The sequence below is a fragment of the Medicago truncatula genome, chromosome 6 (genome assembly GCF_003473485.1).
Source record: "Medicago truncatula cultivar Jemalong A17 chromosome 6, MtrunA17r5.0-ANR, whole genome shotgun sequence".
Taxonomy (NCBI): Eukaryota; Viridiplantae; Streptophyta; class Magnoliopsida; order Fabales; family Fabaceae; genus Medicago; species Medicago truncatula.
The window spans coordinates 7,264,171-7,336,259 of record NC_053047.1 but is presented as its reverse complement, the minus strand read 5'-3'; the positions used below and the strand labels follow the sequence as shown (position 1 = coordinate 7,336,259).

The window sequence follows — 72,089 nt, the reverse complement described above, 5'->3', positions numbered from 1 at the left end:
GGGGTGGCCGTCATCCCATTTTAGATAGGCTCTTCGTATTGCATCCTTTTGATTTGGTGGATATTGGTAAATTGGAATACGTTTTCCTGGATACCTTTCTAAAGAATTTTCAATGTCATCCGGATCAACTCTATTAATCTTTGAAGGACGGGACTCATTTTCTTCGATTCTTGGATTCTCATGAACTTGTTCAGGTTCGGATGAAGAAATTATAACTTCATCTTTTTGAATATCAACGGCCTTCCTATTGAAAATAGAATCGATTTTTTGAAACTTCATCTTAACTTTTCCAACCTGTTAACAGCAAGAATCAAACCAACAATAGTTTGTAACAGATCAAAGGGATTAAGGGAACATAATATTCCAAAGTCTATTTTAACAGAATCACAACTAACAGAGTCTCTAAAATTGATAATTGAACTCAAAGTGAACCAACACTTGAAAAAACCAATAAATTGAACAATCAGAGGTAACTAAAAGTGATTAAAACCAACGAAAATATATAACAAGTTATCACAACTAACAGATAACTTAAATAACATCAACAAAAAGCTATACTTTTTCAAAACCAACAAACAGTTAAAGAGCATTCAAGAACATGTAATCATCAGAGAATAATCATATTTGAAGGAAAATACATTCAATTTCTTATTACCTTGCAATTTACAAGAATTAGGGTTTGTGGAGACTTTAGACAACAGAGAAGATGGATGGAGTCATGGAGATTGGAGAAGGAGGTGGTCGCAGCGGCGGTTGCGGGTGGTTGCGATTGGAGCAGTGGCGGAAGAAGAAGAGTTTGGATGGAGCGATTGGAATTTGGAGAAGAAGAAGAGAAGTCGCGTTTGTGTTTGTTCTGAACAAGAGAAGTCGCGTTTTTTTGTTCTGAAGAGAGAGAAATATGCTGACCAAATGAAATATCAGTTGGAAAATATTATTAATAAGCAAGGGAATTTTCGTAATTTCACATAAATAATGGGGTGGCGGTGGCTCCCCCTTGCCACCCCCTGGTTCCGCAACTGCTTGTGGGTCATGTACCTTAATACCGTTGGTCTTAAACACACTTAATCTGAGTTATTAGGTAAAACATGGTACATCATAAAACTGGTAAGTGGGATATTACAACTTTATTGATATTCTAAATTGACATTAAATTTTAGGTTAAGAAATATTTTAAACGAGACAAAGGAGTCATGAATAAGACATACCTCAAAACCGAAAAATCAGTACATATGGAGAAGTGATGAATCTTCAAGTTCAAACTCAGACCCATGCTTATCAACATCTTGAAATTTTTTAGATCTTATTTGTTATACATCAGAATATATTACTACATACGTTCCTTTTTAATTGCCATTTTTTAGTATTTTACACAAATTAAGACAATCAATAAATGTTACTACTTTTGATACAATTGTTTTTACTTTTATTATAATAACCTTATAAATTTAATATTTCATTTTATATGTTTCTCTCTCCGCAATAAATATTTAGGGGTAATAATGGTAAAACAACATTTAATGTTGCATTGAATTTTGAAAGTGACAGTTAAATATAAAGAAAAAATAAGTATGCGGTTTGGATTGGATCGGTTGACTTTTAAAATAAAATTCAAACCAAACCAAATCAAACCAATGTGGTTTGGATTGGATCGGTTGGTGCGGTTCTTTTACACAATATATATATATTTTTTTTTTTTCAACGTTAAAATCAAATTAAAAAGTTAAAACACAACATATTTTTAGCAATGTTTTAAATTTCATCCAACATTACAATTTTATTTCCATCCAACAATGTTCCCAACTTATTAGACTAAATTAAAACGTGGACAAAAAATAATCATATTTTGTAAGAAATACAAAAGACTAAATTTAATCATTCTCTGCGACTTCAAGTAGCACATAAATACATTTTTTTTATAGAAAAAGCAAAGAAGAAACTTAACGAGAGAAAAATATATGTCATTTTATTAAAGTTTTCATTGAATTTCTATGAGTATTGGTCTATATGATATATATTTAATTAGTGTTTTTCTTATATTGCAGTTTGGTTCGGTTGGTAAAATCAAAACTGCAAACCGAACCAAACCAATGCGGTTGATTAAAAAAATGATCCGAATACATCCGAACCAATTGCGGTTTTTTGCGATTTCGTTTGAATTGGTTCGGTTTGCGGTTTTTCTTTTGGATTGGTTCTATTTTAAACACCCCTAATTATCATAGTTAGTGGCTTACTCCTTTCATAATATTGGACATTGGCTAATTGTTATTTGTTTTCTTATTTCTGTTTGTTGATACTTGTAACTATTGTTTGAGACTTTTTATTCTTCTTTGACACACCTTATGTAAAAGGACATTTTTGGTTGATAATATATATTTTATTTTGACTTCTTAAAAAAATTACAACAAAATTCAAAACTAATTGATCTCAAATAATTAAAATCCAAACAATACAAGAGTATAAAATCAAAATCCAAACAATACAAGAGTATAAAAAAAAACTAATATAAAATAACAACATATCTATTTTTAAGTGGATCCGGTCAAGTTCACGTAGAGTTTGCTTTAACAAATAGTTCATTCATGCAATTATTTTCAATCCGTTTTTAGTTTCTTATGCATGATCAAACAAACAACACATAGATATCTAATGCAATAAAGAGAGGAGAAGGATATATACTCTCTTCAAAACCATGTTAAACTTCCACTTTCACTAATTATCCTTTTACTTCATCAACCATCTCTAAAAAACTATAACCATCACTATTAACCACGTCAGCCCCTAAGGAACCATGTCATAAAATTGTAACCTCAAAGACAACATTTAAACCATTTTTTTTCTTCTAAAAACACCACAACAATATCACTAACTATTGCTGGCACATTTAACTTTACTCAAAATGATCTTCTTATTTCAAGCACATACTTTACTCAACCATTTTTTAAAATCTAATGATTTTTTTTCCTTTAAGATGATATCCAATGAATCTCTCTATTTTTTTTTTTTTAAATTAAAATAGATATAATATTTTTAAATTTAAAAAATAAAATAATCAAATTTTTCTACTCTTTTTCCAATTTTTACGATGATAAAAAAATATGTTAAAACCAAATTTATTATAAAATAGTAGAATTTATTTTAATAAGAGGAAAAAAAAAACAGAATTACTTTTGTTAAAAAAATTGAATTAAAAACACCCCTATAAATAAAACTGAAAACTCCGTCGTTTAGTCATCGATCGCCACCATCGCTCATGCTCCAACAATCGCCTATGTGGGGCCCACAAAAACTCTGTCACGAGGTCATAAAAAAACTACCATTTCTATCGGAGCGCTGTCGTGCTCCACCATAGAAGTTGTTGGAGCTTAGGTGTTGACTTCCGTGACAGCCACCACACCTTTTAAATAATTAAACTATTTATTTATTATATTTTTATTAGGAATATTTATTAAACTATTATATAAAATTAAAAAAAAAATATATCCGATTTCTAACTCAACTTACATAAATGTCAAAATTGCTAGATCGGAGGTTATGACTGGCGTTCAAACTCTGACACTTTCTCTTGTGTGTGAATTTATAATGGTCATTTCGTCTATCAAAAAAAAAAAATGTATAAAAGAAATTTAGATATATTTTAATTTTGCTAGTTATTTGTTTTTTTTAAGTCCATAATAGATATTGGTCATGCACTATCCAAATTAATGTCACAGAGTGATCCACAACGTTGATTTGTTGGCATTCAACTGATAGTGTATGATTCATCAATGTGACAAGGATCGCATTGTATTCTTTATCCCTCTGTTCCATAATAAGTGAGTATTTTGTTAGTTTCACACGTATTAAGAAAAAATATATAAGTGAAAGAGAGAAAAGTGGATTTGAATGTTTTGTTTTTGTTAAGTATTGATGCATTTTACATTATCATGAATGCAAAGTAAAATATGTTGAATTGGAAGTGATAAAAAAAATATTAATTAGAGGGTGACAACTAGGGTACCCATGGAAAAATGGTGGGTAATTTACCCCAACCAATAAACATTCACCTTTTTAGGTGGTATCCATAAACTATCTTGACCCCACTAATAAATTGCTCATTATGATTGGTTGGTGGGTAAATTACCCACCATTTTTCAAAGGTAATCTAGAAAAAACCTAATTAGAGTTATAATTGAAAAAAAAAAAAAGTAATTAATAATATATTGTATTGAAAAGTGGAACGGGTCAATTAGTTTGAGACTTTTTTTTTTTTTTTTTATACAAAAAACTCACTTATTATGGGACGAAAGGAGTAGTTTAAAAGCTGATACAACCAACCTCAATAACTTATTAGTTGAAAACTTGAATTCTAATATTATCATGTTAGTCGAGACTCCATAGAGCTTTTGCGTGAGCAATAGCAGAAAAAAAAATGTGTAAGGGATGTTACTTATAACGTGGCTGAGATTTGGGATTTTGTGGAAACTAAAATCAACCATTCAAATAGGAAATATTGGAGCTATGTAGCGTTCTAGAGCGGCAAAGCTGCTTGTTACCAAGAGAATAATTAAACTGTAGCGTTCTAGTCATAATAGTTTTTTATTTGTTTTACTATACAAGAGAATAGATGTTTTCACCATTCATGTGAACGGTGACCAGAATCTCGAATACATTTGGAAAAACACATTTCAAATGGATTTTAGGAGAAGTGTGTTAGAATTGTGGTGGGAGATGCAATGCATAACAGTCATCAAATTTTGAACGTTTGAAATTGGTTTTTGTTTCTATGAGAACAGTTTCAGTTTGTATAAAATATCATTCTTATTTTTGGTTTCTAAATGTGAAAAACGTTTGTTAGTAATAAATACATTTTTTAGTTCTATTTGTTCTATTCTATATTATTCGATTCACTGCTCTATATCCACACACAAACACAGCATGAATCTCCTTCATTCGAACATTACTTCAACAATGAAAATGACAATACTAACCATTGCCACCCTAAGACTCAAGCACTAGGCAGACACCAAGATATAAAATTCTGCCACATCTATAAATACATGCAAAAACATGTTAAAACAATAGGTATACACAAATCATAGTCAATATACAATAGTAACAATCAGCTATTGGAGTCTAAATATAGAATCATAACAATTATACATTGCAAATGGGTTTTACAAGAGTGTCATAATTGTGGTGGACCACAAGTGTCAAGAGAGACGTATAGAGCTGCAACAACAAAAAAAAGGAAACATTGAACATGTAATGTAACTAAAGCTAAAGAAGAAGAAGTCATCGGCGGACTCGGATGAAAAAGTAGATTCAGAAGACGAATTGGATTCTTCGCAAATCTCCAGTTGTTTTACGGTTGGAACACACACGTAAAGTTGGATTGGGAGAGGAACATTTGAATCTAATGGCGAGTCATCAATGAGAATAGATTTCAGTGATTCATTGAGAGAAGTCTATGACAGCGAGTTGAAAATAGTCGTCAACGATTCGTCGAGGAGAGAAGCATTTATCCCATTCACTCCTAGATATCTAAACACAACATGATGCTCCTCCATTCAAAGCAAGAGTACTTCAACAATGAAAACGACAACAATAACCAATCAATGAGGGGCAATATGTACCAAAGGGTCTTATAGAGACAAAAAAAAAACCTCATATACGTTAAAACTTGATTTAAGTCTCACATACTATTGAAAATATTGGACCAGCATGCAATTGGTTGGTTTCAAGTTGATGTAGTTGTGTTGTAGGTGTATCAGCATGTGTACATTTCTTTATGAATTTTAAGGCATGGATTACTTGATTCATCTGAATAAGTATTCAATCTAAATAGCATTGGAGGGTTGAACATCCTTTTACGATGTGGGATACCAAATATAATGTGCAACTATCATGTGATTCCTAAATTTCATGTTTCTCCTCCAATGATGCATGACAATTTGACAAAGTATGCCAATGAAATCAAAGCTGAGCTACAAGAGTCGAAGATGGATTGTTGACGACAAATGGATTGTTTGACTACTTTATAATCAGTCCTTGAAACTTGGACACCACCAAAAAAAAGTTGATTGATTTATAATCCTTCGTCTCAGATTTTTGCAAACATAATTTGAACTCTCTTTCTTAATTTAAATGATCTCTTGATTCATTCATTTGAATCCTTTGCCTTTCTCAAGAATAATATATTTACAAGTTATAAACATTCTTTGATACAATTAATATTCAATTATACACAATGCTAAATTTAGAAAAAACAGTTTGGTTCGGTTGATACGGTATCAATTCATTTAAATTAATGTATATTATAACAGTTCAATTCAATTAAGATCAATTAAATTGAGATCGGTTCGGTTCACAAAACCAGTTCACCGGTTTATAGAACTGGTTTGAATTTCCCATAAAAGGATCCTATACCTTCATCTAGTTTCTAATTCTTCCAATAAAATTTGAATTAATGCATTTGGTGAAGATGGGTTGTTATTTTCCAAATTCAAAGTATTATAAGTGAAGGACGAATAGTGAGCACGGAAACTTGCTTCCCTTACGTAAATGGTTGAAAATAATTCTTACAATACAACTTCTACTCTTCTACTAGCGTTTATAGTGAAATTTACGTTTATTCTTAAGAACTTAGTTGAAGATCGAGATTTACGGTTTAGGACGATGAATATATGAGGTCTTTGGTTTTTCAATGGAGATGTGGTGGATTCTATAATTAAGGTTTGCCGTGTTAGCTTTTTGAAATGTAAAGATCAAATTGAAAAGAATAAAAGGTTAAAGTTAAAGGACGATAAGATAAGAACAATTTATATGCCGGGGTCGGAGTTCGAACCCGGGAGATCCCATTTCTCCACATTTATTGTATGAGCTCTAGCCATTAGGGTACTTGACAAAAAAAAAAGTTAAGTATTACATTTTTTTTGTTTTGTTCAAGTAGTCTAGCGGCTAGAGAAATTCACCTTAAAGGTGAATAAGTGGGGTGGTCGGGGTTCGAACTCCGGCCCCTACATATAAATGCATTATCCCTTATCAAATGAGCTAAGTTAATTGGAGAATGTGAATTGATTTTCCAAAATTGCTAGCTTTCGGAACAATAGCACCAAAGGTAATATGTTAATTTGGAGTATATTTATCAAACCAATATAGTAAATTAATTAGGGGTATATTTTAATGAATCTAATAATCTGAAAATGTTGTTATACTTAGTGATATACTAGGTTTTATTTAGTTATAAAAAAATTACATTACTTTTTTAAGTGGTTCAGCCAAGGTCACGTAGAGTTTGTTTTCACAAATAGCTCAATCATGCAATTATTGCAATCGATTCTTAGTTTCTTATACATGATCAAATAACACATAGTTATCTAATGCAGTAAAAGCAATAAAGAGGGGGAGAGGGATATATACTTTCTTCAAAATCATGCTAAGCTTCCACTTTCACTAACCATCCTCTTTTCATCACACCATTAACCACACCATCCCCTTCCATCAACATCCACCTCCTTCAACCTACTAGCAATGAAAACTAAGTTGGCAGCAACTAACTAACCATTAACAGCAATTTCCTTATCAATGTTTTATAAAAGAACTTTTCTAACCCATGCAACATTGCACATGTTAAGCTGCAATAAGTGCAATGTAATCCTTCGATCTCAAATTATAAGAAAAAAACTCATTTTTTTAGTCTCAAATTATAAACAAAATAAAAAAAAATTAATCCTACTACTCCCTCGGTCTCAATTCTAAACAACTTTTTAGTTTCTACTTAAAAAGTAAAAAGTTGTTTATAAATGAGACCCGGGGGAGTATTTAATATGTTATTCCAAAAAATTATCTTTTCCAACAAAAAACTTCTACTTCTTCTCATGAAATTAAATGCAAATTGCATTTAATTTTCTCCCATTTCCATATAAAAATTCTTTTTGCATTTTCCTATGAAACTTATTTCAAGTAAGAACAAAAAAACTGCATTACAAATTATTATGTTTTAGTTTTCTTAATAAGTATGAAATGTTTTTTTTTTATATATATAATTTGGGACGGAGGGAGTAAACTATATCTTATTAATTAACTTTTTCCTGAAAATTGGTTTGTTTTTTCTTTATCATCATATTAATAATGTGAAGACCAACTAGTTTGGAAGACCTTCTTTCAAAAGGAAAAAAAAATTAGTTTGGAAGATCAAAGCATACTAGTAGCACAAAAAAAATTCTAATTATTTTTATTTGGGTGCAATTCTACAATATATTTATAACCTTGAATGCATATATAATGGTTTATTTTTTACAATTTTTGTTCTAAATTTATAAAAACAATTGAAATCTAGGAGATATTTAAACTGTATTTTCTTAATACTCATAGCTTTTTAGACCTTGCATATATTATGCAAGGTCTTTACCTACTGAGCTAAATTTATGAGGACCTTGCATATATATATATATATATATATATATATATATATATATATATATATATATCTTTGCCCGAATACTATTTCTGTATGAATTTACAAGCAAATTTTATTATTGATTATTGACATTATAAAAAATAGAATGGTTAGTATATATGATAGAAAAAAAAAAGTTTTTAAGAATATGATAATTTCTTCCCTCGAAACAAAAAGAAAATGTTAATTTCTTCTAAAAAAAGGTTAAGTAATGTGTACTTATTGTTGAAAAAAAAATTAATGCTTAAAAATATAAATGTTGAACACTTGAAATTAAGAGAGATAATACATTTAATGGTGTCAATTCCACACTGTAGAAAATGGGAGAAAAAAACACTAAAGGAGATTCATTCCCGCCACAAGCTTTCTAGTGCGATCAAGACGATTCTTATTATGAATGATAATCTATTAATTATCTCACTCATTTTACCAAGAGAACAATAAAACTACATTTACTAACTTACAATTGAAGCACTAATTACTAAAAAAATTGCGCAATATAAATTCAACTCATTTTTATCGTATAACAATTGTGATTTGTATTCCTGTATAGGAGAATGTAATTTATATGAATGATGGCTAGCATCTTTGATATATGTTTCAAACAAAATTGCAAACAACATATATGATCGAAACACCGCGACCACATCCTACCCTTGAAGCATCAGAAACCGATTGATTGTTACCACGACCACAACCGCCTCTAACACCACTATCAGAAGTAGGCATACCAACAATATATTCCAATGCAGTCAAAGCATAGAAGATAGCTCGAGACTGTCGGCCAAGGATACAATTAGTGGTAGTTTCACCAAAATGACCAAAATGTGCAACGGAGAGAAAGTTAAGATACCAAAATAAATCAAATTTTAATTAAGGGACTAAAGCGATACTAACAAAATTTTAAATTTTAAGTCAACGAAGGTTTATATCTTGAATATTGACCGATGTCCGAGTAACTATGTCGTCCCCTAAAATATGTTGTTTAGTTTGTGGCAGGGATACTATAGTGTTGTTTTATTTGAGTAATTTCTCTTGTAGTAACCTTTACTGATATCATAATATTTTTATAATTATATGTGTAATAGGAGGGTGAAGATCATCTCCATTTGATAAAATAAATGGAGTTTTGCAAGTTGGAGAGAGATAGACACAAGAAATAGATGGTGGGTCCTACTACTAAGTGGGTCCCACCATCATTAATTATATTTTACTTTTTTCAAGATTTTATGTGTCTTTATCTCTCCAAATTGAAGAAATGGAGAAACACGTAAATAGAGAGGATCCTAACCCCTCCATTACATATTTTTCCTCACATTTATCTGATAAAATTTTAAGTTGAAGAATTCTGAAATAGTCTCACTAATTACATGCTTCCTATTAGTATCTTCAACGATTCTCTAGTTCATGTACAAAATATTACCTCTAAATTTTTAAAGATAATGACATGAAGAATGGCTTATTATTTTCGGACCCTCTCGTTTGAGTTCATGTAAGGCTAATTTTTCTGAATTTGTGGGTTAATACAAGTCCATACTTTTAAGAGAAATGCTTGTATGCACGACAATAACACGCACGACAACAAGCACGAATGTTAATGACCCTTGGATATGTGAAACATAGCACTAGATTAATTCTTTTTTTTTTTTTTTGAAGGAAGCACTAGATTAATTTTCTCTCTCCCCCCATATATTGTATGTGAGGTTATCTATACAAGTCGTGTGTTCGTGGGCAAAGAGAGTCGTGCCATATAGCACATCTCTAATGGTGTTATTTTTGCAGCTTAAACCAGAACCATGTTCACACGACAACAATAGTTTTAGATGCTGGGGTTTGCAATATAATAGAAGGCAGAAGCATGGTTGCAATATAATATCAACAATTTTGCCCTAGCTAGATAGAATGCTTAAGATTTATTTATTTTCCTACGACTTGCTAAATTATCATCCCTATTTTCCTACGACTTGCAATATAATAGTTTTAGACGCTTTATTTCGATGAATTTTTTTAGATCTATGATTGAAAATGACGATGACCGGGTGAAATGATGATATTAGATTTTAGGCTTAATGATATATTTCGTCCTTGCAATTAGGCGTCATTTAAAAATTAGTCCCTATAATCACTAATCCTGACAATTTACCCTTGCATTGTTTAATCATTTAAAATTTCGTCATTTGACCAACTTAATCACCATCAAGTCATCAAATTAGCAAAATTGCATGGGAATGGACAAAAATACCATCGTCTTTATTATGAGAAGAAGATGAAGACAGGGGTAAAAATGTCATTTCACGAATGGATGACGAGGGTATTTTTGTCCATTCCCATGCTATTTTGCTAATTTGATGACGTGGTAGTGATTAAGTTGGTCAAAGGACGAAATTTTAAATGATTAAACAATGCAAGAGTAAATTGCCAGGATTAGCGATTACAGAGACTAATTTTTAAATGACGCCTAATTGCAAGGACGAAACACATCATTAAACCTAGATTTTATATCTGTGTTGGTGAAATGATCCTTGGCCTTTATCGAGTATGTAATTTCTTCCATTAAAATGTGAGGTAATGCATATTGAGCACTGAATCTTGCTTCGTTTACATTTCTTTTTAAGATCCAGGTTGAAGATCGAGATTATAGGTTTAGGATGATGAATATATGATGTCTTTGGTTTTTTATTCCTTTGAGTGCTTGTTTATTTCATGCATGTGCATGTAATACCTATTCACAATGGTGATGGGAAACATTTACCAACATGGTATATTCAAATTTATATTTGTATGTGATAAAATAAACGTTTCCACGCATACCAGTTAACATCTGTATATGAACTCCCAAATAATTAAAAAGAGTAAAACAAAATAACAACACAACAATTTTTTTTCGTCAAAAAAATAATATAACAAATCAAATTTTTAAGTGGTCGAGGTCACGTAGAGTTTGCTTTCACAATCATGCAATTATTGCAATCAGTTTTTAGTTTCTTATGCATGATCAAACAAACAACAACACATAGATATCTAAATTGCTCTTCAAAATTTTGTTAAGCTTCCACTTTCATTATCCATCCTCTTTTCATCAACAATCTCTGAAAAACAATAACCATCACACAACAACCATTAACAATAATTTCCTTATCAATATTTTATAAAAGAATTTTTTCTAATCTATGCAACATTGTACATGTTAAGCAGCAAAAAATACACCACTTTCTCCAATATACTCACTCCATTCCAAATTATAAGGAGAAAAAAAAATCATTTTCTTAGTCCCAGACTTTAAGGAAAATAACAACTTTAATCATACTCCTCCCGATTCCGATATCAAATATAAACAATTTCTTACTTTTTAGATTTATTTAATAAATGATATATGTGGTATATAATGTAAATCGCATATAGCATTTATAACGAGCCTAAAAAATCATCTTTTCCAGCAAAAACTTCTACTTATTCTTATGAAATTAAATGTGATTTGCATTTGATTTGCTCTCCTTTCCATTTTCTCCATGACCAGTAATAAATAAAAATTGTTTTTAAATATTCTCATGAAACTTATTTCAAGAAAAAAAACTACACTACAAATTATTATGTTTTGGTTTTATAATTTAAGACGGATGAGAGTAAATTATCCCTTATTGGTTAACTTTTTCCTAAGAATTAGTTTGTTTTTCTCTATCATACTAACCATGTGAAGACCATAATATATAGAATTACAAAAATTTAATATATTTTTTTTTTGTTGCAATTCTACAACATATTTATAACCTTGAACGCATAGTGGTTTATTTTTTGCAATTCTTGTACTAAATTTATAAAAAAAAAAAAAAAAAAATATTGAATTATAGAACATATTTAAATTGTATTTTCTTAATACTCATAGTTTTCACACACCTTCCTTTTAGGTGCCATTTAATTTGGGAAAGCAAACTTTTTTCCCATCATGGGAAAGTAAATCTCAACCATTAGATTCAAGAGGAACATTGATTTTATCATAGTCTTTCTACATTATATTTTTTCTCCTTTATTCTTCTTCATCCCTCAATAAAAACTCTCATTCATCTTTGTTCATCTCTTAAACCCAAAATTCCAAAAATCAAAATAAAAATTCAAAAATAAAAAAACTCAAATACACACAAACGAAGAGGAAGGCAATAGATACACAAATTTTCTCTTTTACAATTTTGCTAGTTTATTGAGAATCGATTTTAATTTGAATTCTGTTTGATCTGGGTTTTTATTTATGGGTTTTCCAACATATATTTTTTTTGGTTTTATTTATGAGATTATGAAGATGGAAGTTAGAATTAAGGGATTGATGAAGATTTTGATGTTGAGGTTGTTGTTGTTGTTTGTAGTAAACATTGTTGTTAGTGGAAAATTCATGCTTTCTGCATTTTGGGTGATAAATGCATATACAAAACATAAATATGACTTTGTACATCTTTCCACTTTGTTGAATCTTAGAAGTGTAAATTTGGCAAAATCACAGAGACTCGTTGTCATTTTGTCAACTCGCCACGAATCAACAAGCACTTAGTTATACCCTTTTCTACAAACAATTTAGTATGATACGTGTTTTAGTAGCTGAGATTTCATGTTTGTTCCAAGTTTGTTCCAAGTTTCCTGCAACATAATCTGTTCAAAATTATATTCAGCCAAAGAAAAAGGGAAGCTAAGCTTCAATGTCTGAATTGACAGTTTGACTTATGTTTCACTGTGTTATTCTCATTATATTTGCGGGAAAAAATATAATGTAGAAAGACTATGATAAAATCAATGTTCCTCTTGAATCTAATGGTTGAGATTTACTTTCCCATGATGGGAATGAAGTTTGCTTTCCCAAATTAAATGGCACCTTCCTTTTAGCTATATTTATTTTTCCAGGATACTACACCCTCCGATCATAAATATTAGCAAAAGTTCATATTTTAGATTCATTCAATAAATGATGTATATTGTCTACAATAAAGACCACATACATCATTTATTGAATAAATCTAAAACATAGATTTTTGCTTATATTTGTGATCAGAGGGTGTACTTGTTAATTAATTTACAAGAAACCTTTATTGCTGGCTGACGTTATAAAAAAACTAAAAAATAGAATGGTTAATGTATATGATACAGAAAGAAAAGAAAAAAACTAGTTTTTTCAAAAAATGTTAATTTCTCCTAAAAAAAAGTTAATTAATAGCCGATTAAAAAAACCCCTTTATAAAATCATAGTCATAAACTTTCTTTCTAGTTAGTGCGATCAAACTTCTTATTATGAATTATAATTATAATCTTTATCACTAATGAATGGGCTCACTTCCTTTTACCAAGAGAACAATCAAAATACTGTAACTAAACAGTTTTGATTTGTTCGTAACAATATTGCAAACTAACTTTAATACGAGAATACAAGAGTTGTGGTGGTACCATAAGTGTCAAGTGTGGTATACCAAGAACTGATACAAAATGATGATAGCATTCGAGCCGGTTGACCAAGGGGTAGACTATATTTAAAGTAGACGTATAGTCAGTTTTAGTCAAAATGACGTAGTAGGAGAATGACATGGGTGCATTGCCTCCCAGAATCTTCCCTAGACGTTCGGTAAAACATTGCTACAATTAGGGCTTCAAGTTCTAAATGTGTAAAACTAATATTAAACATTATATTTGTTAGCGTGAGATTTAGTGGTGACACAAGATTTCTTATTTGATTTGGATGGCTTATTCAAAGTCTTCTTTTTCTCCTTGAAGAAGTTCTCATTTTATGGCCTTTTGATTCCTCAACCTATTTCTCTCAAAAATTGTTAGATCTTTTCAAATATATGCACACCTATCTTTTCTCGCAAGTTAGGGTTTGGTTAGATTCTGTTTTTAAAAAGTCTCAAGTTAGTTTTGGCAAAAAAAAAAAAAAAAACCCCACTTCTTATTTAATCACAAACAAAGAGATAAGTTTAGTTCAAACAATGGCCAACATTTTCGATATGTTCATAACAATATTGCAAACTAATTTTAATATGAGAATACAGGAGTTGTGGTGGTACCACTACTGTCAAGCGCAGTATACCGAGATCTGATACAAAATGATAGCATTCGAGCCAGTTGACTAAGGGGTAGACTATATTTAAAGTAGGTGTATAGTCAGTTTTGGTTAAAATGAGGTAGTTAGGAGAATGGCATAGGTGCATTGCCTTCCCGGATTCATCCCCTAACTTTCGGTAAAACATTGCTACAATTAGGGCTTCAAGTTCTAAATGTGTAAAAGTAGTTTTTGTTTATATGGCAATGCTCAAGGGGTTTGTAGATGTCTACAGTGTAAAATTTGTCAGCAATAAACCTTTGTTTTGATTCTATTTATTTTTCTCTTTTATATTTTATTCCATTTACTATGTGATTTCTGATATGGTGGAGTAGTTTCTTGGTGGGAGTAATTCTCCGATGAGGGGAAAGTAACCTGCAAAATAGGATATATAGCACTCTAATGCTCAAGCGAGCAGGATAAATTGGAAAGGAAAGTGTGCAAAAATGGGTGTAAATATGATTATCTTAGGTATGGTGTAGAGCCACACTTATATAGTGAGGCATAGGCGTAACTGACTACGTTCAACCTAGCTCAGTAAGCGAGAAGTCGTTAGAGATCGTGCGGATGATCCAAATTGATCTAGGTGTGCTCATGCATAAAAGGTCCCTTGTCCTATCGTAATGAGCGAGATTGTAGGTTATCAGGCAACCATGAGTTGAACCGGTGACGTGGGCTGAGGTCCGGTCCAAAACAATAATATAGTACAAATATACCATACTCCCTCCATTTCTTTTCTTTTGATGTTTTAGACAATCAACTATATTCCAAAACTTTAGATGTTTTAGTGAATTTATTATTGTTTTCTTGTTGGAAAACACCATAAACTATTAAAGTAATTGTGACATTTGGTTTATCACATGTGAATTTAATGATAAATAAGGATATTTTAGTCAAAGACACACAAATATTTATATACTTTAATTATTCCTTAAAACTTGTATCAAGAGCTAAAACATCAAAAGCAAAGAAACGGAGGGGGTATTTAGTAAGAGTCTTGATGATCACCGTGAATCATTTTTAGTGTTTCACTTTCTTGATTTCTATGTTGTTTTAAGTAGGCTAAAATATGGTTTTAGTCCCTGCAAATATGCCTCGTTTTGGTTTTAGTCCCTGGTAAAAAAAAAATTTGTTTTTGGTCCCTGCAAAATTTTTTGTTTTTGAAAATAGTCCTTGGAGGGACTATTTTCAAAAACAAAAAATTTTGCAGGGACCTTTTTTCAAAACAAAATATTTTGCAGGGACCAAAAACTACAAAATTGGTTCAGTTATAATGTGCCACGTATGCAAATCATCACAAAAGTGGGGTCAGACACTATTTTCAAAAACAAAAAATTTTGCAGGGACCAAAAACAATTTTTTTTTTACCAGGGACTAAAACCAAAACGAGGCATATTTGCAGGGACTAAAACTATATTTTAGCCTTTTAAGTATATTATCGATGACAAAGATATTAAGTTATAGAAACTTCATTTAGGAAGTAGTTTCTTTTCTGTTTGGATTTCCTTTTTTGGTTTTTCCCTTTCTCTCATGTAAACTTTTTTTTAAGAGATAAAATGGAATATATTACAAAAACAAACTGTCTTTCCAAGTATAAAATGTATTGAGGGAAAGACAACAAAGTCAAACAATATTTACAATAAAAACCTGTACAAGAAATAAAAACATAAAAAGAAATAACTCTTAGCCTATGCTCAGTACGGTGAACGGACTAAACCACCATCTATGATAATTGAAGGGTAGAGAAGAAAATTTTTCCTTCAACCACGTAAAAGTAAGAAACTTAATCTTATCAACCATCTGTAATACCGAACATTCTTTGTCGTTAAATAGCCTGTTATATTTCCTTCCAAATTTCTCAAACCATAGCAAACCAAATGAACTGAAGAATTGAGCGGTGCACCTTTGCGATACCACCACTATAACTGAATTGATTAAAATGATCTGGCTTGTAAAAAAATATTGAAATTGGTTTTCTCGTAAAAAAATAATTTGAAACTGGTTTTTTATATACATGTATAGAATAAATTCACAAGTTTGAAGAACCGTTTTGACTATTCCAAATTGAAAACCTGTTCGATTCAGTTTTAGTTTCAGTTTTGCACAAAAAAATTGGCCATGCCTACTTCCGTGGCCTGAGTTATATATATGAGACAATCATAGTTTTATCACTTTCAAGTTTGAAAGAATATTTTGTGAGTGTGTGAAAGGAATAAAACTTAGGTCAGAATACTTTCAAGTTTTATTACTTTAATGGGATAAAACTTGTTTGTTATTACTATACCAATAAAAATTAGTCATATTCACAAACATATAAGGTGTTTTTTACCTACGAGTTATATTTTACTTTACTTACCATTTCACTCATATGACTAATTTTTATTGAATAATTATTCACAATTTCTTCAAACAGCAATCTAGAAAGGAAAAAGAAAAACCTTAATCGTGTGCTTGATTGGATATAGGATATGTTGATATCCTTGTTCATGTGTTGACCATTATGTGTTGATATACTTTTGTTGGTGAGTTTCCTTGATCTTTCTTTAAAATTCTCTTTCTTGATCTGATGTACTCTCTTTATCTCTCTTTATCTCATTATAAGTGTTTCATTTGCTTTGTGCAAAGTTGTTAATAAAATAATTAGGTATGTTGATTTCAATAATAAATTAAGTTTGTTTTATTAAAACACTATTATTAATTCTAGTTAAGTGGATTGTGATGTAATAAATAAAAGTATATTGTGTTAAGCAACTATAGAGACTAATCTTCGATTTGCATCACAACAAAATAATTAAGAGAAACACAACATATTCAAGTTTTTTTTTAAGTACAACATATACCAGTTGTCACTAATCTTCATCAACTATTTTTTTATTTTTTTTTACTTTTTAACAAGTATGCCTTAAGAGCCTTTGTTAGCATACCACTTTTGTTGTAAGACATTGATTAAAAAAACTAGATGTTTATTATTTATTTATAATAACCAAGTCTTTGTTGAGAACATATCTATTTCATGCATGTACATAAAATCTATTCACGATCATTTTCAAAAGCTTACATGACTTAGCATAACAAACTTATATTTGTATATGGGAAAACAAATCATTAATGGACTAAACATTTCCATGAATACCATAAAACTAAAGTGACATTCCCCCAAAAAACAGTGACACGTGAATACTGTATTTTAACACCTCTGTATGTATTCTTAAACCATAACATTTTTCTTTAGTGACAACTTCTTTCCACATCAATAAAAGGTGAGTAACACAACCATATATGCTCAGTTGACATCAAAGTTTTTTTTTTGTTAAGTAATTTAATGGCTAAAGCTCACACAATTAAATTGTGAAGAAGTGGAGTGTCCGGGATTCGAACCTCGGCCCCTGCATATAACATGCAATATCCCTACCAACTGAGTTAAGCTCATGGAGATTCAATCAAAATTATTTCTTTGTTTTCTATGATTTTTAATGTTATATAAACTAGCAGTGCCCGTTTGTCCGCTATTTCTACTGCACTAATGTGTAGAATTATGAATAGTACTTTTTTAAATTTTAAATTATTTTTTCTTTTGTTCGTATTTAAACTCAGGACTTACAACTTCTTATCTCTTAACGTCGTAAGACCAGTTGAACTACTCAACCGTTCAAGTCTTAATGATAGTTTAAATCAATTATGTGTTTTATGTAATTAAAAGTATTTAAGTGTTTCAATTTCTGGAGGTGTTTTTATTTGATAATGGAATGAATTTTTGTCTAAACAACAAAAGTAGTGCAACCATTGATATCTTTGCATAATAGTGAGAAGTAAGAAGCAAATAGTTTGAGAAATTAAAAAAATAAGTGAGAGAATTAGAGGTTGTACCTCAGCAATGCCACCACCGTTGTTGGTGATGTCACAGGATTCGCAGCCTATTTAAGCCAAAGTCGTCACCTCTTCTTCCTACCTTTTCCGCCTCTTCATATGTCTTTCAAACTTTTTGCATAACGTGTGCATATCTTCTTAAAATTATACTTGAAGATTAAAACAAACGTGTGAATAAGGTATCTAGACTGAGCCTCTACTGCCTTTTCTCCCATCATGTTACATATCATATTTTTCTCTTCTGTATGCACATTTTGGCTAAAGGAGGCTTCAGACTTGTCAAGGTTCACCATCTGGCCGGAGGCTTGTTGGTAAGTAGCAAGGATGTTGAGAATATTCGATGCTTCATGAGGAGTGGCCCTTGAGAAAAGAAGAATGTCGTCAGCAAAGAACAGATGAGATAACTGAGGAGCTGATCTCGCCACTTTAATTCCGTGTATCTCTCTAGATAAAGCTGCCTTGTGAATAAGACCTGAAAGAACATCAACACACAAAATAAAAAGATAGGGTGAGAGTGGATCTCCTTGTCGTAAACCCCTTTCAGGTTTAAAGGAGGTGCCAGGCTGACCATTGATAAGAATCTGGTAAGTCATGGTAGAAATACATCTCAAAATAAGCTCCACCATATTCATAAGATACCCCATGGATGTAAGGGCCTGCTGCACAAAAGCCCACTCAACCCGGTCATAAGCCTTTGACAGCCATGGCCCCTTTCTAATCATTGTATATTTCTTTTCACATTTTAGCTTATGCATTAGTTTTGATAATATAAATAAAATATTAGGTTTGGTTGCAACCCATTTTTAGATTAGATTAGATTTTTAAATTGATTTGAACTAAACCAACCCATTTTTCATCCGTTTACTTGCAATTTCATGACAAAATATTATAAATACCCAATCAAATCAACTATTTTTGTAGCAATTTAGTTTTTCACTTATCAAAATCGAACCAAACCTGTCCATTGCACATTTAAGTAAGAGTGTTTAAACTACCATAAGGGTAGTTTGTGCAATTCAAAAATCCCCCTTAGCGGAATCGTTTATGAGAATTTGAGTTTGATTTCAAATGAAATAACTCTTGATCACACTTTATTTATCTTTTGAATCAAACCCTGAATCATGTCCTCTTACCCGAAGAACTGAAATTTTAACACATTAAAACACTTTAGGCAAAATGGGTGTGTGGTTAACAAATAAGAAGGTTATGTATTGAGATCCAATTTTTGTTTTCAATTGGTGGGGGCCCACTAACAAAGAACCGAAAAACAAATTCAACTGAAAAAAGAAAGAAAAAAAAAACAAGACAAGAACCTTTTTTTCTTCTTCTTGTGTAAATTGTGAGAAACATGAAGAAATCGACAATGGATTTTTTTTATTTGAACAACAATTACTTGTTTTGATTTGGAAAATAACACACTCTTCACTGTTTTTGTCTCACTTTGGTTCTTTTCATTCCAACAATGATGTCTCCTAATCACTTGTCGGATGATCGAGGTTCTCCTCCTCATCATTTCAGGTAAACAAATAAATTATATTTTTTCACCTTTTTTGATGAATTTAGCTATTATAAATTCTGGGTATTGCTTACTTTTGGGTATTGGTTCAAATTGAAGGAAAAAATGATTTTTTTTTTCTTTCTTTTGAAGTTTTGATTTTGAAAGATCTGAGTGGTTTTGGTTGTAATATTCTGAAGGTGTATCTTTGTTTTGTTTGTTTCAATATTGAGTATGGTAAGGTGCATTGAAATGGACAATGCTTTAAGCTGAATTCCTTATGGTTTAGTTGATGCTACTGTTTCATTTTTTTAAATCATAATTTCAAGCAATGTTCATGCTTATTGTGACAATAAAGCAGACACTCCTCGCATAAGGCGTGTCCCACGACACCAACACATATAATTACACTTAATTATGTGATTTTTTCAAATTATTAGAGGTGTTGGCGTTTGTGTCCGTATCAGTGCTTCATATTGTCTGGTAATATAATAGTAGTAACCTTCTGACCAACACTTGGTTGGTCCTAGTGGACGGGTTTATTCCCTGACTCTTGCGAATGGAGAAAACCCTCTTGGGAAGTGAGAACTCACCTTGTGTGCCCAACAGGGCCCGAGTAGTAGATTAGTCACTGCTTAATGAAGTGGGATACTTATTATCTATAACGTGGTTGTCTAAAAAAAGTAGTCTTCTTAAGTATTGAGATTCGATCTATCATTTGAAATGTGCCATGCTTTAAGCTGAAATCGATATTATTCAGTTGTTTAAGAACTGGGTTGCTGCCACTGTTTAACTTTTTTTATTAGTAATTTCCAGTAATATTTACTCATGATGTCTATTATCCTATGTATCGCTGACACTTTGGATTAAATTCTAGTTGTGTTGGACACCGGTCCGACACTGCCACATTTACATTCAGATATTCAATCATTTCCACTTTCTGCGTGTGAGTGTCATGTTCAGTGCACGTGTTAGTGTCGTGTTCAGTGTATGTGTTTGTGTCAGTTTTCATAGCTATTATCGATTTGTTCAGTAGGGCAATTTGAAGGTATTATAAGAGTAGTAGTTTTCTTAACTATTGAAATTCAATCTATCATCTGCTTATGACATTAAAGAACATTCATTTCACTGTATTAAATGCTTTCAACTAATTTATTTATTTTTTAAATTAATTGTAGCAGAGATGCTAATGTTGCTTTGGATGTGTGGTAAGACTAGACGAGATAGGATTTGGAACGAAAACATTAGAGAGAGTTGGGTAACTCCTATCATAAAAAATATGGTGGAAACTCGGATTAGGTGGTTTGGGCATGGGGAGAGAAGACTTGTAGATTATATAGTAAGGAGAGTACAACAGATAGATGGTAATCAAACCGCTAGAGGCAGAGGAAGACCTAGAAAACTATTAAGAAAGACCTTGAAGAATTATTAAGAAAGACCTATAGATTAATGAGTTAAATATAGATATTATATATGACATAACATTATGGCGTTGGTTGATCCATGTAGCCGAGCCTATGTAGTGGGATTAGGCTTGGTTGTTGTTGTAAATGCTTTCGGTAACTTTAAAATATAAAATATTGAATGAATTTTGTGTTTTCTGTGTACTTTGTATTTGCTATGCTTTTAGTGATTATTATGTATGAGTATTTCAGTTTCTTGACGTTCTACTATACCATAATGATTAGTGATTCATTACCTGGATTATGATACATTTGTAGATGAGGGATTCTGGGATTGTGTATTTGAAGTTATGACTTGGTTTGTTCTTGTTGTTCTGATTATATTTTTTCACTTCTCTTTATAGACATACACCGTTGCAGATAATTCATGTTGCCGCAAATTTCTTGAGGATATGGTCAATATACTCCATGTTTCGTTACTTATCACAGACCGGAGCTTCGGTTGTTCTTTTTCTTTTTGCTTGTCTAGCTCCTGCAGCTATCCTATTTTTGATTTTGCAAAAGCCTTGGAAGGGAAGACCACTTTCCAACACACAGGTAAACTTAATTTCTACTTCAGAGAATACTATGGAAGAAGTGTTAGATTCTACGTAAATTTGAACATGATACGCATATTCCTCAACTAATACCAATTTTGTTTTCTTCAGGTCGTGCCTTCTATAATAAACGGTTTTATAACAGCACTATATCTCGTCTTGTGGGGAAAGGGACTGAAATCATGTGGACCAGTTAGGTTGGTTTTGTTTCCTCAAAGAAAATTTCAGTTGCTAACTTAAATGTGTCAAGTTCTGAAAGTCTGTTTGGATTAACAACTTAATTAATTGCTGTTGCATAAGTGTTTATCATATAAGCTATAAACTATTTTCATAAACTATCCTGGAGAGCTTATAGACATTTGACAAGCTTTTTCCATAAGCTCTTCCAAGTAGTCTCACCAGTGCGTATGCTAGTAGATAAACTCGCTATCAAGACAAACTCTAGTCTAACTATGTAATTGATTTTGAGTAATACGACATTGTGGCTGATGTTCAGTCATGTAGAACACAAATTTCCAGTTTTTCATACTCCAATTGAATCATTGATGTCGTCCACCACATTATATAGCTATTTCTTGATCATGTTTATATTTATTGACTGGTTCTTGATTGGATGAGTAATTATTTTTTAATTTGTATATAAACTCATTGCAGTTTTTGTTTTTATTATTAATTCAGAGCGATATTGGGTGAGTATTCTGGTGCCGTCCTTGGAGTACTGTCTGGAGTATTGTACGGGAGGCGAAGCAATCTGTGGAAAAAGGTAATAATTTCATATACTCCCTTAAATTGATTGTACTATATAAATGATACCATGAAACTGTATACTCCAATTGAATTAGATACCTAACCTCCAAATGTTAGGTTTTTCTACAAATTTTTCTCCTTTCTTTATTTTTACCGACAAATATTTTCAGAAGTTGTAACTTTTTCCTGAATTGTTTTAGCATATGCCTTATGAAGATTTTGTTTTTCTTTATCCTCTCTTTAGGGTAATCCAATTATATTGTTTTTTTAGTTTATTCATGTTTCTTATTATATTTGTTTGGTTTGACTTATTTGAGCTTATCTAGTCGCATAAGCACTTGTGAGAGTGTTCAGCAGAGCTTACGGAAACAACTTATGACTTGTCCATAAGCTATTTTCAACTTATTTTCATAAGCTCTCCAGGGTAGCTTATTAAAATACCTTATAGCTTATATGTAAAGAGTTGGATTTTTTTTATCTTTAGTTGTAGAAATAGCTTATACATAAGCACTTATATAATAAGCCCTTATATTATAAGCGCTTATATAAGTCGTTTATCCAAAGATGACCTTAGTCTTGGCTGTTTTTGAGGATCTTCACCGTCCCCTAGTTTTCTCTCTAATAGATTATACTATGTTTGTTTAAAAAATTATGCATAAAATTATTTAATATTCTTTGATGAAAAATGAACAGATAAAGTTCATGTCCAGATTATGTACTATGATATATCAATGATGTCATGTTCCCTCTTGTTGCGATTGATGTGTTTGAAAGAAGTTTAGGATCTTTTCTAATCTGATGTGTACTTTCTTATTTTTGAACCAGATAGGTGGCCTAATTGCCATGTGTGCATCATTTTACCTGCTATCTGAAGGATGGGCAACGGCGACATATTTTCCGTTCTATATCCTTACTCAGTGTTATTTTCTTTCGTAAATTCAATGTTTAAAAAATCAAACCAGACATCAATCCGACAAGTCCTCTGCTTCATGGTTCAACCATCTTAAGCCACTCGAAATTAGACGAAACCACGAATGGAAAGCCAAAATAACCGGAATATAAGTCTGGTTCAAGGTTCAATTGGTTGACATGCCCTGTTCGGTTGTTAAAACTCTGCTTAAATTGACTAATTTTACTGCTAAAGTATCTTTTAATTGTTTTCTCTACGTATTCCTTTGTTGTTTGTGTAGTCTTTCATCTTTTTTATCTTTTCCAAAAATGTTGTAAACTTAACTAGAATATACCACGGGAAGATAGAGATGAAACCGAGGCTCAGACAGAACATGTTTTGGGCTTGAAGCAAATGTTAATTCCTATCATTGCTGGTATCCTATCAGCACTTAGGAGAGTGATTGCAAGGCGAGTTTCAATCAAGGTAGTAACATTCATGTAATCTGTAATTAGTATTTTCTCTTTGGTCTCATGTGCTTTATGTGCGCCCTTATATCTAAACCGGAACGTCTTTTGTTTTCAGAATCAACTTAAAAGGCGACTCCATGCTTTAACTATTGCTTCTGCAACGTGCTTTATGTTTCCCATTGCCATGTGGGATGTGATCATAGTGAGTTCCATGACCTTTGTTTTCCATTTTACGTCTAAATTAAGACAGGGTTATCTGATTATGGAATATTTAATTGTCTTGTGGTTTTGGCTTGATTGATGTATGACAATTTATGTAATCCTCTTCGTCTCCCTCGTTTGACTCCTTCAGGGATCACCTTCTGAAAGCAATGGGAAATTGCCATTCTCAGCTTGGGCTTTTTCTAGTACTATCCTATTTGGAAATATTGTGATATTCTATGCTGATAGTATTGCAGAGGAGAGGTATGTCATGATAGCATTGCCATGCCCATATGTAATTGTTACGTGAGTAAAAGAAAGTTGTTTTTTGCATTTTGGCTATTAGGCTTCATAATTGTTAAATAGCGGTTTTAGAACACTAGTGCAGCAAAATTTGGACAAACCTCTATCGTTCCACGGTACGATATTTAGTACAAAATTTGTCAAATTGTGGCTATAGTAGCGGTTTACCAATGTTACATAGCAGAATTTGAACAAACCGGTATTTTCTGCAATCCGCAGTTGTTAACACTAGGCTTCTTATGCTCGTTAGATTATTGGACGAGGTTCCATATCATATTTATTACTAGTTGCATTCTAGCAGCAACATTCTCTTCATTCTTATTGGAAAATTGGCTTCAATTTTTGGTTTTGGTGAAATTATTCCCTGTCAAACTATTTGTATGACTTTATGCAATGTATGAAAGATGTTTGGTTATAATAAGGTTAAATTTAAATTCAGATTTGATATGGAAAATTCGAATTGTATTTTGAAGTTCTGAATTGTGTAAGATAAGATAATGCATGAGCGTGGTGATTCAAAACACATTTTGGTTCTGAAGATACTGAAACTTGTACTTTTCGTTGTAGATTGCACATGGTTTTCTCCTCACCAAGGCATTTGATGGCGGCTAGTGCATGCATCATCGTCATGGAGATTGTGTACAAGATGGATTTTTCTCTTGCAGGCTTCGTGATTTGCAGCTTAATATTAGGTTTAGGTATGTTCTGAATATTAGATATTCAAATTTATATTTCAATATGCATTTTTTTCAGCTTTTTTTGTTTGTTTTAACTTTTAATAATTAATTAATGTTAAATGTTCTTTGCAATGGAATTATGTAGGGATATATCAAGCAACTGCATTAGAGCGGAATAGAAAAGATTCTGTTCGAAATTCAGATTTATCGAATGGAGAATTCGATAATCAAATCCAGATGTCATCACTACCTACTTGAAGTACATATTTCCTCAACTTCTCATTGTGAAATATTTCTTTACTTTGTTTTTGTGTATCTTTGCAATTCTACCCTGAGCTTCTGTTTAATGATTTAGCAGGATAGGAAAATTTTGTTCAGTTGATTGCTTCCTTTTTTCCTATTTTATTTTACATGATAGAGAGTCCACTAGTCGCCAAATTTCCTTTAAGTGATTATTCGTAAAATAAGTGATTTTTCATAAAATTATATGATATAAATGGTCTTTCAATTGCATTGATGAAAACCAGTGTCCAGAGAAAAATGAAAATTAGAAATCATTACGCAGACAAAATTCACCCTTATAATGATAGATGTTAGGATCATAACTAGCTTTATTTTATACAGGGGCTTGAATAAACTCGGTCATAATTTGGTTCTCTGTTGATTAGGGTGTCGTCACATTATTTCGATAAATATTTTCGTGGTCTAGTGAGTGCATTTTGAAGATAACAATATCACCATATCATCGTCTAAAGATATTCCTAGTTATCATGTATCTCCTTTACACTAATTTGGTGAATGGTGACAATTGTTTTTTCTAGGGGCAATTTTTGCGAAAAAAAGTATTTAGGAAAACTATTATGGTGACACTTTAATTGGACAATTTGGGAGTAAATACTCAATTTGGTCCCTAAAATTGTAGGACTGTGTCAACTTAATCTCTTAGATTATCAATATTCCAAAATGATCCCTATAATTGTAAAATATTAATCAGGTTCGTCTCTATGTTATCAAATGTATCTCTGACATTATTCACTTAGTTTCAAATACCTCCCCGAAATTACCAACATAGTGTCGTTATAGTTCCTGCAAATACTAACGGGGGGACAAATCTAATTAACATTTTGCAATTTCAGGGATCATTTTGAAATATTGGTAATATAGGGGACTTGGTTGATATAGCCCTACCATTTCAGGACCCAAAATTGAGTATTAACCCGATAATTTGCTAGCAAAAATATATGGAGGACTAATTTGGTGACACCCAATGTTTAGAGAACGTGGATATGTTACTAATACCGGATTGTTGTATCTGAAGGAGTCTCAAGTTTGTTTGTCTACTTTTTGGCAGGGTGTTTGGAAGCATCAAATGGAAACTATCGACACATAAACCCGTTGCTATATCATGAGTTACACTTTGGTCACCGGCAGTTTCATTTTGTGCACTACTAACTGCAAAAACACTGTTATCCACGGCAATGATGTATTGTCGACCACTTCCGCGGACTTCCAGTTGCAAAATTGTTATCAACAGAAATTCTCGCCGATTGATCTGAAGTTTAGGGAGGTTGAACTCCACTTTTAGCCTACAAAGTTCATTATTTTGTCTTGTACAGGATCATTAGTTAATCACTTAATCTAGCAGTTCCTTGTGTAGTTTAGAAGAAATTATCTGTTCAAAAAAGAAAACATCAATATTCATCATGATCCTGGTAGTAGTTCTTTAAATCTTCATATAAGCTGACTACACATTTTAATGAAAATATTGAATGCCAAACAGTTGGTTTTTGTTTCCTTTCTTTCCTTTTTGTTTCTATTATTTACATTTAGCATTAATAATGCTGGATATACTTTGTAAAATATGCATCCGTGAAATATCTCATAAGTATATGTGTATATTTGTGAAGTATCCGACTGGTAAAATATGTTTTAAAAATGAATTCTGATACTTCATGGGTAAGTATTCACGAGTATTTGTGGAGTATCGATATCCAATACGGATATGTCTTCATTTTTGGAGTATGCAGGCTTCATGAGGTCTACATAGACACCGGATGAACTTCGAAAGAGATAAGTTGGATATATAGTCATGCATGAAATTGCCACAACCAAAACACGAGACTATAAAAGGTCTCTTAAAAATGACTGAGATAGAGGTAGATTACTTCACCAACTTCGCTCCACTAACGGATAGTCGACACAACCAAAACACGAGACTATAAAAGGTCTCTTAAAAATGTCTGAGACCGAGGTAGATTACTTCACCAACGAACTTTTGACGAAATAGTTTCTAGAAGTTTTGAAAGAGAAACCGAAAAAGGTACAATGTCCACTCAAAGAGCACATACCAACCTCACCTCCTATTGTAATGTGCCAAAACAAAAGAAGACGAGGTAGAAATATGGACTTTCTAGTGAGCACAAATGCCTCGTGTCAACCAATTATTGAGGTGGATTTGTGTTGAGTGTAGCTCATATATAGACAAATAAGAGAGACAAGGAGAGTGTGTCACAAGGTGGAGTTTGGTTACATTGTGATGGTTATAGTGCCATTTAATTGGAAAACAATTAGATGTATTGTCCTAGGACCAAACAAATTGATGTGAAGTTTCACAAGACCAGAGAGTTACTTGCATCTGATCAACTATTACTTGAAAAAGCTCACACTTCAGGGAATTCAACTGCTATAAGGATCAAGCCATTTAAAGCTATGTTGACCAAGCCAGTTATTAGTGACAAGTTCAAGCACCAATTGGACTTGTTTACATGTTTATGAGCGTTGAGCGTTATATAGGAGGTGTACTCCTTAGCTGTAAGGATCTAACTTGACTTTCATTCAACAAATTATAAACTTTTAGACCCATTACCTATTAAAATAACTAACTATTATTTCTCCCAACCTATGGTTTTCTCGTACGCCCTACTCCCCCAGGATCATATAATTCGAACAACTATTTGGTATATATAATTCGAAAAGGTTAAAAATTGTTTGAAGACAAATCACCCTGTTGATGTATGTGTCGGTCTCAGTAAAACGTATGATTCATAAACTATAATTTGAAACCCTTTGAAAAAATTCGGCTTATATAATCTGAAAATTGTCAAACACCCCAAAAGAGACAAACTATGGTGTAAAAAACACATATTTCGGATTATACAATCCAAACGGTATCAGAACAGAAACAGACTCACTGTTTTTGTCTGATACATACAGATTGTAAGTCCTTGATATAAATATGCAATCGTGAAATTAAAAAAAAAATTATTAATGGAAACGATAAGAAACAACACAAATTAAACATAGATTGTACGAATTAAACACAAATTATCCGTAGGTTACAACCAAATATTCGAACATAAAATTAAAAACATCAAATTTGTTCAAAATACTACAACACCATAAAAACTACTAGGTGGCCATAGGACCCTACCACGCCTACGACGATAAATCCGTCCTCCATGAACCTCCTGCAGAACTACTTAATAAATCTCCCATTCAGCATTCCCGCTATCCACCGCACCTATGTCCATGACAAATAAGAATGATATCTGATACAGACCGATCTTACGATCAGTTTTAGATACTCATTATCTCCCTCCTGCTCAGCAACAATCTCATAAAAGGCCTCCTGTTCAGTTGGCTTTGGGATATGAGCTTCCTCTTCCAGAGCTATGATGTGTGGATGTGAAATGGTATAAAACCATCTTATGTAACCATTAGACATTTTCCTCGTCACGTGAACATGATACATGGTCAGCACATACAAGTCATGTGGCCAACCAGGATTATCTTCTAGCTGCTCTAGCTCCATCTCCACCTGCTCCCCATCCTCCATCTGATGATGTTCGTGTTGGGGCTCGTACTGTGACGCATGATCGTTCACCTTAGATGTTCACTTGCCATCAGCACGACGTCTCCTACCCTTGCCACCACGCCTGCCTACTCCCCCCTTCGCTCCATTCCTCTCCATCCGCTCTCGCCTAATAGTTATGCATCACTTGTCTTTGATTTCTGATAATTATTTTCAAAATATAAACATCAATGTAGTTTGTTTGGACTAAATAAATTTTTATTTTATATACAAAAAACCATTCAATGTTTGCATCGCACCCGTTGTAGATTTTATGTGGTTATATCTCAAAAATCAAATTTTATAATATATCAATATGAGAAAATTGATATGCTTAAATTTTGAAAACTAATGATTATTTTAAAAATCCAAATATTAATTGTGTTTTTATTGACTTTTTTTATGCAAATTACTGAAATTAAAATAGATGAGAATAAACTATTTTCCTATATTTATGTGATAATAGATTTTTTTTTTCTTTCTATATATTTAAGGGAATTTAATAATAAGGAGAAGAAAGAGTAAACAAATTGATTTTGTATTTTACAAGATTACCATTAAACAAACACATAAAATTAAGGTGATCACGAGTTTGAGTTGAATGGAGTAAACATAAAATTAAAGGACAGTTATGAGAATTTGCTAGAGTACGATATATCTGGAGTATATTATTATTAGCAGATTAAAGAGTTTTTCTATTTACACCCCATGTTTTTCTGGTTACACCCAAATTTTCTTAAAAAAAATTTATAATATCAAAATTACCCTTTTATATATATTTTCTTAAAACCCTAATTTTATTCATTGTCAGTGAGTTTCACCCTCTTTCACCCCATAAAGCGATCGATCAAACAATTTGATGTTCAATATCAATCTCCATGAAAATTAAAGAGGGAATCAAAATATTTTTCATCCATACTCAATTGGATATAAGTAAGTGAATTTCTTCTTGTATTTGTTAGTTTCAATTTTTTTCCTTCAACTGCACTGATGCACTGTACGATTACGGTTTTAATTTACATTGGCAAGGTTAACTTAAATTCAGTTTAAGTAGGTTCATGTAAACTAAGTTTACATGAACCTAGTTAAACTGAGTTTACATGAACCTACTTAAACTAAGTTTACAAAATCGCAGAACTGTGAATCGCAGAACAAGGAAAACACAAAATCAGAACTGAGAACCCATAACAAAAAAAACACAATCGATTGAAGAACAACACTTGCTAACCTGATTTGCTTCGAATTTTCTTTGAAATCATGAATGGACGTGAGAAAGTATGGTTTTGAAAATCTTCGCAGAACACAATCGATCGGTTGGAGAATTATGGTTTTGGAATAAGGGTTTTGGGGTGTAACCAAAAAAGAAGGAATAGGCTTTTTGAAAATCAAATTTTATGAAAGGATAATCTTGTTATTTTGGGGTGCAACTATGATTAACTAGGGTGCAAGTAGAAAAACTCCAGATTAAATTGACCAAACTAACTTTTTTTATTGGGTCGAATTTTCTCTCCTTAAATAACTGAACCCACCGACTCGATGTAACAATAAGTAAATAATATATTTATTAAAAAAATGTAATAAGAATGACTTTGAGTTAGGGTTTTTATTTGGTGCAGATTTTCTTCTCGATAAGACTTTGAATTTTCTCACAATAATAAACTGAACCAAACCTACTACTCTACACAATCAAAGCAGGGTGGGTTGGATTTTACTCAAATCAATATGAATCTTATGTCGGTGGCCGAGGTAACATTCTGGCATTACTGGGTGTTTCTTCTACTGCAAGAAATCCAGAATCCCGTGGAGAGATTAAGAACAAAATATAACGACCATGATAACGAAGACAAACTAAGTGATTTACACGATGAGAATGAAGACAAGTTAAGTGATTTACCCGACTGTGTTTTACTTCACATACTCTCTTTTTTGAATACTAAATACGCAGTTCAAACTTGTATTTTGTCCAAAAGATGGAAGAATATATGGAAGTGTCTTCCAAGCCTTATAATAGGTTATTCACATTTTAAGGATCTCAAAGGTTTTGAATATTTCATTCATGGATTTTTTGGTACACGTGATTGCTCAACGGCGCTGCAAGTTCTTGATTTTAGTGAGGAGTGTTATGTGGGGTATCAAAGCCATCTCGAATGGATTGTCAGATATGCTTTTACGCATAATGTCAAGCGAGTACGAATCGATGTCAGAAAAGTTCAACATCTTCAGTCTTACTTCTTTTCATGTGACACTTTAACATCTCTTCACATTTGTGTTGCTTTTCGTCAACGAACATTATTTCAAAATTCTTTGAATTTTCCAGCATTAACCTACTTCTTTTTAGGGTCCTTTGACTTTGGTGTGGACGATGATGGCCGTGTTGAGCCTTTTTCAGCATTTAAGAGGTTGAATAGTTTGATTCTTCAAAATTGTCGCACCCTTGACAAACAAAACCTTTGCATATCAAGTGCCACGCTCACCAATTTAACAATAGACTACGGCTCCTGGGCATTAGGTTATTGCAAGTTCGAGTTATACACTCCAAATCTCTGTACCTTCGTGTATAAGGGTATTCCCCCTGTCCAGCAACTCTGTGGGAGCAAGAGCAATCTATCTTCTGTTAAACATGCAACTATAGTTGTAATAAGTTTGTTCCAATCTGCAAAGACTTCATTGATTATATACAACTGGTTGGTTGAGCTTGCTAATATCGAATCATTGACAATCAACTCAACTACTCTTCAGGTACTTTATGGCATGTTTGGTTGGTTTCGTTTTTTACTACGACAACTTTTTTCTTAATATGCTTGTTTTTTCAGTTATAATTTTTGTCGAAGTGTATGACTTGTTTTAAATTGATTCTCATTCATAATCATCCCTCATTGCTTAGATTCTCGACTCAGTTCCTACCACGTTGAAGGCTGAGTTTCCTTCCTTGTGTAACTTGAAGTCACTGAAAGTACAAACGCACAAATCATCCATACCTAATGAATATCTGAATTTTTTGCTTCAAAACGCACTGTCAGCAAAGGTTGACCTCATACGTCGATTAAGGTAAAAGTGCATTCAATTTGCCTCTTAATTCTTGATGTTGCACTTATTTGGTAACGTGAAAATGGTGTTATTTTTTCAGCTGAAACCCGGAACCAACTTCACACCACAGCTGAAGTTATAGAAGGGATCTAAAAGATTTTGTAGTTTTCCCAAGAGATCTGATGAAGCAAGATAGCATGCTTAAGATTTATTTACATTATTGCAATATTTTTTTTACTTATTACTTCGACTTGCTAAATAATCATTCCTATTTTATTTCATTTAAAGGTGGATTTATATATTTAAATGTGTACCAACTCAGTAAATCAACAAAGATAAAAATGTGAAATACTCAAGTTGTATTCAATAACCTTGGATTACAACTGTACAATGTTGATAGTTTGGTACAATTGTTGGAATGATAAAAGGAAAGGTAAAGAAGGATAACAATGCTATAGCCTAATTACAAGACTAATAGCCTAAGAAAGAGCATAAAGCTCACAGAGAGAAGAGAGTGATTCGAATCATTTTTCTAGACACTTTGATGACTTGGCTTTTCTTCTATTGGTATCATAACAGAATGTTTAAGGAAATTTGTATGCATAACTTCAAATGGAGTTTGTTTGAGATAACTATAGTTGCGATATAGTCATATATGTAGACACCATTGGGCTAACTTTGTGAACAAAGATCATGTCTCAATGTCTTGCGATTTTTGTTTCTTTTATTCTATTACTAATTGTGGTTCTAACAATTTGATAAGGGGTGATGTTCGACCATCACAAAATCTCACATTCAAAATCAGTAAACAGAAGATGGAGACAAATTCTACTAAAGAAAGTTTGATAAATGTAAAAGTAATATAATTCAATGTATCTACCTCTAGGAAAACAAACCCTATCTACTTCTAGACATGGGAGGACATGGAGGTAAAGATGCAAAGGATCTAACTTAAATTCATTCAACAACATACAATATGCTTTCCTAAAACTTTTCTCTACACATATAAATTTATATTTATAAGTTTCTTATTAGGTTTATAACATAGGCTCATTAACAAACATCATAAATATTTAAAGACGAAGAGACTTCAGACAAATATCTTCAAAGAGAGCATCACTTGATGCATCCGTGAAGCTGATGATTCATTTAAGATCGTCTTTTTCATCAACTTCTGCTCTAACCATCTCTACTAGCAGAGAAAAACAAATTGACGAGAAATGAAACTAACAATAAAAACACGAAGAAATACTGAAATGAAGAATGAGATGAACGTAAAAGCCATAGCCTAGAAGAAGAGTAATATTCGAAATTAGGCACCAAAAGGACAAACAAAATGGAAATGGTGACCTCGACATACTTCTCCGCAAAATCTCTCATTTCCCACTAAAGAAACTCACATCGCTTAGTATCTCCAACCAACACACCTTTCCTACAAATGGGTTGCGAGCTTTCTCCCAAAACATTACAACTTTGGCATCTCTCGATTGTTCCAACACGTGTCTCTACAACAACGATCTGTTACTTATTGCCGATTGTTTTCCAATGCACAAAGAACTCAACCTTGGTCACCTTTTGGTGCACAACCAAGTGTACACCACAACAGAAGTTATAGATGCCGGGCATTGCAGAAAAAGAAGGGTGGAGGATATACTATCTAGAAGATTTTGAGGTGTTGTAGTTTTCCCAAGAGATCAGATTAAGCATGGATGCACTATAATAACAACATTTTGTCAAGAGAAATATTTTCCTAGCTAGATAGTTAGATAGAAACATTTTTGTCAAGAGAAATATTTTAGTCAGAAGTTACTGTGACTTGCTAAATTCTTCTTCCAATTTTGTTTCATTTATTATACTTTAAGGGGGATTTATAAATTTCAGTATTTAAGGAAATTTGTTTGAGATAACTTCAAGGCAACTAGTGTATTGTGTTTGAGGAAGTTTTTGTTGGTGGCTGCTTCAAATTTTAATGCTTTATTTGAGTGTTACTTGTTTTTTAAATTTCCATTAATTTATGTTTTTATAAGATTAGCAACATTCCATTGATTAGATAATGCACATTAGGTTGAAGGTGAGTGGTGAGAATGCAGTCAATTCTCATGGTTAGAACATCAACTCGGTTCAAAAATAAAAGGTACGGAAACACAAACACCAGGGCTCTGATACCACTTGTTACAGTGTTTTGGCGAGTGTCAGAAGCAACAACAAACTAATTATAATGTTCTAGGACTAACAAGCGATCGGGACACAACATATCCACAAAAGTTCTTAAGCATTGGAAATGTGAATCACATCTCTTATATATCCAATATTTATGCTTATTAGTAATGTGCTTATTCGTAATAGATGTTGGATTAATACTAACCACTCATACTTGAACCCAAAAATCTCCTCCTCAATTGAAAGTCTCCAACATCCTATGCTTGATGTTGTTTTTTGTTTCCTTTCTATCTTTTTTTTTCTTTCTATTATTTACATTTAACAGGCTGAATTTAATTACAGCTGGCCCCTTACTCTCTCTAGTATGTTTGGATTGTTGCTATAAGGAGGAACCAAATAAAATATGCCTATTAGATTTTGAAAAATTGACGTTATCCCATTTTAATTCCTTCTACTCCATTTCATTATGTACCACCATTCCAAGCATAAAATTTTAGGTTTCTAAAAGTACCAAGCATCTCTTGTGAAGAGGTACAATGATAGTTATGCTCTATGACTGGAAATGAGTTGAATTTGGTCCAAGTCAACTCAACAACAACAACAACAACAACAACAACAACAACAACCAAGCCTTCCCACTAAATCATTTCTAATGGTTTCTCTAATAGTTTTTCTAGGTCTTCCTCTACCTCTTTTAACTTGACTCTCCTCCATTTGATCTACTCTTCTTACCACGGCATCTTCGGGTCTTCTCTCTACATGCCCAACTCGACTCGATTTAGAAAAATTGGCTCAAATTGAGTTCGGTATGAACATTCTTTTCAATTTGTAGTTGATTAGATTTAAGCTTGCAAACGGCTTGTTAGGTTGAATCACATAAACCAAAAAACTAATTCCTCGAGTTTGGTAGGACAAGAATCAGTGACGGATCCAAAAATGTTGACCTGTAGGGGCAAGGTTTTATACGATAAATATTTATAGAAAATTTTTAACAATGCAAAAGTGATATAATAATAAGTAATAACATCATTATCATTGAGCAAAATACTCAAGATTATAAACAATATCCTATTATATTAGAAAAATTAAAGAGTCGTCAACATCTACAAATTAAAATTGTTTTTTTACGTGTTTTTGGGCCAGGTTAACCAATGGCCCCGGGGCACTAGTTAAGGAAGTAAAAATAGATTTTTTCTTTTTTTTATTAAAAACAACAATTTTTTGACTTTCATAAAGTTTTTTTTTACAAGAACTTTCATATAGTTAAACATTTTATTATTTTTCACCGTTTTCCAATGCAAAGTTTCTATTTTAGTTTCCCTTAACTAGTGCCCCGCGGGAACTAGTTAACATTTCTCTTAAAAATATATGGTAGAAATTATTCAAAATTTCATCTAAAATACATTTACAGAATCGGTTTTATAAAATTCATGAGCAAAACTCTTTTTTGTGATATAAATATCTATTTAATGAGGGAAGTTTATTTTAAGAGGGACAATCAATAAAATATCAAAGATTTAACAAATATAATCGGAGAAGAGTAGTGGAGACACTTGCTCCCAATCTACTATAACTATATTTGTAGGGATACTCCTCTAAAAAAAATAGGTAAACAAAAAATATGGATATTAGTCACATACCATATATTCGACAAAGAAAGCCCATTGGCAATCTATATATATAGAGGGAACGAACAGTAATTTATTTACGTTACAAAGTAACAACTACCAGTTCTGATCCGAAAATCTGAAACATAAACCCTAAAACTGGTAACATATATCGTTTCTAATATCCAATGAAAAGGAAGAGAACTTGTTCCCTAAAATCATGTTCACCGAACAATTTACTCACCAAAAGTCCGGAGGTTTCAGATTCAACATGTTCGTATTTACCTGATGAGTGTTGGGAAATTATCTTCAGGTTCATCCACAAAGACGACTTCAAGCAACGCTGCTTGAATTCTCTTTCTTTTGTCTCCAAAGAGTTCCTCTCCATCATCGACCGTCGTCGATTCTCACTCATCGTCAAAGATGCAACAGGCCCTTTCCTCGGTCGCCTCCTCAAAAGGTTCACCAACCTCAACTCCCTTGACCTCTCAAACTACAACGATGACCTTGACATGCTTCTCCACAAAATCTCTCCTTTCCCACTAAAGAAACTCACATCGCTTAGTATCTCCAACCAACACACCTTTCCAGCAAATGGGTTGCGAGCTTTCTCCCAAAACATTACAACTTTGACATCTCTCGATTGTTCCAACACGTTTCTCTACAACAACGATCTGTTACTTATTGCCGATTGTTTTCCAATGCTTAAAGAACTCAACCTTGGTCACCCTTTGGTGAACAATCAAACTAACTTCATTAATGGAATTCACTGTATCTTATCCAAGTGGCAATGTATACAACATTTGGATCTAAGGTGCACATATTTTCTGAATGATGAACATGTTTCTGAGTTGTCTTTGTTTCTTCGTGACTTACTGTCTGTAAACCTTAGTGACTGTTGGATGCTCACAGAATTAGCCTTGTATTCGCTCGTTAGAAACTGCCCTTCACTTAGTGAGTTCAAAATGGAATACACAGCTATAGGGAAAGAGAGTGTAGGGAATTCTAGTGTATATCCTCAGTTAAAGTCTCTCTATTTAGGTAGAAATTTACGGTTAACTGATGAAAAAATTGTAATATTAGCTTCCTTTTTCCCCAATTTACAACTTCTTGATTTGAATACTTGCAATAACATATCTGAAGGTATTTGTCAAGTTTTAAGGAGATGTTCTAAGATTAAACATTTGAACTTAGCCCACTGTTCAAGAGTGAAGCTACTTGGAATGAACTTTGTTGTTCCCCAGCTGGAGGTGTTGAACTTGTCAGATACGAAGGTTGATGATGAAACACTCCATGTGATCTCGAAGAATTGTTGCGGGCTTTTGGAACTATTACTGAAAGATTGTTATTATGTCACAAAGAAAGGAGTGAAACATGTGGAAGAAAACTGCACACAATTGAGACTCTTCTCGAATCGTGGATGTCTTCTTTGCTAGTATTATTTAATTGCTATGTTGAAGTTTAAACACTGTAAGCTGTTTTTTTTTTAAGATAAATAGACTTAATCTGAAATAGATTTTTATTTGTTGCCAATTAGTATGCTTTCATAATATAATTTGTGGGTTTTAAATTTTAAACAAGACTGATTATTTTTTTAAATAACTTTTTTTTATCTGCTATAATTATTTTGCAATTGCTGCATCTGAAAATGGTCCAAGGGAACTAAAAAGTGATGAAGTTGATAAAGCTTTATACAATCGTATTCTAGAACGGGAGTCCTTAAGTTTGCTCCTGACAAATGCCTAATTGACAGATACATCTTATTCTTCTCTAAAACAAATTCTAAATAGATTTTTATCTGTTTTTAGCAGATTGTTTCTTGTGTTGGCGGCTTTTAGTATCTTCCTTCATTTTGGAAGTGATGTTTCTTTCGGTGCTTCAGTGACAACACTGCGGTGCGGCTGGGGAAAGTTTTATGGTTCTGATTGGTCTTTTTCTGGTGCGGCAGTTTTGATTTTGCTTCGAGTCTGCGCTTTTGGTGGGGATTCATTTGCGGTTATGGTGTTCTTGTGGCTAATATTGTTTCTGGTATTGGGACTGTAGTTTTTAGTGTATGTGGCTGATGTGAGTATCTATCAGATTTGGGGTTGGCTACTACTATCCTACTTTTCTGGTTTTTCCAATAGCTGCCTTTGCAATTTTGTTGGTTCATCAATAAAACAAAACTGTCACGAATGATTCATGAATTATATATACTCAACCAAACTGAATTGGTTCAATTTATGAACTATTAATCACATTTCGGTTTTTTTGGTTCGATTTTTCGGTCTTTTTCTTTAACAATCCTATGTATGGCTAGTTAAGTTGCTCAAATGTCACACTAGCGTAACTTGATATCACAAAAATAAAATAAAGATTAAAAACAATAACAATTTAGGAAAACAGTTAAAAATAGTTACAAGTTCTCAAAGGTAAAAGCATGGTTTAAACAATGAATCAATTATGGCAGAGCGTTGCTACGATATAGAGATATATTGCTTTCTATGGCTTCATGGAAATCTGGTGGTCTTACGGGTCTTTCAACTCAACCATCATGTGGAGATGCATAATCCAATCAAGCATGTTAAGCTCGATTGGATTAAGCACCTTTCTATGGATCTTGCAAACAAGTTTATTGCTGGAAAGCTATAGGAAGCTATAGCACCCCGGTCTATGTGGGTTCGATCTTTTTATTCTATTACTTGGACAATGTATACTTGCACTTGGTTAAACCACCTGAAGATAAGTAGTGTTTTCAGGCATTACCAATGTGCTTCCATTCATACATAAGAAAACTCCTACAACCAGATATGTGCAACTATATATCTCGGACTTCAGTTACACTGACGGCTGACACTAATCTTGACATGATCTCAAGGATCACCATAGTAAAGATACAAACAAATTGTAACGTCTACGAGATCAGATACTCTACTAATAGGAAATTCACCCACCATATGATCATTCAACTCACATTACTCGCTAGCTATTTTCACCGTCTCTTACTTGGACATCAAAGTATTCAGTTCAGCAACTTTGTGGGAGCAACTGTAAACTCTCTTCTGTCAAACATGCAAGTATTAATGTAACATGTTTTTCGAAAGCTGCAAAGACTTCGTTGATTCTATACAACTGGCTGGTTGAGCTTGCTTATATCGAATCATTGACAATCAATTCAACTATTCTTACGGTACTTTATGGCATGTTTAGTTTGTTTCACTTTTCATTACAACAACTTTTTTCTTAATATGCTTGTTTTTTTGGTTATAACTTTTGTTGAAAAATATGACTTATGTTAAATTGATTCTCATTCATAGCCATCCCTCATTGTTTAGATGCTCAACTCAGTTCCTAACATATTGAAAGCTGAGTTTCCTTCTTTGTGTAACTGGAAGTCACTGAGAGTACAAATGTACAAATCATTACCTAATGAATATCTGAGTTTATTGCTTCAAAAAGCACCGTCAACAAAGGTTGACCTCATACGTTACTAAGGTAAATTTGTTGTTTTTTTTTTTAGTTATTATGTCTCATTTGTGACAGGATTATAATCATTACCTAATGAATATCTGAAGTTATAGATGTGGAATTTGCAGAAAAAAGAAGTGTGGAGGATATTATTTAGAAGATTTTGTAGTTTTCCCAAGAGAACAGATTAAGCATGGATGCACTATAAATAACAACATTTTTTCCAAGAGAAATCTTTTCCTAGCTAGATAGTTTGCTTGAGATTTATTTATTAAACATGATGGACACATACACTTGTGAATTGTGATAGACCAAACAACTTATAATGTGATATTTTGATTTAGTGAAAAGAACTTAATTCCAATGTCATTTAGAAGTAACTTCAACTCAAACCTGAATTTCTAATATTTTTTTAAACTTGAAATAAAATTCTTTATTTGCTCTATATATGAGTTCATTGGTAGTTTTAGTCATTGTTTTGTTTATGTCATGAGAAAGAGAATTTTTTAAATAAAAAAAAAAAAACTGATAACCTCTTTTGATATTTTTACCAAACTACCCCACTTAAAAAAAATACAATGTTGTCCTACTTTCTTTAGCCCTTTGAGGCCTCGTCGTTCCAAACAATGAGGCCCACATGGTTGACAAAAAGAAGGAACAACTCTGATGACCACTTATTAAATAGGTTATACGTTAATCCGATGTAAAAATTCCGACTTCTTTGGTTGAATCAGTGAGGCCCACCCAACAACCCTCATAAAAAGTGGAGCAATTAAGAAAAAAATTCTTGTAGGGTTGTTAGGTAAAAACAACGTCAAAAGTTATCGAAAAGAAAAAAATAGAAACCCAATTGGGCAAAAGAACAAGCAAAGAAAAAACTAATGCCTAGTCTCACTCTCATTCTATTCCTCCGTGTCGTGAGCCTTCTCTTTGCGTCGCGACATAGACAAAAACTTTCTTACAACCAAGTTATATTTGATCTATGATACTTTAAAAAACCCGTGCATCATATGTCTAGTTTTATTCAAAAAAACAAGTAATAAGAATGACTTTGAATATTCTCTCAAAAAAAAAAAAAGACTTCTAATATTTGTGAGGAAAAACCTAATACTCCTAGGAACTAGGAAATAACATGTACGTGCAGACTTTTTGGCCGTATTATCTCATAGTAGTTTTATTCCTATAATCAAAGCAAATAGGGTTTTTCCTTTCTCATTTTGCTTTTAGTTTTCAATACTTGCCGCCATCAAAGGGTGGATCTCAAATCAATATGAATCTCATGTTGATGGCCGCGGTAGCATTCTGGCATTACTGGGTGTTTCTTCTACTGCAAGAAATTCGAAAACAATATAACGGTGATGATAACGCCGACAAATTAAGTGATTTACCTGATTGTGTTTTACTTCACATACTCTCTTTTTTGAACACCAAATACGCAGTTCAAACTTGTGTTTTGTCCAAAAGATGGAAGAATCTCTGGAAGTGTCTTCCAAGCCTTAAAATAGGTTATTCAAACTCTAAGTGTCTTAGAGGTTCCAAAAATATCTTTTATCTATTGTTCCGTCCACGCTATATATCAAGTGCTTGTCAAGTTTTCGATTTCAAGGAGCCTCAAAATTTTGAAAAGTTCTTAAATGGATGCTTGAGTAATCGTGATCAATCAATCCCACTGCAAGTTTTCGATTGCGTGGGGCCTCAAATCCATATCGAAAGCATTGTCAAAACTTTGCCACAAAACTTATTCAAACTTTATTGTCACACTTTAACATCTCTTCACGTTTCTGTTGCTTCTCCTCAAAGAACTTTATTTCCAAATTCTTTGAATTTTCCAGCATTAACTAGTTTGTCTTTATGGTCCTTTGACTTTCGTGTGGGTGGTGATGGTAATGTTGAGCCCTTTTCGGCATTTAAGAGGTTAAAAAATTTGATCCTTCGAGATTGTAACGTTCATGCTAATCGAAACTTGTGCATATCGAGTGCCACACTTATCAATTTAGCAATAGACTACTGCAACTTGGAGTTATACACTCCAAGTCTATGTACCTTTGTTTACAAGGGCATTCCTACTGTTCAACAACTCTGTGGGAGCAAGAGTAATCTCTCTTCAGTCAAACATGTAAACATTGATGTAAATATTGATGCAATAAGTTTGTCGGAATCTGTAAAGACTTCGTTGATTCTATACAACTGGCTGGTTGAGCTTGCTAATATCGAATCATTGACAATCAATTCAACTATTCTAGAGGTACTTTATGGCATGTTTGGTTTGTTTCACTTTTTACTACAACTTTTTTCTTAATGTGCTTGTTTTTATAGTTACAATTTTTGTCAAAATATATAACTTATGTTAAATTGATTTTCATTCGTAATCATCCCTCATTGCTTAGATTCTCTACTCAGTTCCTAACATATTGAAGGCTGAGTTTCCTTCCTTGTGTAACTTGAAGTCATTGAAAGTAAAAACAAACCTATCATCCATACCTAATGGATATCTGGCATTTTTGCTTCAAAACGCACCATCAGCAAAGGTTTACCTCTTACGTTGATTAAGGTAAATGTGCATTCAACTTGTTGAACAATTTTTTCTGGTTTGATTTTTGCCTTTTTTTCCATCAGTGACTCTGATTATAAAATGACTCACTTGTTTGAGTTCATGTACGGCTGCTCGTTACAGATGACAACAGAAGTTACAGATGTTGAGATTTCACGATAATCAGGGTGGAGGATGCTACCAAGAGATTAGATTAAGCATGGATGCACTCTAATAACAATGATTTTTCCAAGAGAAATCTTGAACTAGCTAGATAGCATGCTTAAAATATATTTATTTTATTGCGACTTTTTTATGAAGTATGACTGTGACTTGCTAAATTATCAATCCTATTTTATTTCATTTATTATACTTTAAGGGGATTTATTTACTTGAATATTTAAGGAAATTAGTGTTTTTATTTGATGGTACATTTAGAAATTATCTTCTATTTAGAAAAACAGTTAGGTTCAGTTGATAGTAGCAATTCTGTTTGGTTCAATGCATATTTTAATAGTTCAGTTCGAACAAGAGAAATTAAGTTGGAATAGGGTTTGGTGTATAAAACTGGTTCACGGTTCAGTGTAGTTCGGGCTGAAGCACAACCGGTCCGGGGCGGTTTCTGTTCAGTGGGACAATTTGATAGGTTGTTTACGGTGAACCGCTATTTAAAAATCACTTAAAATTCTGTTGATGATCGACAACATCCATCAGAATTAGAAGCTTCTGATCCTCCTCGTCTTTTCAGCGTAGATGTTGATATGACCGGAGTTGATTTGAACAAAAACAAGAAAAATTGAATAAGAATTTAGTTTTGAAGTACATGTATTCATTTTCTCATGTTTTTGTTGAACCGACACCGATCAAGTTACTTTCTCATCCACGAGGAAAAGGATGACAATGACATTCCAATTTTAGAAGGCTATGTCTGTCATCTTTGGAGTTTCAGACGATTTTCAAGTGCCAATGAATAGTGAACCGTCTATGAAAGTGGTCGAATTTAGAACTTTCCCAGGAGAAAACCCCTAAGAGAAAACTTAGATGTTGTTGTATGTATGTCCCATTCTGATATTAAAAGATTAAATTTTCGGTTAAATTTAAAACTAAAAGATTTATACTATTACATATACATGATCTATGTGCTAAATTCTGATGTTGCAACTACGACCAAACATGATGGACACATACATTTGTGAATTGTGATAGAAAAACAACTTACAATGAATTTCTGATATTCTTAAACCTGAAAATTCTTATAGGAGTTCAAGCATGTGCCCTCTATAAACCATGTTTGTTTTCTTTGGTAGTTTTAGTCATTGCTTTGGTTACGACATGAGAAAGAATCCCAATAGGGCAAAAGAACAAGCATAGAGAAACTGAATGCCTAGTCTCAATCTGATTCTCTTGTCCATCTTGAAATACCTGCCTGCATTTATATCCACAAATATATCGTTAGAATAAGCTTTAAATTTGCTTTTAGTCCCCACAAACATGTCCCATTCTGTGTCTGAATTATAGCTTTTGATAATTGTTAGTCTTAATATTTGGATCATGTTGACTTGGTCATGTAAAATAAAATCAGTTATATTTTATGGATTGTACTGCGTAGCACTGACACTTTCCATTGAAGGTGTGTCTGGCATCCCGATACGACACTGGCACATATAATTACATTTAATTATTTCATTTTCTCAAATTACTATCTGTATGAACATGTCAATTTTGTTGTAATTAGTAATTCAAACTTAGATTGTGCGTGTTGTACCTAATTTTCCTATTTTTTTCTGTTTTAGTTAGTTAGAGAAAACAGTTACTTGCAGAGCAAGCAACAACATTAACAGGGGTATATGTATTACCTTTTGAGTAATTGAGTAATAAATCTTTCATATTCATTCCTCTTCTAAATACATCTATCTTCCCTTAAGAAAAACACAATTCATCCCCAACAAATGTTACTGTCTGTGTCGGTGCTTTATAGGTATTGAAAGCAAATATCTCCACATATTAGGGACTAATATAACACGAACCAAATATTGCAGCGGCTAAAACAAGAAAGCAAGGACTAAAAGCCGAAAAATTATTTTCAGGGACTAAGATTGAAATGAAGCGTATTTAGATGAACTAAAATCGCATTTAAACCTAATAATAACCGAGGAATGAGAAAGTAATGTAATTGGGGAGGGTTAGAAAAGAGGCAAAACCTTGCAGCAAAGAGATCAATAACTAGCAGGTGAATCCAAGCAGAAGCTAAAGTCATTTCACTAGAGAACATTTTTCCTATACTAGTTAGCTGCACCAAATAAAAAACAAGATATCATTATGTATAACTAACTATTTTGAAAAGTGAAACTGTAATTTTATTGATGAATACTCACCTCTGGTAGCAAATATTTACTTGCAAAAAGAAGTTCAACTGTCTCAGGTGTCCATGAAAGGTACAATAAATATGCATATAAAATGCCAAGAATTACATATGGCACATTACTTTGCATAGACTTTTTTGTCTGCATTTTTTGCATTCAAGGAAAATGAATTAGGCTTATGAAAAAAGAAAATAACATACTAGTGCTTGGTAGAAGAATATGAAAAGACTTATTTGAACTCAACAAACATACAATTTTAGCAATGATTTGAAAACAAACCAGATTTTTACGATTTGGTTATTTTAGCGTTTCAATCACAGTTTCGTCCCAGTTCGAGCAGTTTAAAGCTATTGAACCAGGACTTTAGCAATGTTTTGAAAACCAAACCAGAGGGTTCAACTTGTTGAATCTTGAAACAGCATTGTCTGTTGTTCAGTTATTTGAGCGGTTCAATCACAGTTTCATCTCGGTTTGAGTAGTTTAAAGCATTTGAACCAGAACTCAAAGTTTTTGCTGGTTCAATGTTCAATTTTTAAAACATGCATATTTGCTTGAAACAAATATTTATGCAAATTATATACTTGTGTAAAGGTAATGATAAATATCAAGAACCGAAAATTTTGAAGATTTTAACAAATCGTAAGAAACATACTAGCTCGGAATTCGGAGCTAGAGCCATGAGAGTGTAAAATGGGAGTACTGCTGCTGTTCCTATTGTAAAGGCACTGCTAGCAAGTTGTGATCCAGATAACACTGCAACATGTAGAGAGAAAAATCAATATAGGAGCGCATGAATTAATTTGGACCAACTTTTTAAAAGTAGCAAAGGTATCACAGAAAAAGGATTACAAGAAGCATTTACTGGACTGGCTTTTTTAGGAGATGCCACCAATCTCATAATTTTTTGTTTCACAACAATTCTTGATCCTCCAATGAAACTCCAATCTCTGATTAAGTTGATTCTACTTTTCACAATGAGTTTTTTACATAGCTCAAACTTAGCATCATTGCTTCTGATAGGGAGATAATACTTTTGCCCAGTCTTCCCCAAGTTATCAATCTTCAAGAAATAGAATCGCAATTATAAGCAACATTCACCAATTGAAAATACAATTATGTTAGTTATGAATTAGAAAAGGATAAACTCAACATGATTGATCTTTATCTTACATTACATTACAATTGAACATTTTTTCCTAAGTTTTTAAATAACCAGTGAGACTTTCAAGTCATGGTTCAATTCGTACAACCCCAGTTGATATAGATGACAAAAAAAAGGAATATTAAAAAAGTTAAAAAATGCAAACAGTAAAATCGGTAAAATCAACTCGAGTTCAATCTGGTTAACCAGACTGTGGTAAATGAGATCAAACCCCACCAAACTGGTCGATTCCATATTGAACCTATTGGTTAAGTTCGGTTTTTTAACCATTGATCCATAGAATGGTAAACAATTATGTCAAACAAGGTCGGTCCAATAATTTGCAATAGTGAGGTCTTAAACAAGTTTTAATATATGAGTTCTTTTTGTCTATAAACATGGCCTTTTTCGTGAGCCTAAAACTATAGTTTAGTTTTAGTAGCCTAACCCTTAGACCGACTCCGATGCCAAATATCATACGATGCAAAGATATTCATAAATACAAAAACTATGCATAAAAAGAAGATCTCAAAGAAAAACCAGAACATGAGATAAAATAAGAAACACCAAGATCATATCAAACAAAAAAAAAAGCAGTACCTTAGAATGGCAAAAGCAAGTAGAGAAAGCCATGGTTGAAGAAAAACAAAGGAACTCGGTATTGGAATGAGCAACAATAGCCACTTCATGAATGTATGAATGAATAATAATATAATGCACAACAGATAGCAATGACAGCACTTTCCACTTGAATGTCAGACCCCAAAAAAAGAGGAAGAAAAAAGGGTAAGTAAGTGTCCACTAACTGAAAATAGAGAGTTTGAGTCTTATGGAAGACAGGTAAATGCACTAAACAACAAAAAGTTTCATAAAATAGCATGACAAACACAAAGTACATTCATCTCCCCTCAACTTGCAACTATATTTTTTTATTTGATTAATGCTAACAACACGTGTTGGATTTGAGTGTGTCGAGGACACTTTCTAACACACTTTCTTAACACGCTATTTCAGTTTTTGATTTAGACCGTTGCATCAAGATTTGACAAATACTTTGATTTTGTATTTTTGACTCGTTAATAAAGTTGGAACTTGGTTCAATTCGTTTAATTTTCATCTGACGATCCAAATTGTATGACAATGTTAGATGTACAATTCATGTTAGTCTAATTAAATCGTGCCAGGAACTATTGTTAAATTTACACACACATATATACATAACATTTTGTGGAGCTTCCATGTTACATTCGTAAATTGAAGTATACTGGTATTACTTGTTTCTTAAATCAATAAAAAAATTGAAAATTCGGTATCCGGTTTAATAACCGACTACTCCAAAGGGTCCAATCTCATCATCCATTTGTGGGGGTCTCATTTAAAGTTAGCGCATATCTCTATATGGATTTAATCCACCAAAATTAATACAAAGGGAATTGAATTGAGAGGGACACACTTCAAGATCTCAATTCAGCATCACTAGACTAACTCAAATGTGTTCCTAAATCAATAAACTAACTATCACTTTTATAAAATAAAGAGATATTTACATAGATAAATAAGTAAAAGTAACAAATTTTTGCAAATTTATTATAACAATTATTTTTCTTAATTCACCTGAAAAAGACATTTTTCTTCATTCTTGTAATTTCTATTAAAAATTCTTATAATAAAGACCTGTATTGTTATTGTATTTGTGATGTTGAAATAAAATAACATTGTTCAATCTTGAAAATAACAACACTTTTGATTTGGTGGGGACTCAGGTGAACAATAAATATTTTTATAGAAACATCATGACAGAGAATCTACAGCATTTTTCAATGTACTCCCTTCGTTTCTAAATATAAGCAAAATTGATTTTTTTAGATTCATTTATATACTAATATATATGGTTCATAATATGGATCATATACATCACTAAATGAATGAATCTAAAAAGTTAATTTTGTTTATATTTAAAAACGGAGGGAATAAGTTTACATATGTTGTGGATCTAATAATAATTCAGTTATTTATTGCATGGCAAAGTTTGATTGAATTGACTTACTGGTGGAACAAAGCAAAGAAACAACAATTCACCACTAGAGTGGGGCCTATCTCGTGTCCTTTTATTTTGGAGTTCATTAGTGCACTTTTTAGAGTGGAGGATTATGTATGATTTTAAATATCAATTACAAAAAGAGGTTAAAAAAAGGATAACTTTTTTAAATTAATTATGATATATTATTGATAAAAAAAATATATATATATATATTCTTTTACAATGTCAATTATTAATTATGTGTACAAGAAAGCAGAACAAAATTTATCACTTGGTGTGTGTGAATTTGTACTTCTTTAGATAATTGTACTAGTACTCTATTTATCTTTTTATAAAAGTAGTACCATTTTGCTTTATAAAGGTACTAGTACTTGTAAAAGTGAAATTTTAGGAAATGTTAAATTTCAGTGAATTTCATTTGGCAAATTTCAGTAAAATTTGGACAAAATTCACTTTATTATTATCAAACTGTAAATTAAACTGCGATTTTTTTCAAGTTTTACTTTTTGAATGGACATTTGAAGACTCCCGATTAAAAACTAGAACTTTGTAGTTTGTATCGTACCATATAAATTTAAAGGTCAAGTTAACTTGTTTTTTAAGAGAACAAATTAAAGAATTTTAGTAAAAAAATATGTATTGAAAAAAGATAAATGTTAAATTTTTGAAAATTGAATAGCAGTTTTCTAAGATTTTTTTTGTTAAGTTATCTAATGTTAGAAATTCACCTTTTTAAAGATGAATAAATGGAGATTCGAGGTTCAATCCTTGGTTCTTGCATATGTTATATATTATCTCTTACCAAGTGAGATAAGCTCACATGACAAAATATTTCTATTTCTAACTTCTTAACTTTACTTGTATCGCAAGGGCACAAGTTTTCTAAAAAAATAATAATAAGGATACAAGTTATCATTTTCCTATATTTAAAAGGCTCAGTTGTAATTTTGTTCCTTCAATTTTTGTCATTTTATGGATTTAGTCTCTTTTTTTAAATTTGATAATTTTGATTCCTCCATCACTTTTTTGAAGTAAAAATGTTGTGATATGTGTTAAATGGTGTGGTATATAATCTAATAATGAGAAAAGATTAACATCAATTAAATTGTATGAAAAATTCCTTAAAAATTTCATTTTAAACATGTCATACCACCAAATATTTGATGGAGTAGTCAAAACCGACAAATTTTAAAATACGGAGACAAATTCCAAAGAAAAAAATAAAAGCATGAGGACTAAAACTACAATTAAGTCTATTCAAAATTCTACAAATGAAAAAAAAACATTGTAAACTATTGATCAAAATTAAATGACTAAGATCTTTCTATAATCACTATTTGAATTCAGAAAATTCATTTCCTAAATCCACATTATTAAAGTTGTATTAGAGTCTCACATTGCTCAAGTTTCGAAGATGTTGAATGTATAATTATGTTTTAACAATCTCGTCATTTGAGCTGGTTTTTGAAATGTGATTCAAGCCCATCTAATGTGATTTTAGGGTCGGTTTAAAGATTGCAATGTGATAATTAGACAAAAGACTCGCACCAGACGTGGTGGTGGGTTTTGAAATTGTATTGTAGTCTCAAATCGCTCCTATTTTCAGTTTGTTGAATCTATAAATGCGCTTATGAACCTTTATCCTATAAGCTAACTTTTCTAACGAGATGAAAACTCATTTTAAAACACCTTGTACTTTGTAGTAACCAAGTAAATGGCAGAAAGAAAACTAAACAACATATATAACCCCAATATTTAATGTACTTTCTTTCTTGTTCTGAATATAAAATTCTTCACCATCACACATGAAAGGTGCATCTCACTCACATTCTTACAAAGATTGTCCTAAAACATAATTTTTCAATTAATACACTAGATGGTTTTTTTCTTCACATTTTCAGCCTTCAAAACAAATGAAAAATAAATCCAAAGAAACCAACAATTGAAATCAACATCATAGAGTGAGGAGCAGCCACAAGAACACTACTAGTAGTGTTAGACTTAGAACTATTGTTTGAATATTTTACTAGGCTGCAATCAAGACCTTTTTTCCCTTCTCTGCACTCACTAGCAAATAATCCAAGTGGATATTTTCCATAAGCATTTATGTAACCAAACATAACTGCAGCACAATCAGTTGTCAAGTCATTGAGCTCATCAGCAAATGGACAAGCAAATTGTTTGAATGCCTCACAACAAGACTTTGGAGGGTATCTTGGTGCTTTACATTGGCTTGTTATGAATGTGTAGTTCTGGTTCTCAAAATCAACTTTACAAGCTGCACAATTTCAAAAGTTTGTTTTCTTCAATTATTGGCATAAATGGAAAACTACAAAAGAATTTTGGCATTGAAAAAATAAAATAAATATTTTTTGTTTAATTTTTAATTTTTCTTGTTATTATTGAAATATTAAACATGACACAATATTGTTGTGTTGATTTTTATTATTATTTTAGGTTTTTTTGTAAAAAAAACAGTGGAAACAATAAATATATAAAAATAAAAAGATTTAAGCCAACGGGCGAGGGGTTGAAATTGCACCTGCGATTTTTGTTCTCCACCGTCTTACAAGAAAGGTGCATCTCACTCGCATTCTATGACACCATATATTTATACAAAACCTTGAGACATTTGAAATAGAACCCACTTCTTTTATATATCATACATTTCTTTCATTCTTAGTCGATGTTTAACTAACCACTCACATTTAAATTTCAACAATCTCTCTCCCTTATAAGTGTGAGTCACCTACATAACTAGATTTGATCTGCACTAAGATCTCACTTTCACTCCTTCAACTAACTGTACCATAACTCTAATACTAATTGTTGAGGAGTCAGGTGGAGTGCGAGAGCAACAATGAACTAAACGTTCAATATCTTTCAAAAAAACTTTGACAACACATGAGTTTTTTAAAACTCAAGAGTTTTAGTAGTCTTACCTTCACGCCGGCCTTAAGATCAATGGAACCAACAAGACTTAAGGTACTTTTGTTACATTATGATAATTGAAAGTAAATCCATGTTGAGAAAGAATTAAAACAAAAAACAATTTATATAGGATAAAACTAAAAGTAAAATATAAAGAGAAACATGCATCACAAATTTGTTAATTACCTTTTAAGTCTTGTAGGAGGGCACGGCCAGTGGATGCAGCAGACTCAAATATGTTATCTATGTAAACAAATTGAAACCAGATTTTTAATAAAAAAAATTGAAACCAAACTAAACCAAATTGATCATATGACACTTTGCATCATTGAAAAAAGTTGTAAATTAATAGGAAATTATTGTATACCGGATGGAAATGGGGAAGAGGAGGCCAATGTGATGAGGAGGAAAAAATAGAGAATGGAAGCAACATTCACCAACTGAAATATACAAACATGAAATTTTTACATTAGAAGAATAATAGATAAACTCAAAGTGATTGATGTTTATATCTTACATCACAATTAAAAAAAATTCCTAACTACTATAAAATAATCAATGAAACTTTCGGATCATAGTTCAATTGATTCAATTATATTTAAACCAAATGACAAATAAATAAATAATCATAGTAAAATAAACAGAGAGAAAAATGAAAATAAATTAAAATATGCGAACATATAAAAATCGGTAGAATCAACCATGATTCCACCCGAGTTGAGTTGAATATGGTTTAGTTAGACTGCAATGCAACTAGGATCCGGTTAAACGGGTGGATTCTACAACATTTATCCATAGAATGGTAAAAAAAAAAAAAAAAAAAAAAAAAAACTATCCCAAATATCATAAGATACACAAATACCCTTTTTTTCCTCAAAAGAAAAAAAAAAAACAAATACCCATTTTCATTAATCAAGTTCGGGATTTTACAGATTGAAACAAGAACTAAAAAAACAAAAATGCATAAATACAAAAATCTCAACCAAAAAAAAAAAAGAGGAGATAAAATAAGAAACACTAAGATCATATCAAACACAAAAAAATGTACCTTGGAATGGCAAAAGCAAGAAGATAAACCCATGGTTGAAGCAAAACAAAGGAACACAATATTGAAATCAGCAACAATAAACAAACACTTTCAATTTGATGAGAAAACAAAGTACTTTTTTTTTTTTTTAGGGAAGAAAACAAAGTACTTGAATGTCTTGTTACCAAAACAAATATTGTTACCAAAAAATTATTGAATGTCACACCTAAAAAAAGAGGATGAAAAATGGTAAGTAAAGTAAGTGTCCGTTAACTGAAAAAAGTGAGTTTGAGTATTATGGAGGGACAGGTAAATGCACTAAACACCAAAAAAATTGCCAAGTAATACTACTTGACAACATTCACGTGATCAAAAAGAGTTTAAGTGTACCTTATTTTTTATATATTTATATTTATTCTAGTACATTATTTTGTAAAATTTATGTTTTTGAATTTTCTACATTTATGTATTTGTTGATGTAGACCTTTGAATCAAGATTGGACCACTCATATTTCAATTGTGTATTTTAGACTCTATTGTTTAAGTCAGTACTTGGTCTCCCATTTTCATTTGACGGTCCAAATTAATTACATGACAATATCAAATGTGTGATTCTCAAAAGAGTACAAAATATGGATTTGAAATTCAAGTTTCAATCATCTCACATACTTCAGCCATCCATTTAGAGAGAATAGATAATTTAATGATTAAAGTATACATCAGTATGTTTATGAAGTTGGATAGTTCAACTAATTGAAGTAAAAGATATGTAGTTTGAGGTCCTGGTTCGAACTCGTATAAAGAAGAAAAGTTAATACTAACAACTAATTACTAATATTTGTCATTAAAACAACTACATCAATTTCTTTGTTTTTTCTCCCTTTCTCTCTTTAAATTGACCTCTCAAGAAGACGATCCAAGTTCTTTTTTTTTTTTTGACACAAGACGATCCAAATTCTTAAAATCCATGTCACATTTGATCGTACATGATCAGAAGGTGGCTGGCGGTGCTTTCTTTAATGTGGTGGTTCACGGTGGTGAGAGTACTTCAGTGAGCATTGGACCGAATGGGGAGTATGTACCTGCAGACACTCTAACGCTCAAGTCAGTAGAGGTTCATAATGGGGGGTTTGAGAGTGAAAAGAGAATCTACCTTGGAGGTTGCGAGAAGCCTCCTATTTATAGAGGTGGGTGAATGCAGAGCCGTTGTAATGGCACATGTGGGTCCCGCGGTTACGAAATCGGAAAAAGTGTAACCGTCGGTGAGATATTCGCGAGAACGTGGGAAAGAGACGTTATTGTTCGTTTGAACAGGTCTCAGTTGCTCCGAGCACCCCCCCCCCCCCCCCTATGAAGAAGGGGTGTGTTGAGAGTAAATAGTTAAATGCAGCATTTGGGCTTGGTTTGTTATTGGCCTCAAGCAATTGGGTCTAGTTATTTGACCGGTCCAGAACAATATTTTTTTTTTTTTTGTAGATAGACGAAATGATAAAGTCATTATAAACTCACAGGGTCGAACCCCGATCATGGCACCCGGCCTAACAATTTCGGCATTTTTCCAGTTGAGCTAGGAGTTGTGGATGGTCCAGAACCATTTTTTTTTTTTTTGGTAGATAGACGAAATGGCAAAGCCATTATAAACTCACACACACAAGTGGAGGTACCAAGGTTCGAACCCTAGTCATGGCATCCGGCCTAACAATTTCGACATTTTACCAGTTGAGCTAGGACTTCTGGATGTCCAGAACCATATTTAATCCTACAAAGAAAAATATTGTCGCTCCTCCAAAATAAATATTGTCAAATTAGTTCACAAATGATATTTTGACAACACAAATGTTGTCAAACACTACATAATGTTACGCTTTTGTGTGTTTTATTGTTTTTTTTCTCTCTCTTTCTCTCAATCACGATTAAAGTTGTGTTGGCTATAGTGATATATTTGTGATGTTGAAATAAAATTTCTCAACTGGTGGGATTAACTCAAGTGAACAATAACGATTATTACAAAAAGTGTGACAGAGAACATACAACATTTTTTATCATTCAAGTTTATGTATGTTGTGAGTCTACTAATTCAGTCGTTTATTGGACAGCTGAATGTGCTTGATCTTTGTCAAAAAGAAAAGCAAAGAAACAATTCATTACGGTGGCCACTTATATCTCTCATGACCTTTTATTTGAGAGTTGACTAGTGCACTTTTTTGAGGGATCAAGATCCTCTCTATTTATAATTTTTTTCATTTGTTGCAATTTGGAGAGAGATAGACACATAGAAAATAATGATGGTGGGATCCACTTAGTGATAGGACCCACCACTTATTTTTTTTTGTCTATCTCTCTCCAAATTGCAACAAATGGAAAAAGTTATAAATGGAGAGGATCTTTACCCTTTTGATTACAGGATCGTTATTACTCCCTCCGTCCCTAAATGATCTAGTTGACTCTGACACACATACCAATGCATATGTTTTATCTTTGATATCTTCAATTTTCTACTAAAAAAAATTATAAAAATTTAATATTTTAAAAATACTCATCGAGACGAATCCAACTACATCTTACATGATATTATTTATCTTTATGAATTAGTATAAAAGTATGGTCAAAGTATGTTAAGTCAATAATCTATATTGTCAACTGAATCATTTATTAAGGGACGGAGGGAGTATTATTGATTATGCAACAGATAACCCCTCTCCAAAGGCATTCTAGATTTCTAGTATTGACACAAATATAAATGAATAGTATTTGGTCACACACATACATCAAAAACCTTTTTTTTAAAAGACTAATTCATTTTATTATTGATTTCTTTTTTATTATTAGGAAAATAAAAAATTGATGTTTATGTCGCCAAACACTATTCATTTATATTTGTGACCATGGTAGATTTTCTCCCCCTCTCCAGAACTTTTAAACTTATATATATATATATATATATACCAAATTACACGATGGATCCTTTAAATTTCACGTTTGTAATGAATTGGTCTTTTAAGTTATTTTTGTAATTGGTTCGACGTAGTCTTCCGTCAAAAAAACCTTAAAAATTGATGACAAAGATATACGTATGTTTCTTTTAAACTATTGTAAAAATGAGAATAAAAAGGACAACTTTTATAAAAAATAAATAAAAAAATAAAAAAAAATTGATATTATTGATGAAAAATTCATTCTTTTACAATTAATCATCATCTGTACAAGAAATTATAACAAAACATATCCCTTGATGTGTCTCAAAGATGTACCTCTTTAGAGAATTGAACTAGTACTTATAAAGGTAAAATTGGAGGGAATGTTAATTGACGACTACAAGACACATTTCAAGAATGCTTCAATGTTTCCTTCATGTCCTCTTCAATTTGCAAAGATGAGAGGTACAATGTCAATTGATTTGTGTTATGCAACATAAATCGACTGATATTGTACCCCTCATCTATTTTCAATATCCTTACAAATCTTGATGCTGAAAATCTTTCGCTTTTTGTCTATTTTGTGGAGTATTTGACGCTCACGTAATGCTTGTTTGTGTGGACCAAATCATGTTAATGTAACCACCACTTGAAGCCTAACATTAGATATGGTTTGGGATTAGATGTTGTGCAATCATGTTCTTGATGATGCACACATTCCCCCTCTTTGTACAACATGGACAAAGCCAATGAATCAATGACTCGAGTGTAACATTGATTGTGCTCTTTTTCAACGTGAAGGGAGGTTTGGTATTAATATTTGTTTTCATGACAGTCTTGGTCATCTTATTCAAGCTCATACACAGATTTTTCCCTTTGTTGCCCAATGGTCGAATGCGAAGCAACTGATCTAGCCCCAATACTTTTTACTACCCTTTAAATTATATTTTCTCTATTATTTTTTATGAAATAAAATGAGTTATCCTTTTCTAAGACAATGTGTATGTATATTTTAACTATTGTAAAAATTAATAAAAGGGCAACACTTTTAAAATAAACCTAGTGACAAATTTTATCACTTGACATGTCTTAGGGATTTACTAATTCTTTTAGAGAATTGTGCTAGCAATTAAGTGAAATTTTAGTAAATGATAATTGCATCATATCATAGTTATCATGCAGTTTACATGTTTGGATTAAAGTTTGCAAACATTAATGAATTTCATTTCACAAACTGAATTTTGCAAAAGCAATATCCTCTTAAATCAAGTTTCAGCAAAATTTAGGTAAAAAAAACCCAAACATGTACCAAGCTAGCCAAAGGCCAACAAATAAATCAAAAACATCATAAGTATAAACTACTGATCGAAATCAAATGGTTGAGATCTTTCTGCGGTCACTATTTAACTGCAGAGAATCCATTTACCCGAATCCACACATTGTACTTTATAATAATCAAGTACATACAACAAAATAAACATATAAAACTTCAATAATTAATAATCAATATACTTTTCTTGCTTGTTCTGAAAATAAAATTATCCACCATTACACATGAAAGGTGCACCTCATTTGATACAAGAGATTTTTTTTTCCTTGACATTTTTACCCTTTAGAACAAATGGAAAATAAATCCAAAGAAACCTGCACCTCATTTGATACAAGAGAATTTTTTTTCCTTGACATTTTTACCCTTTAGAACAAATGGAAAATAAATCCAAAGAAACCAACAATTGAAACTATCAACATAGAATGAGGAGCAGCCACATGAACACTACTAGAAGGGTTAGTAGTATTAGTTATCTTAACATTTTCACAATCAAGACCTTCTTTTCCTTCTTTGCATTGATTAGCAAATAAGCCAGGTGGATATTTTCCATAAAGATTTATGTAACTAAACATAACATTAGAACAATCAGTTGTCAAGTCACTGATCTCATCAACATGTGGACAAGCAAATTGTTTGAATGCATCACAGCAAACCTTTGGAGGGTATTGTGGTCCTTTACATTGACTTGTTAGGATTGTGTAGTTCTGAGTCTCAAAATTAATTCCACAAGCTGCACAATTCAACAAGTTTTTTTAATAAAAAATAATTCACTTATTGGATCAACAATTGATTGAAAAACTACAAAAGAAGTTTGGTATTGAAAAAATGAAAAGGAAAGTATAGAGTAAATATGTATCTTCTAGGTATATGTTTGAAGTCATGATGAGTTTGACGAAATTACGGTGACACAATATTTTGTTGTAAATTTTAAAGTGTAACGGCACACTGCGATGCCACCAAAATTATTGTCGATCCACATATGAACAAAATCATTTCTATATTCCTAGAGTTAAATGAGTTTTCAAGATAAAAAAATAATAATAATTTTGCTCAATTCCCTCTAAATGAGGTTATTTCCTCTTAATTCATGGAAATAATTTTCCCAACCATGGTATTAAACAACACCCTCTAAATGGAGAATTGTCAATATAATGAACAAATTTGTTAATTGCACATATCATGAGAAAAAAATACCAAGTTTATGATTATATTGCTAATGAAATTAGATGATCATATTTTAATCAAACAAAAAAAAAAACAATTTATCATCAATGGAACCAACATCATTTAAGGTACCTTGTTACATTATGATTTCTTAATTTTAATTCAAAGCAAACCCATATTGAAGATGAATGAAAACCATAAATAAATTGAAGATGAATGAAGACCATGACCTATATAAGATAAAACTAGAAGTAAAATCAAAAGAGACACATTCATAACAAAAATGTTAATTACGTTTCTTAGCTTGTAGGAGGGCACGTCCACTAGATGCTCCAGACCCAAATATGCCATCTGTGTCAAAACAAAAACAAAAACTCAAACCAATATAAACCAATTTTAATAAACATGAATATCTAAATATGCATGATTGATCATATTAAAAAATTAATGTACCAGATATGAATTGGGAAGATGAGACCAATGTGGCTAGGAGGAAAAAATAGAGAATGGAAGAGAAGAAGGTATATGAACCCATTTTCTCTTTCACTCTCACAAAATTTTTGTTTTAAAATTTTCTATTTTCCTTTGAAGGGGTGTTTCCTTTTGTTTTTCTTGTTCTTGGTTTGGGAGAGATGAAAGGGAAGATGGTGACATTGCATGAATTGTGGTGGAAATGAAATTGGATTGTTTGTTAGATTTGGCAATGTTTTAATGGCTCTCCGCATGTTTCCTTTGCATTTAGTAGTTATTTTTTGGTAATGTAACTACTACTAAAATATAGCTATGTTGTTATAACTTATTCACAATTTGATCCAAAAAAAAAAAAGTTAATAATCAAATTATATAATCATAGTGCTGTATTTTTTTAACATTATGTAAGAAAATAATATTTTCAAAGATACACGATCTTGTATATCTTCTAAATCTAATATTAATTTATAATTAACTATCAGGTATAAAATTAATTTTTATGCATAATTGAAATATTCACTAAAAATATTATTGACTAATGAGTAACAGTGTTATTTTTAGGGATAACAATGTTATTTTTGTGCCTCGTAGATCCATTCTCAATAATGCACTAGTAATTTTATTTTTTTTGAAGAAGTTAAAATGGAATATAATACTGAAGTCTGGAAATTTTAGCACAAGAAGTGCAAAAACCCCAGCTGAAAGAGTATCAAATTACAACCACAGAACAAAGGGTAACAAAAAATAAAAATAAAAGATCAAATGACAAAATCACCCCATTACAGATAAATACCCAGACAAGGTAAAGGGTTCAACCACCACAAATGGTAGGAAAAAGCAAAGGTAGGACGGTTCGCTTTCAGCCACCAGTATGATTGAAGTTTAATTTTATCTAGTAATTGAATGAACGAGGCCTCTTTTTGATGAAAGACCTGAGTGTTTCTTTCTATCCAAATCACCCACACACAAGAAAGCCATATGAGATTAAAAGCTGAGCGGTTGCTTTTGGAAAACCCGCCTAAGGTGCCAAATTGATACAAATGATCTGACACATGTTTAGAAAACACTATATGGAACCTAAGCCAGTGAGAAATACCATACCACAGTTTACCAAAAAAATCACAAGAGAAGAATAAGTGCTCTGCGTCTTCTAACATGCCACATCCGCCCACACAAACTTGAGCATTTGGTTGTATAATTTGTCTTTTAACTAAATTGTCTGTTGTTGGTAATCTATTAAGAAGCAGACGCCAAGCAAGGAGACTGACTTTTAAAGGCACTTCCTTATTCCAAATTTCAGTTATGTGATCAGCTGCCAAGTTGTTATTCGTTGAAGACAACAAGTAATTATAAGCACTTGTGACGTTATATTTGTTGGATGAATGTAAATGCCAAATCCACCTGTCAGAATGATTAGACTGCAAAACAATATTAGTTAAAATATCACAACACTCCCGCACCTTCCCCTCCTCCCAAGCTAACAACCGACGCCGCCACTTCCAAGCTTCACCCTCCTCCCCCCACCCAAGTGAATACATATCAGCCACCGTTGCCATTTTATTAGTAGCAAGATCAAAAAGGCGACTAAAGCTATTTTTCAAAACCATGCCATCAATCCAAGGATCCCACCAAAATAAAGTTTGTGTACCATCTCCTACCTGTCGCCCAACATTAGCATCAAACCACCGACCAATTCCCACACCAGCCCCATTTTTAATATTAATCAAATTATTCCACCAAACAGAGTTAAATCGCCCTCCTCATCGATTATTCCTCCTACCTCCCCGTATCGTGATGCTAAAACTCTATACCACAAACTCCTATTTTCAACCCTAATCCTCCAACACCATTTAACAAGTAACGCCAAATTAAACTCCCTTATCCTCCGCACCCCCAAACCTCCGTTCTCTTTTTTGGAACAAATAGTGTCCCAAAACTAGTAATTATTTACTGATGACTATCGAGTTGTTCCATTATATGAAGACGAAGACGAGAGGTAATGAGAAAAGTGTTGCACTAAAGTTAGACATTAGTAAAGCATATGACGGGATAGAATGGTCTTATCTCAAAGATGTAATGTGCAAAATGAGGTTCTCTGATAAGTGGGTTGGATGGATCATGATGTGTGTAGAATCAGTTGACTACTTAGTCATTGTGAACAAAGATATGGTGGGTCCTATCATCCCAGGGTGCGGGTTGAGGCAAGGAGACCCTCTATCACCTTACTTATTCATTTTGTGTGTTGAAGGCTTATCAACATTGATTAAATATGTTGAAAATATAGGGGAACTTCAAGGTGTACGTATTTGTCGTAGTGTCCCGGTGGTGTCTCATTTATTGTTTGTTGATGGTCGTTTCATGTTCTTCTAAGCAGAGGAAAGCCAAGCTCATGTGATGAATCGGATTTTAAAAAGGTATGAGGAACCATTGGGTCAAGCTATCAGCCTTCCTATGTCCGAAATATTCTATAGTAGGAATGTCCAAGAACCGTTGCAACAATCCATCGCCAGGTGCGTACGATTTTAGGCACTTAGAAGTATCATGGATTGCCATCAATGGTGAGGCACAGCAAAAAAGCAACATTTAGCTTCATTAAGGAAAGAGTCTGACTGAAAACCAACAGTTAGAGCAGCAAGTGTTTGTCCAAAGCAAGTAAGGAAGTCATGATCAAATTTGTTCTTCAAGTTATTCCTTCTTATGTTATAAGTATCTTCAGATTTCAAAATACACTCCTGGATGAAATTGAAAAAAATGATGAATGGCTTCTTGTTGGGACATGGGGGTGCAAGTAACAAAGGGTTGCATTGGTTATCTTGGGAAAAGTTATCACTGTACATAAATCATGATGGTATGGGTTTCAAAGATTTGGCAGCCTTTAATATTGCAATACTTGGAAAACAAGGTTGGAAACTACAAACTACAAACTGATTCGAACAGTTTAGTTTCAAGAATCTTCAAAGCCCGGTATTACCCTAATAATAGTTATCTGAAATAGAAATTGGGACATAATCCAAGCTTTGTTTGGCGTAGTATTTTTAGCGCTTAGGTGGTTGCCAGGTAAGGTGTCTATTGTTGGTGAGCCATGGATAGGGACAGGGTCCATTATTCCCCTTGTTGGCCCTCCAATCTTATTCAGTGGGACATTTGATTGATCAAATTACTAAAGTTTGGAATGAATAACTAGTTCGATACTTGTTTGTAACAAAATATTTTAAATACTCCCTTGCACCAACAAGTTCATATGGATAGATTGGTTTGGAAGGCCGAAAAGAATAGATGTTACTTTGTTAGAAGTGCTTACCACATTTTCATTGAAGACATTTTCAATAATGCTTATTTACGGAAACTCGAGTACTGGAGTGGTATATGGAGGCTGAAAGTACCTTAAAAAGTCAAGAACTTGGTGTGGAGAGTCTGTAGAGACTGTTTACCTACGAGTGTAAGGCTACAAAAGAGAGGCGTCAACTGTTCATTAGCTTGTGTCATGTGTAACGACCCCCATGAGGATGGCTACCACATATTTTTCATTGCAAGACAGCAATTGATGTATGGAGTGATGCTTGGCATTTGATTGCACAATCTCTAAATCATTTTGATAACGCGCAGACATCATATTCAATATCGAGTAGTGACTATTGTTACCATAATGTGGAGATCTAGAAAGCTCGAAAACCTTAAGTTATGGCAACATATGTCAGGGTCGAGCGTTACAATCCTAGAAAGATCCAAGCATCTCCTAGAAGGGTAGAGTATAGCTAATCGTAAGCAAAATCCCTCAGGTCTTCAACTACAGGTCTTCACCAACATGCTAACCATAATTCGAATAACAGGAATAGATATATCAGATGGAAGAAGCCAATGTGTGGTAGGCTTAAATGTAATGTTGATGCCTCATTTTCTAACTCCAATAATAAGGTAGGTATAGGCATATGCACTCGAGATTCAGTAGGAAACCATGTTTACTCAAAAACCATCTGGTTTACCCCATTATGATCAGTTGACGTTAGAGAAGCTTTGGGAATTTACCATACAATTTGGTGGATTCATGAACTTCGGCTCACAAATGTTGATTTTGAGGTTGATTAAAAAATAGTAGCTGATTCTTTTAACAAAGGCCTGGGAGATATCACCGAGTTTGGTTCCATTATGGATACTAGTATCCAATTCAGTAAATCATATTTAACAAACTCTCATGTTGAGTTTATTAGGAGGCAAGCAAATGAAGATTCCCATGAATTAGCCAAGGCAACCAAATTCCATCATAGCTTCCGTATCTTTGATGAGATTCCAAATATTACTGATTTACTATTTAATGAAATGATATAAGTTAGTTTTCCTAAAAAAAATGGAGAAAAAGATGTAAATAATTATGCACAGATTATAAAATATTAATCATTAACAATTTTTCCTACAAGAACCATAAACATCGAAAAGGTTTGTGTCTAGCATATTTTTTTGGTGCTAACTCTTCAGTTTTCAAGGGAATGTGACTTTGATAATTTGAAATTCATCTGGGATGTAAGCAAAGTTCGTTTAACTAAAAATTGTTTCTATCAGAAATTAAACTCGAGTTTTCCGAATAATTCGGCTTAAAAGAAGCTTATTAACTACTTTAGTTCAATCACCTGATTTTACGTTTACCGTATTTGAAACTATGTATCAGTGGATTGAGAGTTGTTATTCTCACAACAATAATTTCCCAAAAACTCATGTAAATGACAAAAAAAATCCGACAATAGTTAACTACGGTTGATTTTTTTTGTTATTTCCATACATTTTTAAAAAACAATTGATGTCAAAACAGCAATTCTCCAATGAATTTGGCCTCAAAAGTGTGAAGCCGAGTTGATTTAGGTCAAATTTGAATAGTAGTAGATGTTTTGTATGGTATTTATACATTGTATTCATACACTATACCGTATTGTTAACTCTCGTGCATTTCATTGCTTGAGTATTCCATAACACTTCTCTAAATACTTGTCGTATGCTTCTTTCAAATTAATGAAACTATAACAAAATTTCTATAATTCCTTGTATTAAACTCCATCAATCTTTTTTTTCAATAAATAAATTTTATTGATAAAGGTTTGAATCCATCGTCAAAGTAAGCGAAACTGTATCCACCATTTATGAAGGGTTGCAGAGAGCTCACACAATCATGTACTCACAAACCTTTCCGATGGATCTTCTAGTGTGTAAAATTGGGACATTTGTATAAATTGCACCAACTTTTTACAGTGTGGTGACTCAATTGATCGAGGGATTTTACCTTAACTGGGGCCTTTGTAAAATAGATATAAATTTTATCTTGATCGATCACTGCTGTAGTTTAAAACCCTACTCTTTATAATATCTATTTTATCTTGATCAAATAGATATTATTTCTTTAACCTTCTTTTAACGGGAGTGGTTATGGTGCATAAGGAAATCCTTATGTACCGTGCATAAATCCCAACATAATTGCTTCCTACACCCCCAAAGTGAGCCAAAACCATTTTTGTTCAAAATAAAAGAAATCTGATGATTGTGATGTGTTTATGCACGGTGCATAAGGAAATAACTTATGCACCATAACTTTTGCCTCTTTTAACCTTGTTAAACAATTTTTTATTTTACAAAAATAATATTTTTTTGCCTAATTCATTTATCGATTTTCTTGGCCATCAAAGGAGTAGTTATATTTTCTTGCTTGTCTCCCAAGCTTCAAAGTAGGTCTCCGCATAATCCACCCGTCATTTCGAAACTCCAACACAAACATCGACAATAGAAGAGTACAAAATATCTTTTCCACACAACTTGTTAAAAATTAAGCGAACATATTAACATCGCCGTGACAATGTTTGACGGAATGAATTCTTGATAATGGAAAGAAGAAGATAGAAGATATGACCGTGCAAAAAAAAAAAATGGGCAGAATATAAATTTGAATCAAAACATTTAATTCAACATCTTTGATGTGATGATTGTGTATATTATGAAACATGAGGGGTGGACGGGTTGCAATATTATTATTTTTGAAGGGAGAGAGGAGTAATTTTCTCTAAAATTTAAGTGACCAAAATGAAAAGAAAAAAACTTGAAGAACCCAAGTGAAATTTAAACATAAGGTATAACTTAACCTTTTTTTTTCATATATGTAATAAAGAATAAACGTTATATATTTATTCATATACAACATGACTTTGATCATGTAACAAAAAAATATTGTAAAAGAACAAGATTGATTGTGTTTGTTTCTTTCTTAACTAGGAAGTTTCAATATTATGTTTCAAGCTATGTTCATCAAGCCAAGAAATGATGTCACCAAGAATTTGAGTAATTGTTTCATCAGACTCACCCTCAATTAGGGCATGTTGAGCATCTTTGTAAAGCTCAAGTTTCTTGTCTGAAGAGCTTGCTTTTTCATACAATGCTTTGCTCACTGATGGATCAGTCACTGTGTCAGCTTCTCCATGAAGAATGAATAATGGTAGAGTCACCTATAAACATAGTCATTACATGTCAAAATTAATAAATTTTCTTTACACTTATAATAGAAATATACGTCACAAAACATAACATGTCGATAATGCAGGTTATTTTTTATAAACAACGCGGTACAAGTGTAACAAGAAAATGTAGATGCATGAGTGACAAGTTGAGTACATACTTCTTCCAATTTTTGTTCGATTTCTTCAGTAGTTTTAAGCAGTTCTACAGCAGTCCGCAGGCGCGGTTTATCCTTGTAACTAATAACATTATAGTGTGTCTGCATAGACATTAGATAAGTGTCACTGTCAAGAAGTTGCTAATAAACATATTAACCAAAAAATAATGCATCAAAAGTATGTCAGAAAGGAAATTAGCGCGAAAAGGAGGCATCATTGTTAGGCCTACGAACCTGTTCCCTCTTCTTTGGATCTTTGAATGCTGCATCTCCTATATCATTTGTCGGGACCATCTTATTCTTTGGAAGAACATTGGACATAGCAATTAGCATTTTTACAACCAACTTTGGTGGAACCATTTTCTCTGAAATCTACGAAAAAGTTGCAGGTTAAATGTAGGTTATAAACAAACCATTTCACAACTCTTAACCATGACTGTGGTTGAGAAAAATTACTTTACACATTGGTGCACAAAGAATTGCACCATTCCATGCTTTAGGTTGTTTGAAGTGTGTCTTCAACGCAACAGCTCCGCCCATAGATTCGCCGAAAAGAAAGCATGGAAGAGACTTGAACTCCGGATTTTCTGTCATACAAATAAACCAAACCTTAGCTTCAATACCTTAGTTACTTCATAGCACCAAACCTTAGCATTTTACAACGGTCTTCGAGGGGATTTAAACTCCGCCGCCTAAGTTTATGAGCTGTTTTCATTTACTTCCATAAGCGCATCAGACTAGCTTATGAAACAGCTTTTAACTTACACAAAAACAGTTCGAGTTTTTCTTTTGTTATAGAAAATGTTGTACATAAACACGTATATGATAAACGATTAAACGCTAATGATATATACACGATTAATTAGTTGTTTATCCAAATAGAACCTAAGTACCTTTGATTTTGGAGTACTGCTCAATGACATCGTCAACAAGCTGATCAAAACTAGTAATATAGCCATGAAGACCTTCTGAAAGACCAAATCCTGGATAATCCATAGCAAAAACTCCATATCCACATGATGCAAGTTTTCTAGCTATTCCTGCAAATGGTTCCAATGTAACACATGATTGAGTTGATAATCCACAAGATAACTCAATTTAGTTACTTATAGCCTATGAAGCACGGAAACTCCTCGGATTAGGCATGTCTCACGTGTCTGACACTACACCGACACATATAATTACACTAAATTATGTGATTTTCTCAAATTATTAGCAGTGCCGACGTGTCGGTGTCTGTGTCGTGTCTGGTATTTGTGTTTGTATCCATGCTTCATAGCTTATAGCTATCATAAGTTCTGAATATCAGTTACATGCCTTCAAAGAAAAAAGTGCAAGTGTCTCCATATCCATGACAGAAAAATACTGCTGCTTTTGGCTTAGATTCCTTAGGAAGCCAACTTTTCCAAAAGATCTCAATCCCTTTTGAGTTCACCTCATAAGACTGTTTCAAAGCATACACATACATTATGTTATCATATTATATTAATAACAAGGAACAATGATAAGGTGAACTTGATGAACTATGTAGTACTGATACTTCAGATTGAACGTCTCGGTCTGACACATGTGGTTTCATTCCATCACTTTCAATTTCTCAAATTATTAGTGATATACCATACAACTTCAAGACCAAATTGTATATTTACCATTTCAAACTAAACTATTTACCTCTTTCATCTCTAATCCATCACATGGAGTCTGCAAAACATAAACAAACAAAATTATTGTTGTTTATATTTAAATGAAATAAAATTTACTATCTTCAAGTTAAATAGCACATCAGATAAAATAAGTAACCATTCCCTTCCCAAATAATGTGATGTGATGCAAAATGTTAAAGCCAAAATAAAGGATTAAGGAAGTACATATGATGCAATTAGAGTAAAACAAAACATGCCACATTGAATACAACAATAACAACAAAAGCTTTTTTTTAATTAATCAGATAAAGTCAATCACATAAATCAAACAGTAACACAATGTCTAGTACAGAACCATGTTTGATAATAAACCAATCCCCTCTCTCACACTTAATTAAAAATATTAAACAAATTTTTTATGTAATTGAATAAAAAATTGTAAAATATTTGTAGGATGTGACTGAACAAAAAGTGATAATAGAAAATGTGTTGTTGGTAACATTTATCTTATTTATAATAAATTAATAACATATTAATATCGACTCAATTGGCTTTAACACAACATCTTTCTCAACCGTTATATTACGGGTTTCAAACAAATAAAGAATTGAGACCGAAATGTAACAGTTGAGGAGAATATGGTGTTCGAGTTTTGACGGACTAAATTGAATATTTATGTAAGTACAGGTGCACATAAAAAACATGGAGAATTTTTTTTATTGGAAGATGAAAAGTACAGTACTACCTATCATTAAATAGCTAGAAACTAGAACAGTTCCTCTCTCTCTTTCAAGTTTCACCTACCCTCTTAGGAGTAAGAAGTACCACCAACTACCAATCTGAAAGTCAATGTATTAACTCAACCCTACGTAACCATATTAAGGGACATGATCTCAAAACAACCTTCTACTAAAACCTCAAACCTAAAACTATGTCTATGACACAGACACATATACCAAACACGACATCAAAAACTAACACGTTGATATTGACAATAAATTTGAAAAATAAATTATTTAAATGTAATTATTTGATATTTGATATTATACCGTAACATGTATCAGATACTAGACATATCTTTTTTGCGTAATTACGTGTATGTAATCAAGGTTATATCAACAACATCACCAATTTCAATGCACTAAAAAAATCATCACCAACTAAATGCAATCTTCCCAGAAACAAAAACTCAAGAAGAATAAAAATTTAATAACAAAAACCAGACCAACTTTGAAAATTCAATAAAAAAAAATAGGGTTTGATTTATTTCATCAATTTCATTATTCCATCAACAAAAACAAAAAGCAAAGACACAAATACCTTAAATAATATATGGTCAATACCAAGCTGAATATCCTTAAAAGCCTCACGAGCTTGTCTTCTAGCAGGAACTTCATCCATTTTTGCATCCAATTTCTTCTGCAATTCATTATCAACACCTGGTAACCTCTTCATCCTTGATAAATTTTTTATACCTTCACCTTTCTTTTTCTCTCTCACCCTTGAATTCTACACAATTCTAAACACTTTGATTTGCTTTGTTTTAATGGCCCAGAAACCAAAATCAAATGAAACTAAATCTCATACACCACGTGAAAAAAATATATAAAAAAAGTTAATGTGAAAAGAATATTTGTTTTAGATTATGAAATGTGCCAAAAAAAACTAGAAGGTGGAATCTATGAAGCTTCGTAGGTTATGATATTTATATTAATCATTAGTTTGTTTTTCATAAACAAACAAAGAGGATCCGAAAACTAAGGTAAATCTGAGTCAGGATTTAAACAAAATAAAAAGGATAATGACACGCAAAATATTAAAAATAATAATAGATAAATAAAAAAGATGCTTATACGACTGGTCAAAAAATAATAATAAAGATGCTTATATACGTGTAACACACACTGAGATACTCTGAACCATAGATATTAAATTATGATTTTTTTTTCATTGAGTTGAATTTAACTTATTAATAAGGTTAAAAATGCCTTGTTTTTTTTTTTTTGAAAGGTTAAAAATGCCTTGTTAATTACTAATACATTGGATTTAGTCAAAAAAATTAAAAAAAGTTACTGATACATTGGTTCTTTCCACTTATGCTGATTATAATAAGGTTAAAGTGCAAAAAGTTTTTATTTGTATAGCTTGGTTGAAGTTGATGTGAGTGAACATTTTTTAATTAGTCAAAAAATCATTTTTGATTTCGATAGTTTAAATTAAATGTAACCTTGGAATGACATAAGAAAAAAAAATATAAAAGAAGAATATTCACTTTTTGTACGAAAAGAATATTAACTTGATTTTCAAAATTTCTTTTTTTTTTTTTTTTGGTACATGATTTTCACTATTTCTATCATGAAATTTTATTATAAATAGCTTGTATATTAACATCACTAAGGTTGGAAAGAGAAAAGTATGCACTAAAATTTCGACAGACAAAAAAGTTGACAAGTATGCTTTCAAAAAAAGAAAAAGTATTCCCATCTGACTTATTTTACTATTATTTTATAAGAAACCGTTTATTTGTATTTATTTATAATTTTAAAATAAATTTAGTTATTACCTATTGACAATGTAAATAAAGTTTTCACAAACATTCATTGACAATAACTTGTTTTTTGAAGAATAAATATATTATTATATGACTAGTGAAACTTTGTTTTTGAGAGGGACTACTGAACCATTTTAAAAATAACATTATTTATTAATCATTTTAAAGTAATATTCATTATTGTTTATCAATTATATAATACGTTATTTAATCATTAAAAAAAATTCAAAAATGTATATAAGAAAAATTAATGTACACGCAACATTTAAAAATGGAACCAGGGGTATTTTTGGTGAGTTTTCTTACCATGGAAGTTGATTAGGGAATCAGGGATTTCTAAAGTTGGAAACTTGTTTGTTTTTCAGTTTCATGACTTTGATTTTTGATTTTGATTTGAACACGTCAACCATATGAGTTGCTGATTTTAGCCGTAAGCGTTGAATTAGGTTCAAACAAAGAGATGGTGGACATGTAAAGATAATGTCCAAGGAATAAATTAAAATTAGAAACTTTACCAAAAGAACATACTATATAGGAGAGTATAGGACTGCTAATTTAATTTATAGCAAATTTAATTATAAATGTGTAGGGTTCTCTTCTCAAAAAAAAAAAAAACTAAACATTGTCTATTTAGAAAAGTAAATCAATTTAAGAGAAAGATACTTTTGTGAGTTTTATCTGATTCTTTTTTTCTTTTCTAGAAATTATAAAAATAAAATACGAAAATCACAAAATGTTTCCTCAATTGTATAAGATGCATAACCGTCCTCGTGAGCTTAGCTCAATTGGTAAGGACAATGCATAATATATGCAAGATCTGGAGTTCAAACCCCAGCCACCACCAAAAAAAAAAAAAGATGCATAAGCACTATAGTTATTTGATTTGATTCTTGATCATGTGAATCGTGCATCACGTTGCATAATGTTTTTTGAGTAGCGGTCAGGTAGAGGATGTCTGTCACTTGTTTTTGTCGTACACTTGTTTTGGGTGCCTTTAGTGCGGTTTTGGATTGGTTTCGATGGTGTTGAGCATCAAGATATTTCAAATCACTCTATTCAGTTTACTAATTATACAGGTGGTTTGAAATCGTAAAGGTCTTTTCTTCAGCTGATTTGGCTTCTTACGGCTTGGATTTTATGGACTGAACGGAACAATAGATTATTTAAATAGAAAGAATGCTCTATAGATCAACTACTAGACAAAGTAAAGTATTATTTTTTTGTGGTGGTTGAAAGCAAAAAAGGAAAGCTTTGTATTTGGTGAACATTTGTGGTGGTCGAGTACTTTGTCGTGTTTACACATTTGATAGACACTTTTTGTATTTGGTGTGAACTGATTGTTTTTTAGTAGTTTTGCGGCACATCTTGTGCTGAGGAGACTGATATAGTAGTGTTAAGATAATCTATTTTTACTTGTTCAAAAAAAAAATGTTTTTTGAGTAGCGTTAGGAATTTTTCTATTCACACCCCATATATTTTTTGTTAAACCTCAAATTTACTTAAAAGTTTACAATAATACAAAAATTGTCTTTTTATATAAATTTTCTTAAAGCCTTGATTTCATTCAATGCCACTCTAAAATTTCACCCACAAACGATCAAACAATCATCCATGTTCAATCAATCTACATGGAAGATTAAAGAGTGAATCAAAATATCTCTCATCCAAACTCGATTGCATATAAGTAAGTGAATTTCTTCTTCTTTTTCAATGATGCTAGTTTCAATTTTTTTTCTTGTTCAACTTTATTACGACGGTTTCAATTTACATTGCTAACGTTCACTTAAATTCAGTTTAAGTAGGTTTATGTAAATACTTAAACTGAGATTATATGTACATAGTTAAAATAAGATTACGTAGAATCATTGAACAATGTTGAATTTTTAGTATGTACACTTAAACTCAGTTTACATCACCTACTTAAACTAAGTTTACATGACCTACTTAAATTAAGTTTGCATGTGTATACTTAAACTCAATTTACATGACCTACTTAAATTGAGTTTAAGTATGTATACTTAAACTTAGTTTACCACTTCCATATATTGATTTTTGAAAGTATATAAGACGTAATCATCAAATAAGAGTAGATATGAATGACGGTCCTCGTGAGCTTAGCTCAGTTGATAAAGACAATACATAATATATGCAAGGTCTAAGGTTGAAACCCAAACCACCACAAAAAAAAGAAAAAAAAATTGACGAATTTGTTCATAAAGATGTTGGAATAGGATGCTAAACTATATTGATAAATCTATTACTATGCTAAAATGGTGAATCTAATGACATGAGAACCTAGGAACCTTAAAATAAGTCTTCTATTTTGCTAAAATATGGTGAACCAACATCCCTTAACACAAAAAAGAACAAGTATCATGCAACAGAAAATATGAAGCAGTAACAAAATCTAAAATTGATTTCATCATATGGAGAAGAACACACAACAAACCCGAAAATTGAATTGGGCTGATTGAAACGAAATCAAATTCGAAATAACTACAATAAAAAATCGCAGAACAAGAAAAAGAAAAACACATAATCGCAGAAACAAGAAAAACACAAATTGAACCCAGAAAAAGCTTATAATTAGGGAACCCATAACAAGAAAAACATAATTGATTGAAGAATACAACTTGTTAACCTTATTTGCTTCGAAATTTCTTTGAAATTGCATAGAAGGGATAAATCTTGCTTGGAGAAGTATCGTTTTGTAAGAGAAAAGAAAGAAGAGGGATTTTGGAGTGTAACCAAAAAAGAAGGAAGAGGCTTTTTGAAAATCAAATTTTATCTAAGGATAATTTTATCATTTTGGGGTGTAACCAGGAATATACAGTGTGTAATTAGAAAAATTCTTAAGTTGGTTATTGGCTTAATTCCTAGGAAAAAAAAAAAAGGTTTTGGCTTAATTACACTTTTAACTTTTAAACATTTTTAATTGTACGATTTTAGTGTACCTAATTTTATTAACCATTTTTGCCCCACAGTTTGGCCACTTTTTCTCCTCTTCTTTCGTAGCAATTTGAAAAAACCAGCTATTGGACTGGCTATTGTTTCCGCAATTGCTCATAACAAAAAATCAACAAGTATCAATCAACGAATTTGTTGAATAAGTAGCATTAATTAATCATAATTAATAAAAAAAATCGTGAACCAAACACTTTGGTTTCTCCTGCTGGGGTTTAATGTAAGACGAAATTGACCACAACACCAATCAAGTATTATTTCATTAAATTGGGTTAGCTACATGAATCAAATTACGTCATAGAGTCCTATCAAAAATCATGTATTTCTCCGATTCATTAATCTTTAGATCTTTCTTGATAGTTTCTCTTATAGTTTTTATAGGTTTTCCTCTACTTCTAAAGATTTGACTCATCTCCATCTGATCCACTCTCCTTACCAAAAAAATCAAAGGGCTTCTCTCCATGTGCTCAAACCACTTCAGTATAGTTTCTACCATCTTTTCTAATGTAGATGTTACCCCAACTAGAGAAATTCTAATATGGTCACATGACCAAAAAGAAACTATTTGGTCACACATAGATAAAGAAGTATTTTTTTAATATTAAAGACGAAATTGATAAAAAAGATTATTGAATATTTTGAAGAGAATCTTTTTATGTGTGTGTGTCCAAACATTATTGATTTGGTCATGTGACCATAGAAGAATACCTCCCCCAACTATCTCTATCTTTCTCTTTAATGTTGTCATTTATAACTCTATCTCTTATAATTTTACCACCCATCCAACACGGCATCCTTATCCTTGCTATGCTTAATTTATTTTTTTGTTGGTTATTTACCGCCCAACACTCTATCACATACAACATCGTCGATCTTACCGTGACCCGTTAAAAAAATTCCCTTCGACTTGAACGGTACTTTTGTGTCATATAAAGCACCTGAGGCACTACTTAATTTCAACCATCCAGCTTGAATTTTATGGTTTAGATTTCCTTCAATTTCTCCATCGTTTTGTACTATAGACCTAAGATATTCAAATTTTGTAACTTGTGGTATGATCTCCAATGTTCACCTGTAAATTAGAAATGCTTCGCTTTTAATAAATTATATTTCATATACTTTG

General features: G+C 32.1%; 5 protein-coding genes across 5 annotated transcripts; 1 reads left to right on the top strand and 4 right to left on the bottom strand.

Annotated features, from left to right (window-relative positions):
* The first annotated feature begins 19,667 nt into the window (after window positions 1-19,667).
* Window positions 19,668-26,953, top strand: LOC25495631 (zinc transporter 5). Its single transcript, XM_024785369.2, has 11 exons — window positions 19,668-19,895; window positions 21,680-21,872; window positions 21,983-22,068; window positions 22,550-22,634; window positions 23,444-23,522; window positions 23,863-23,993; window positions 24,093-24,179; window positions 24,330-24,442; window positions 25,049-25,179; window positions 25,304-25,417; window positions 26,510-26,953. Exons 1-10 carry the CDS (start codon window positions 19,840-19,842, stop codon window positions 25,414-25,416), a joined length of 1,074 nt encoding a protein of 357 aa, XP_024641137.1. The 5' UTR covers window positions 19,668-19,839; the 3' UTR covers window position 25,417; window positions 26,510-26,953.
* A 15,897-nt stretch (window positions 26,954-42,850) lies between these two features.
* LOC25495624 (protein ABA DEFICIENT 4, chloroplastic) lies at window positions 42,851-46,100 on the bottom strand. The gene is made up of 6 exons (XM_013595850.3): window positions 45,884-46,100; window positions 44,992-45,202; window positions 44,795-44,895; window positions 44,155-44,283; window positions 43,981-44,069; window positions 42,851-43,205 (listed from the first exon to the last, which is right to left on the bottom strand). Exons 1-6 carry the CDS (start codon window positions 45,914-45,916, stop codon window positions 43,058-43,060), a joined length of 711 nt encoding a protein of 236 aa, XP_013451304.1. The 5' UTR covers window positions 45,917-46,100; the 3' UTR covers window positions 42,851-43,057.
* A 2,954-nt stretch (window positions 46,101-49,054) lies between these two features.
* Window positions 49,055-51,446, bottom strand: LOC25495623 (GPI-anchored protein LLG1). The gene is made up of 4 exons (XM_039826842.1): window positions 51,304-51,446; window positions 50,623-50,695; window positions 50,442-50,498; window positions 49,055-49,602 (listed from the first exon to the last, which is right to left on the bottom strand). Exons 1-4 carry the CDS (start codon window positions 51,334-51,336, stop codon window positions 49,229-49,231), a joined length of 537 nt encoding a protein of 178 aa, XP_039682776.1. The 5' UTR covers window positions 51,337-51,446; the 3' UTR covers window positions 49,055-49,228.
* A 4,196-nt stretch (window positions 51,447-55,642) lies between these two features.
* LOC112422730 (GPI-anchored protein LLG1) lies at window positions 55,643-57,393 on the bottom strand. Its single transcript, XM_039826813.1, has 4 exons — window positions 57,145-57,393; window positions 56,986-57,042; window positions 55,925-56,257; window positions 55,643-55,841 (listed from the first exon to the last, which is right to left on the bottom strand). The coding sequence occupies exons 1-4, from the start codon at window positions 57,224-57,226 to the stop codon at window positions 55,810-55,812; spliced, it is 504 nt and encodes a 167-aa protein (XP_039682747.1). The 5' UTR covers window positions 57,227-57,393; the 3' UTR covers window positions 55,643-55,809.
* A 5,859-nt stretch (window positions 57,394-63,252) lies between these two features.
* Window positions 63,253-67,210, bottom strand: LOC11422536 (caffeoylshikimate esterase). Its single transcript, XM_003618702.4, has 8 exons — window positions 66,772-67,210; window positions 65,480-65,509; window positions 65,126-65,252; window positions 64,702-64,848; window positions 64,265-64,395; window positions 64,043-64,180; window positions 63,812-63,910; window positions 63,253-63,641 (listed from the first exon to the last, which is right to left on the bottom strand). The coding sequence occupies exons 1-8, from the start codon at window positions 66,904-66,906 to the stop codon at window positions 63,408-63,410; spliced, it is 1,041 nt and encodes a 346-aa protein (XP_003618750.1). The 5' UTR covers window positions 66,907-67,210; the 3' UTR covers window positions 63,253-63,407.
* Between the last annotated feature and the right edge of the window lie 4,879 nt (window positions 67,211-72,089).

Coding starts and splice junctions, on each gene's coding strand:
- LOC25495631 (XM_024785369.2), top strand. CDS start 19,840: ATGATGTCTCCTAATCACTTGTCGGATGATCGAGGTTCTCCTCCTCAT. Junction 19,896..21,679: donor TCTCCTCCTCATCATTTCAG/GTAAACAAATAA, acceptor TTCTCTTTATAG/ACATACACCGTTGCAGATAA. Junction 22,069..22,549: donor AAATCATGTGGACCAGTTAG/GTTGGTTTTGTT, acceptor TTATTAATTCAG/AGCGATATTGGGTGAGTATT.
- LOC25495624 (XM_013595850.3), bottom strand. CDS start 45,916: ATGGCTTTCTCTACTTGCTTTTGCCATTCTAAG. Junction 44,284..44,794: donor TAGCTCCGAATTCCGAGCTA/GTATGTTTCTTA, acceptor CAAAAAATGCAG/ACAAAAAAGTCTATGCAAAG. Junction 44,070..44,154: donor GTAAATATTTGCTACCAGAG/GTGAGTATTCAT, acceptor TATTTGGTGCAG/CTAACTAGTATAGGAAAAAT.
- LOC25495623 (XM_039826842.1), bottom strand. CDS start 51,336: ATGGGTTTATCTTCTTGCTTTTGCCATTCCAAG. Junction 50,696..51,303: donor CTTGCTTTTGCCATTCCAAG/GTACATTTTTTT, acceptor TGTATATTTCAG/TTGGTGAATGTTGCTTCCAT. Junction 49,603..50,441: donor CCTCCTACAAGACTTAAAAG/GTAATTAACAAA, acceptor GAAATTGTGCAG/CTTGTAAAGTTGATTTTGAG.
- LOC112422730 (XM_039826813.1), bottom strand. CDS start 57,226: ATGGGTTCATATACCTTCTTCTCTTCCATTCTCTATTTTTTCCTCCTA. Junction 57,043..57,144: donor ATCTTCCCAATTCATATCTG/GTACATTAATTT, acceptor GTTTTGACACAG/ATGGCATATTTGGGTCTGGA. Junction 56,258..56,985: donor CCTCCTACAAGCTAAGAAAC/GTAATTAACATT, acceptor TGAATTGTGCAG/CTTGTGGAATTAATTTTGAG.
- LOC11422536 (XM_003618702.4), bottom strand. CDS start 66,906: ATGAAGAGGTTACCAGGTGTTGATAATGAATTGCAGAAGAAATTGGAT. Junction 64,849..65,125: donor TTGCACTTTTTTCTTTGAAG/GCATGTAACTGA, acceptor AACCATTTGCAG/GAATAGCTAGAAAACTTGCA. Junction 63,642..63,811: donor TCGAACAAAAATTGGAAGAA/GTATGTACTCAA, acceptor CTATGTTTATAG/GTGACTCTACCATTATTCAT.